The sequence below is a fragment of the Talpa occidentalis genome, unplaced genomic scaffold (assembly GCF_014898055.3).
Source record: "Talpa occidentalis isolate TD23 unplaced genomic scaffold, MPIMG_talOcc4v2.1 talOcc4.16, whole genome shotgun sequence".
In the NCBI taxonomy this organism is placed as follows: Eukaryota; Metazoa; Chordata; class Mammalia; order Eulipotyphla; family Talpidae; genus Talpa; species Talpa occidentalis.
In genome coordinates this window covers 4,406,872-4,477,654 of record NW_023601653.1, presented here as the reverse complement: position 1 = coordinate 4,477,654, position 70,783 = coordinate 4,406,872, and the positions used below count along the sequence as shown (strand labels likewise).

At 49.0% G+C, this 70,783-nt stretch overlaps 1 protein-coding gene and 1 long non-coding RNA gene across 5 annotated transcripts; one reads left to right on the top strand and one right to left on the bottom strand.

The window, feature by feature from the left end:
- Nucleotides 1-26,638: 26,638 nt before the first annotated feature.
- LOC119247239 (uncharacterized) lies at nt 26,639-43,504 on the bottom strand. 3 transcript variants are annotated; one of them, XR_008552118.1, is made up of 5 exons: nt 43,352-43,504; nt 32,147-32,251; nt 31,033-31,124; nt 30,269-30,388; nt 26,639-27,050 (listed from the first exon to the last, which is right to left on the bottom strand). It is a non-coding gene; the product is annotated as an uncharacterized LOC119247239 (long non-coding RNA). The 3 variants fall into 3 exon arrangements; XR_008552119.1 differs by having other exon boundaries at nt 31,033-31,098; XR_005125687.2 differs by lacking the exon at nt 32,147-32,251.
- GRAP2 (GRB2 related adaptor protein 2) lies at nt 38,190-56,755 on the top strand. 2 transcript variants are annotated; one of them, XM_037513520.2, is made up of 7 exons: nt 38,190-38,280; nt 44,649-44,740; nt 47,246-47,365; nt 50,466-50,634; nt 52,392-52,580; nt 53,784-53,906; nt 54,468-56,755. In XM_037513520.2, the coding sequence occupies exons 1-7, from the start codon at nt 38,203-38,205 to the stop codon at nt 54,645-54,647; spliced, it is 951 nt and encodes a 316-aa protein (XP_037369417.1). In that variant the 5' UTR covers nt 38,190-38,202; the 3' UTR covers nt 54,648-56,755. The 2 variants fall into 2 exon arrangements, with proteins under 2 accessions (XP_037369417.1, XP_037369418.1); XM_037513521.2 differs by lacking the exon at nt 38,190-38,280 and adding an exon at nt 43,555-43,696.
- The last annotated feature ends 14,028 nt before the right edge of the window (nt 56,756-70,783 follow it).

The window sequence follows — 70,783 nt, the reverse complement described above, 5'->3', positions numbered from 1 at the left end:
TGTCTCCTCATCCAGGGACCATGGGCCTCCTGCTCTCTCTCCACACATCCTTGACAGGAAACATTGCCTTTATCTTGAGTTTTTTTCACCTTGAGTCTTACGGGACTTTCAAGAGTTTTCACACATCATTTCATCTGATCTGTTATGATCTTTGAGGTAAACAGGCCACATGTTTTGCCTCTCAGGTTGCAGAGTAGGGAAAGCAAAGTTAGTGACTTGCTTAAGCAAGTTTAAGTTTAACAAGCAAGCAAGTTAAGCAAGGTTAAGTGACTTGCTCAAGGTCATCTCGCTAAGGATTGCCAAGACTTGGAGCGCAGGGTTCGTTGCTCAGGCACCCAGGACTGCTGCCCACTCCCAGGGTCTGGAACTGCAGGTGCCCTTGGTGGGGCTTCTGGAAATCTCGATTCTGGCTCAACGGGAAACTACCTGCTTGCTACCTTTGAACCAGACACTATAACCTCTCTGGGCCTCAGTTTCCTTCTTGGTCGAGTGAGAGGTTCGAAAGCGTGTTCTCTGAAGCACTTTTGGTTCTGTTGCAAACCACCTAACCCCCTGGGACCGATAGCAAGGAGAAACGGCCTGTTCCGCAGTAGATGGCAGACCCTCCAACTCCTCCCTGTGGGTGGCAAGAGACAGCCTCGGCTTCCATTGCAATCGCAAGCCCTGTGAGGAGCTGTAAACATCAGCGGAGCCGTTGTGGGCTGTTTGTGTGTCGTTCAGCTGGTTGCTTCATTTTCCTAAAGAGCCGGCTGCCTCCCAGCGATTCTGCTCTGGCTCTCCGCTCTTCATCAGACAGACATCCCCGGTATTTCACTCTCCCTCTCGGGTCATTCAGAGTATAATATGGAAATAAATAAAGCTGATGAGCTTATTTTGGATTGCTAGAACTTAGCCTTCTGAAACAGTTATTCCTCTTGAAGGACCAAACCTTCCACATGGTTTTTCATTATTAAGAATTATTTCCTTTAATGTCCCTGAAATGTGCTTAGAAATGAGAGCCTTGTGAGAGGCCCTGCGGCTCTGAGTCAGAAGCCCAGAGACAAGAAACAGTGTGACCAAGCCCTTCACTTGTGGGGGTCCTTGGAGCATCTTTGGGTCAGTATAATGAGGACTGATATGGTGCCGCGTTTGTTTTAGCTTTATAAAAAGTGCCCATTGTCTCTGCTGCCAAGTGTACACAACCCAGGATCCAACCCCCATTTAAATCTGGGTCTGTCCAGGAAGCTAAAACCAGCAGAAGAGTCTCATGCTCCGTATGTAAACCGGGGTTCTCTAACATCCATTGTCAAACAGTGGAAACTCAGACCCCAAGATCTGCTCCACCTGGCAGGGACCACCCCACTCTTGACCTCAGGATTCCTCTGAGCCACTTTGCACCTGTGTGGACAGGCTGGGGCCTCCATCACCAGGAAGGCGAACACTCTGTTTGTCGTTACCAACTGATAGTAAGAATCGGGGAGCCTGGTGCTCCGTGCTTTAGCTCTTTGCATTTTCTCCGTGCCCCGCAGGCCGGCCAGTGGAGTGACAGCACCACTTCTCAGAAGTGCACCTTTCGCTCCCCTTGTGTCAGGTCACTCAGCTGTGGGAGGTTGTGCTGGCCGGCCAGGCAAGCTACGGAGCGTCAACCAGCTCCGGAGCTCCGCGATCTCAGCCCCGAGGATGACTCACTCTGCCCCTCCACCTGTTGTCTCTGCTGCACAGGAGGCTTAGGAAGAGTCTGGCCTCGTTACCCCGGAAGCATTTTTGTATCTTTGATACAATCTAAATAAGTGACAACTCGATACAGAACGTGTAATTCTGCGCTAGCTTATTTACACTCATTTTGTGCCATTTCTATTGCCTCGATCACTGTTGTACACAGAAAGCTAATTCACTGCATAGCGCAGACACCGTGTGCCTTTGTGATTGACACTAGTGTCCTGTAAATACCTAAGTAAACAAAGACAGAGAAAGTGTGAAGCCAAAGAATCCCCACCCCCACCCCCAAGCAGAGCCAGACTGAGGCCTGGCACCAGGAGGCCCGTGTGCTGAGATGAGAAGCTTTCTTTTCTCCAGCGTGGAGACTTAACTTGTGTTTTAAAATGCAAGATGTGGGGAAAGATCAGCTTTATGACACAGCTGATAGGAGTTGTCAGCTCCTATCATTTCATCATGTGATGGGTCAATTAAGCTTTATTATCATCAAGAGAGCTTGCTGTCATGCTTTGTCACGTAGATACGATACAAAATTACCTATCTGGTTGCTGGAATTCATCTTTTGGCCGGAGTCAGCAGATATTAGATCCCTAACTCGAGGTACTCCAACGTTCTGAGAACATTCAGGATAATAAAGCAAAAATAAAATAAGGGCCTTTTCCTTAAGCAGCTAACAAGCTCTTTGGGAAACTAAGCCAAAAGCATAAAAAGCTGCCGCAAAGATTAAAAAAAAGTGAGTGGCTCAGGGAGCTTCTGGGAGTGGTGGGTCTATAGGTGGAAGGAGGCCGCTGAGAAAGAGGCACAAATGTGTCCCCAAAGTTGCCTACTTTAAGGGTACCCTAGGAGGAACAGGGTTTTCTTCTCCGAATATCTGTTTCTTTGCTGACAACAGAGTGGAAAAAACCCTCGTGAATTTTCTTCTTGGGGTTCCAGAAATTAAACTTCTGCCACTAGATATTTCTCTTTTCCCACGTAGCCTATGCATCTCTCACTTCGTTCTTCTCAAGTCTTCTTTTTCAAGCATAACCATTCTTAGAAGCACTCCTGATGTGGTTTTTGTATTGTCATCCATCATTGTAAGTGTCCTCAAACCACTGTAGCTAAGCTGGGACAGAACTGTCCAGGAGTGGTCTAGCAAATACAGAACACCATGGAGTAGTTGCCTCCCTGGATCTATGCCCTATACTTCTATTAATATGGCCCCAGATTGCATTAGTCTTTTTGGCATTCAGCCATACTGCTGACTCATGCTGAAATAGTAACCGACTAAAGTCCGGGCATTCCCAGGTGTTTTAAGCTTCATTCTATACTTGTACAATTTTTTTTTTTTAAGATTTATTTATTTATTTATTTATTTATACAAGCACTGCATACAGTCAGAAGCACGGGAAGGTGAGAGAATTCACCAGAGCCAGAGCGGGGAGCAGAGCAGGCAGAAGGACCGAAGCACACTGCTGAGGGGAGCAGCGGGCAGCAGGAGAGGTCTGCACACCATGCGGGACCCTCCGCCAGTGGCCGGGGAGCAGCCGGGGATCGAACTGGCGCTGCAGAGGCTGCGGGCAGCTTTGCAACCCAGCGCTCAACCGCTACGCCACCGGGAAGGCCCTATACTTGTACTATTTTTTTTTAAGCCACTGGGCACAGAGGTTTAATTTTAGACAATTTATCCCCATCACAATTGATCATATTAAGCACAACCTATCAAAACATTTTCGAGCCACCATATTGCCCCCCTCCTGGCTGGTGAGTCCTTATTTGCTGGTCAGAGTGCACAGCCAGTCTCAGGCTGGAAGAGGTCTCACAAGTGTCAGGATTTTATTACCTCCTTCCCACCCATCAATTCTCTGCATTCCCAACAGATCTGCATCTTTGACAAACGAGTGCGTCTCCTTCTTCCTATCTGTGAAACATGAACAAAGGTGAGCAGCCTTTTCCTTCTGAAAGGTACATGACAATGAGTCAGTTGTCTGCACACCTGGAAAAGTTACTCACAAACAGTATTTTCTGAGAGGAGGAAATTTTATTTTATTTTTTTTTAAATAATAAATTTTATTTTTATATTCCCCCATACAATTGCAAACGCCCCATTCTGACCCCAATCCTTCCCCTCCTGCCCCCCACCCCCCAGAAAGTGTCTCTGGTTCATAGTTTTTTGTTGATTTTGATTTTCACTTTCTTATATTCATTTTCCTGGTCCCTTATTTAAGTTTTCTAGATTCCTGCTATGAGTGAGACCATCCGGTATTTTTCTTTTTCTTTTTGGCTTATTTCGCTGAGCATGATCCCTTCCAGCGCCATCCATGTTGCTGCAAATTGCATGTGTTTATCTTTTTTGAATGCTGAGTAATATTCCATGGTATATATGTACCACATCTTCTTGATCCAGTCATCTATTTTTGGGCATTTGGGTTGTTTCCAAAGCTTAGCTATTGTAAACAGTGCTGCTATAAACATAGGGGTGCAGGTGCTCTTTGGAATTGATGTTTCTGTGTCCTTTGGGTAAATACCTAGGAGTGGAATTGCTGGATCCTATGGAAGCTCTATGTTTAGTAGGTCCAGAAATCTCCACACAGCTCTCCATAGTGGTTGGACCAGTTTGCACTCCCACCAACAGTGCAGGAGAGTTCCTTTTTCTCCACACCCTCGCCAACATTTGTTGTTGCTAGTTTTTTTAATATGTGCCATTCTCACTGGTGTGAGATGGTATCTCATGGTAGTTTTGATTTGCATTTCCCTGATTACAAGTGATGTTGAACATTTTTTCATATGTCTGTTGGCCATTTGCATTTAGAGGAGGAAATTTTAAGACCTCGACAGTTTTGAGGAATTGATCAGTATTATCACCACATGTTACAGTAAATAACATTCATTTTGGCAAGTGTTTCAAAGCTCTAAGTTCACTGGTTTGGGGTTGGATAGTGTCTTGTGATGTCAGTGTAACTTCCCCACACATTTTTGCAATTTGAGTCAACACCATCCGGTCTATCAGTTTTATCACAAGGTCCCACTTACAGTGACTCTCCTCTCTCCAGTTCTCCCCAGTCCCCTCAACTCCAGCCTCTACTGTTAGTAAAACAAGGACTACAAAGACCTGCCCAACTAGTTTAGCAGTTATAGGTTTTCATTTCCCCCCAAAGCAGAGAACTCACAGGTAACTTGCATAATATTTACAAAATTCCAAGTTAATGGAAATGCCACATTTCAAAATACATCCCTGTGAGCAGTGTCCTATATTGCAGAAGGCACGCTGACATTTTTCAAGTCTGTCATTCTAGTGCAAATGTTAACATTGCTCTGGTGTTGGGGTCATTGTTAAAATTCACGTAGCCCCTCACCCTTCCAACCACCTCCCCCCGCCCAAGGGATGCCTGGGCCTGGCTACTGAGTGTGATGTCTCAGGACCAGTAGTATTGACACCTTCTGGAGCCTGTCAGAAATGAGAATCTTAGATCCTTCCTGAAACCTACTGAATCAGAATAAACCCCCTGCTGATTCTTACGCACAATAAAAGCGGAGAAGAGGGAAGGGAGACCACCCCATTTTACCCATCTTCTGCCTTATGATAAATACCCAACTTCCAAAATTCCACTTGGGGTTTATCAAGAGTTTATAGAACTGTTAGCTAAAACTTGACCAGATTTAACCACCCTATTGGGACCCAAGGGAAATCATCCTCACCCCTCTGGGTCCTTCTTGGCTGGGGAGTAACCACACAGAATCAGCCTGGTTAGTAAAGGGGGAAAATCAATTCAATACCTATGTGTGGAGTGCATACATAGTTGTAAGTTCTGAAGAACAGCTAAGGGCACCAGGAAGATTTACCCTGCATTTAGGGACCCGAAGTGGCCAGGAGTTGGTGGGAGACTTCCCATGACAAAAAAGGAGTGGGGTGATCTCATACTTACTCTGAGCAAAGACGGGATTTGAGAGGACACGCTCACTGCTAGACCTACAGCTGTCTAAGATCCTCCAAACTGGGGGGCCAGTGATTGCTTCTCTCATTAGGAAATTGGCAGAAACGTGGAGAGTGATGATTTCAGATTAGAAATGGGAAGGACTTAGGCAACGACAGAAACTTCTTCTATCCTTAAGATCTTTCATGGCTCTCAACCCAAATAATCGGAATTCTTTAAGAAATGGTACTAGACTCCCCAGGCTGGGGGGCCTTGATTGACCTCCAGTTGCCATACCAACATGACAAGAGACCTCCTCTGGGCCTATTGGGAATTGTCTACCTGGCCCCTTTGGGGAGAGCAACCCCACAATTCTATACACATCCAGTCCAAAGTAGCTATAACTGACCAAAATATTCTTGCCTTTCTGGATTCTTGTAGAGCTGGGTTGTCAACAGGGGGTTATTTTGAGCCCTTGACCCCTCCAGGCACATGTGGTGATGCCTGGACATGTTGCTTGTCACAATTTGGGGAGCAGGGGTGCTACTGGTATCTGATGTAAGCCAGAAACACTGCTATGGGCCCTACAATGCACAGGCCTGGCCCCACAACAAAGACTCAGCCAACTGCTGATAGATAGTAAGAGGTGGAGAAGCATGTTGAGAGGTTTATGGTTTGTCAAGAAAGACTCAGAGGTGCGATCTTACCCGGTAGAAGCTCTAGGGAGACGGAGCTATGAGGCATCACAAGAGGGTGTGCAAACAGAACCCAAAACTTGGAGATCTAATTGGCTTTATCAAAGATTCACGAATCAGCAGCACTCTGTGTATGTACTAGAAGCGCTTACACAAAAAAGGGGTTATTTGTAGACAGAAATAGATGGAACAAGGTATTTTGCAAACATAGATTTTATTTCAGGTAACGCCTCCTTCCCTTGGGGAAGGCAGGGATGTCTGATCATGCAGATGACCCCGCTGGTGCAGAGTAGGAAACTCCAGATTGATTTGGCATAAGATTACACTTTTGGGAGAAGTTGAAATTAGATATTAAGATTAGTTATTAAGTCTGGGTGGGAGCCCAGCATGAAAGTCTCCATTTTGGGCCTGCTTTTTCTATTTTTAACAATGGTTGTCAAAAGCAAGCAGACTGGCAGGGATGGTGGAGGGAGTGTGGCTGGCAGGGAGTGAGGATCCAGCTTCAGGTAAGAGGAGACCACTAGGATCATTCTGGCACAGAGACAGCTGTCTGCAGGGAACAGGCTGACGTTCAGACACTGGACACCAGCTATAAGCCGGGGGATGGGACAGGTGAGGACTGCAGAGACTACGCTCCAGTCCTGGAGTGGATACTGCTATGATCTTGGGGGGAAAAACAGAAGGGATTTGGAGCTTAGCTTGGGAGTCCGTGGGAGGGTTTCTGGCAAACCCACTAAGATGTGGACTTAGGAAGGAGACGGCACCTCACTTGCTAGAACTGGAACAGCTCCGACGGGTCCACAGCGGGGTGATGTGGTGTAGAGCAGAGTGAGGGCTCCACTACAGTGAGCTCCTCCAGTCCTTCCCGGCGAGAAAGGCTTAGTGCTGAGCACACAGGCTGGTCGGTTTGCAAGAAGGTCAAGTGCTTCCAGCGATGGAAGAAAGTGAGCGAGAACAAGCCAGGTCTTGACACTGGCTGCTGAAAACTCACAGGGTAAGAACCAGAATAGATCTTGAGAGGTCCTCTGGGTCATTTCTGTACCGCTGGACGCCAACATTATTTCAGAAAGATTATCTAGTCTCTGCTCTTCAACTGTAAATTTTCCAGAGAAAGATGTCTTAGAGATCTCTGTGGGTGCCTTAAAATCCCTCCAAGTCAAAACTGCTTCCCCATTCTGAATCCCAAATCTCCTTCCTGGGATGTAAAAGGACTTTCTTTCACCCTACCTGCTTGCCACCTGCTCTCCAACCTTCGATAAGGGTAAACAACACAAACTACCTCCACAACCAAGCCAGGCTTTCCCTTTTCTGGGCTAAAGAGGCTCAGTGCCATTAGCATGTCAACCTGAGTGTCTCACCAACCTTTTATTTATTTATTTATTTTTAAAGATTTATTTATTTATGCAAACAAGAACAGAGGCACAGGCCAGAGGTGCGGGCAGTTGGAGGATTCACCAGAGACAGAGTGGGGAACAGAACAGCCAGATTGACTGAAATACACTGCTGAGGGGAGCAGCGGGCGAGTTAGGAAAGGTCTGCTGCACCATGTGGGCAGCTGCCTGGCCGGGGATTGAACTCGTGCTGCACAGGCTGCGGACAGCTTCATAGGTGTCTTAACCCCTTGCACCACCAGGGAGGCCCTCACCAACCTTTTAATCACTTGCTACTGTCTGAACCCTCTCCAAGCCTTGCCTGCTTGTGAAAATCACCACTGAAATGTATTTATTAAATGTACACTGTGTGTAGACTGCCCTTTGACCATGGAAAGCAAAGAAAGGCAAATATAAACGAACACACATGGTTTTGTTGGTTTTTCTAAGTCTCTTCTCTCTCCAAGGGCTTGGCAATCTTTGCCAAGTTCCTAGTGGAGTTGGAGCCGTCTCAGGCTAAGTTCCAGTCTAACATTTTGGTTGCCCTGAATGTACTTTCACTGTGACCTTCGCCGAAGGACAGTGGAGTACGCTATGCTATAAACCAGCTCTGATGTGAAGTTAGCCGTCAATAAAACCAGGATAAACGCGTTTGCTCTGTTCCAGAGAAGGTATTACACTGTCATGTGGATTTTGTTTCCAATGAGCTGCAAAACTAAGTTCTTGTCCATGGAAAGGGATTTATTCAACCGAATTCACTCCCTTTGCTGCAACTGGATTAATTTCATTTCACATCGTCCCTCTAAGTAGAAAAATAAACCAATTTGCCACTGGTTACATGGATAGGTTGGTGTAGTCAACATTAGTGGGATTTATTCCAGCTAGATCACAGCAACCCTGGCGTCCTGGATGTTTTAGCATCTGTGGAGTAGCTGCAGCAGCTCATCACTCCAGCCTCTGCTTCAAACCAGTTTGTTACAGGAGACGGGATGTTGCGGGGAGAGGGGAGGTGCGTGAGATGAGCTTTCCTTCCCTTCCCCCAGCTAGACCTCATTTTCTCCTATACCCATTGCTTGTGCAGGGGATGGGGGTGGGAGGTGGAGTGGAAGCTAAGGGGGCTGGGGGTTGTTCCCCAACCCTCTGAGTGCTTCTCAGGCTGATGAAGCCCACAAATTAACATCAGACAGATGAGCAGGGAAAAAAAGATCAACTAAATTTTTTGTATCCAGAAATTTTACATAACCTAAGTTCTAGAGTAAAGGACAGCTGAGGGTTTTACTCTCGAGCTAATGAAGGGGATGGGGCCTGGGTCACCAAGGACACAAGAGGGAGACTCACAGGACGGGAAGCGGGGACTGTCCTATGACAAAACCAGGTGCTCTCGATGTTTGCTTGCCATTCGATAGTTTATTTGATAAGAAGGTTCTTTCCGGAGATGCTCCTGAACCTGGGTAATCTTTAATCTTCTGGTGGTTAAGGTAACAGGAACAGTTCCTCTTAAAGTCTGCAGGGTCTCGATTCACCTTAGCTCCACTTGCCAAGGGGGTACTTACAGGAAAAAGCCTACTCCGGACAATCGAGGGGAGCTCTGTCTGAACATCGGGGAGGCCTACTCTTCACCATGTTCTAAAATAACATTGCATGTACTTGAGCTGTGGTTCACGTTCACTGCTCAATACAGACCCAACCCCCCTGTGGTTGGCAGGTCCCGACTGCCGGCTTGCTGTGCCTCAGCTCAGCGCTGGTGCCCACCCAGCGGGCCACACCCTCGCTGCTCCCCCCTCTGTCTCTGAGGAGCCCTCTCACCCCCAGAGCCAGGAGCACACCCTCCCCCACCCCCGGGGACTCTCAGCTCCACCTCCACCCGTCTTGGGCCCCTTCCTTTCATTTCTCCTCCATCGCTGACTCCATCCTGACTGGGGCTCCTAACACAAAGAGGCTGCTTGTGAAAATTCTCCTGACTTCTATAGCTAGTAGTTTCTATAACTGGTAGTGGCTTTCAAAAGAAATAGCTCGTGGAGATGAGCCTGCGGTGCCCAGGGCTGTTACACGGATCAAACGTAATAATGCGTAGAAAAAGGCCAATTGTGAGGGCCAGCGTGCTCTCCCAAGGTAATTCTACTGTATTATTGGATCTCGGGGTTTAAAAAGCAGCTGAATGGTATCTAAAACCTGAGTATGGTTGGATAGCACCTTTGGAAAAGAATATTCGAGAACTTGGGGCCTACCCTCCGTCAGTGATCTAGGGGGCCTTCCACACTGTCCGGTCAGAGCACACCCACCTGGCTGGAGCCGGCGCTCTGTTCCAAGGACTGCGTCCATTCACCTTTCTGGAGCGAGGCTTTCGCTCTTTCTGAGCTCCTCCACCCCCGGCAGAGTCACCTTCCAAAATTCTAGCCAAGCTTCTAGGGCTGGCTCCAGCCCCCCACCCCCACCCCCCAGCTTTTTCCCAGACAGTGTGACTCTCTCTCTCTCCCACACTCACTTCAGCCCAGAGTTATCAAGGTGGGTACCACGTTCCCTGAATCCACCAGGCACTGCTGAAGGGCAGGGCAGGACCGGCCTCTGCAGAGGCCTCCGCTCCCCCAGGAAAGGCCACGACATTCCAAAGTGGCGACCACAGGGGACATTCCAAAGTCGTGACCACAGATAGGGCGAGAATTCACAGGCGAGTCTTCGGGGAAGGCTGGTCTGGTGTGGAAGTGCCCTTAGTGGCGGGCGGAAGGTCCCCAGGTCTTGGACCGGGGTTATAAAAGGGACAGAAAAGTCCACAGCTGGTGAGCACATGTGGCGCCTCATTATTCTCCTCTGCTTTTCTGGACGTTGGCAATGTTTTATATTTTGAAATGAACAGAAGAGCCCATCCCCTCTAGAAGGTCATGAGTTGAGTAACTTTCATTGGAATTTGATTTTCAGCCAGGTTTTCCTGTACTTGTATTGGTGACCATCATTCTTGGCCTTCCTGCGTGGCTGGATCTTAACTACTCAACTCCTTGGTCAGACTGTCTCCTTCCAGCCACGCTGCTCTGCGCCCTTGTTGAGAGAAATGCCTTGTGCAGCGAGCGCATGGTCCCTTGGAGAATGAAAAGCACCTCTTTATAGCACATTAAGAAAAAAATCCTTGAGTTGTTTTATTATTTCACTACTTTATTGTTGGCAGAGCAGAAATACCCCCCCCCCTTTTTTAGGAATCATCTCGAAAACCAAGAGCCATATAACCACTGCCAAGGGTGTACTAGGTGCTCAATAATTCTTAAAACACAGTGCGCTCCTAAATGAAAAGCAGCTTCAGTGCTTTAGAGCAGACAGCCGTGGCTCTAGTTCCCAAGGGCTGCTCTTTCGTGTTTATCAGAAATCATAGAGGAAAATGGGAACTGGGGGGCAAGATCCCACACTGTTATGGAAACTGCACTGATGAGAGCAGATTGTCATTGTGTTTAGAGTGAGCTGACACACAATTATTTGAGGGATTTATTGTTATCACAGATTAAAGCTGTGTTGTGACTATAGTAGAAGGTTGGCCCGGCGCCTCCCTGGGGTGCCAGTTTTACGATCCCTCTGCTCTTTCATTGGCAGCCCAGGCCCCCAACTGGGTGCCATGCGAGCCTGGCACAGACCCTCACCTAGAGCTCCAGCCAACTTCCCGAACAGCACACCTCCTCCGCTCACCTGCCGCGTGCTTCTTGTTCTCCAGCGCTGCTCCCTGAGTTCCGGGGCTTTCAGTAAGTTAAAAAGGGAAATATAGAATTACCTCGCTCTATCCGTGTGTTAAGTGTTCTTGTAGACTCAAATGAGAGCACTTGTACAAATCCACTTGAACTCTTTCTTAAGATATGCTAATTTTTTACTCTCTTTGATTGAACTGTTGACCTTCTGGAGAGAGGACTGGTTATTACCTCAAGTGTGTTTGGAACTTTCCTTGCTCTAACCATTCTAAAATGTAATTAGCATTAAGACATTGTTGTAGGAGCACATCACCTAGGGCTAGGATCTCATTAGACAGCACAGACCGAGCACAAGTATGTGCCCGCCAGGCTCAAAGAAATCTCCCAGGAAATCCAGGGCGTTGGAGGAAAACTTAAAGTGGGTGATTTCAGGAGCCCTCGCTTGCTCCTCTGTTTGATTTGTTTAAGGATCCAAACATAAAGACTGTGGTTCTGTTGTCTGTAAAATGAAAGCAACTCTTTTCTCAGAACTCGGCTTATGCAATGTGGCTGCTGCCGCCAAGCTGGGTCAACTAAAACCAAAATACTACATTGTGGAGCTCTAGCTTTTTCCTCCCAGAAATACAGAGCACTTGAAGGCATCATTCCATTCATCCCAGCAACAACAGATGTTCCAGAGAATGAATATTCTCCAGGAGGTAGTTAGCAAATATGGGAAAACTGAGGCCTGAGGAGGTGCCATAACTCAGGTTATTCGGCTCCTCTGTGAACGTTCCCCACCTCTGCTACCATAGAAAGAGCTCTTTATTCTCTAAATTGCAAATCACTTCATGCTGCCTGCTCAGTTATTTCAGTGCATGCATCCAAGTTTGGGACCAATCCCAATGGTTATGAAACCTTATATGAATAATAATGAAGCTCTTCGTGCCTGTGATCCCAAAGGTTACTGTCTCTGGTTCATGGCAGGGCACCCTGGGTGCTCTGATCAGGCCCTACCTGATTGGAACTTTCCAGAGAAGCCTTGCTTGATTCTGCTGTCTACCGCATTTATAAACCTATAATGCATTTTAATGCTCAGAGATGTGTCATAGAGACAATGATTTCTCACTATTAGAATAACATTTTCCCTTAATTGCAAAAATATTTCTGACCTGCAGTTATTCTTGTCGTGGCTGTGTGCACAAGCAGAGTCTTGCCCGCCTCTCCAATATATTAATGATGTATTAATTAGCTTCCCAGTGCTGCCCAAACAAGAAACAGAAAGGATTTCTCTAAATCATGAAACGTGAAATGAAGGTAACAGTCTGCTAATGATTTTTAAGGGCAGTATCAGCATTAGGTTGTGCAGCAAAATTTAGGTCTAATTTTTGACAAAAGATCAGAGAAAACACTACTCAATTAATAAAACATTTGTTTAGCACCTACTGTGCACGAACTCTGGGAAGCAAAAAAGGCTCATAAAATTGCCAAATTTAGTTTTATGGTCTAGTTAGAAAGCAATAAAGGTCAAGGTAGGATAAGTGTTTTGATTTAGTGTCAATTAGCTTAAATAGATTAGATTGAACCATATGAAACTGACCTTGCCTGACAGTTTTTTACCAAAGGAAGTGCAATTTCATATAATTCAACACCGGCTACTCACATGGTATACTATTCATTTTCTTTCTATTTTTTTAAATTAACTGATGCACTTCAAGTTGAAGTTGTCACTATTAGAAAGTCAATAGAAGGTGATATGGGTCAGAGATGTGAGTCCTGTATTTTTCATTTCTTTATTTTTGTAGATTCAAATATAACACGTATTTTGCAGCTTTAAGGTTTCTGATGATCCGGACGCCTTATTTGGTTGAGAGTCACAGACACGGCTGCTTTCTCTCCAGGGTCATGTTCCCTAGTTCAGTTCTTCACGCCATTTCCTTTGCGACCTTCATGCAAAACCATCATCTCTGTCCCCCTTTTCTGCAGGGATGTTTGATTGCAGAGTCCTCCGCCTTTTTTGAAATGTTTCTCTAGAAGAGATTAAATCAACATCGAGCTGTGCCTGCCTGTCTCTGCATTACAGGATCCTGGCACGCAGAACAGATTGCCATGCAATTTAGTGGATGGTATTCGGTGACATCCATTCTTCTAGCTCCTTCAACATCTAACAAATACTCACCAGTCCTCTGCCAAATATGATGCTGGATAAACAAAATATGTACCTTGATATAAATACAAATTTAGCACTGACCGTCTCCCAGACACTGCTCTAAGTACCCACATGCATTCATCTGCTTACCCTGCCCCAGAGGGTAGGGCCCATTGCTCTGCCTGTTTTAAAGATGAGGAAACTGAGGCCAGAGGTATTAGTGGAGCTCCTAAAACCTAAACAACAAGCCGAGGCACCAATGACTTTTCTGGTTCATGGTTGGGGGGTGGGGAGGACATGATACATTGCAAAGCCCATGCTTTTCCCAGACCACGAACTCAGCGTGACAAGTGGCAAAGTCAGCAGTGGCTCCTGATGCCCTAAGACAGTACATCTCAACGAGAGCCCATGTGCATAATATCAGAAAACACTTGCACCTGTCATGCTGCTTTTCCCTCAGGACCCTAAGATGTGCTCCTGGGATCCCTCACGCACACTGGGCCACTGGCTGGCCAGGACATTCTTGCAGAGTCACATTTCACCCCAAATCTTATCACCACCTGCCCAAGAGCCAGCACTATCAAGAAAATGTTCACTCATCTTCCCGTTATGCCCAATGTGTGAATGCTGATAGCACATCTAAATTCGAAGAAAATCAGCAGAAGCCATCTCAGTCAACCTGAAAAGTCCAGTGACTCATTCACACCCTCCTTGGGCTCCTGCTGGGCGCCCCAGTTCTCCTGAACCTGCCTGCAGTCTGGGGAGCAGCTCCGGGCCTGTGCACACTCTCCCCCACGGGTCAGAGGAGCGCCGACTTCCTTCTGCACGGGCTTCTGAGCCGCTGGGCAAGCTGCCCCCGCTCTGCGCTGGCGCTGACCCCGCCACTTATGTCCCCAAGGCAGGCAGAACAGGGTCGCCTTGGAAAAAATAACAGGGAAGAAGATGCTGGCTTTTCAGCCCCACGAGTTAATTCCATCACTCTGGAGGGTAAATCATAAAATCTAAATTTGACTAGATTTATGTCAGGTCTTATAAATACATGCACACATGTGGACGCTCAAACCACAATGCTCCCTGCCAAGAGCAAGACAGGAGCTGGTAGTTGGGCTCACAGAACAAAGAAACGAAAGACGGGTACTGTCACCTCTCTACAGGGGTGCACATGCACACAAGCACACACATACGCACAGGCAAGCACACACAAGCACGCACATCGGTGTCATGAAGCCCACAAGACAGTGGTTGCCCAGGTGAAGAAAGGACAATGAGTGCATTTAAGGATTTTCTTGCTTAAATGTAAACTAGCCTCAGGACCTTTTTCAGCTTTCACGAGCTTGGCTTTAGGCCTTTGTCCTCTGAGGGGTTCTGCCACCTCTTCTAGCTTCTCATAGTGAGCACAGGAGGTAAGAGCGAGGCCTCAGAAGCCAGACAGCTCAAGCTAGAGCTCTAGGCATGCCGTTCCCTGCTTTGTGACCAGAGTTACTCACTTAACCACTCTGTGTCTCTTTCCTCATCTGTAAAATGGGAATAATACAGCTGACTCCAACCCAGGTGGGTAGCTGTGAATGGTCAAAGTGCTGAGAACAATGCCTGATTCGGAGTATGCTCACAACACAAGTGAGTTATTTGTAATGGAAACTTGAAATGGATTCACACACCCCAGGAGAGATCCACTGGATTCTTTTTTGTTTTTGACTTTAATCTTTGAAGCACTTTCATCACATTTTTTTTCTTCTTTTGTGTAACTGCAGAGGAAGTTCAGCTGTCCTTGGAGTCCAATCCAACTCTCCATTGAAAACCCTGATTAAGTCTCTTCAAGTTTCTCCTTTGCAGTAAATGTTGTAGATGATTTAATCATTCTATTTCTCATGCTTTAATCATTTATTTGAGCTTCTTAACGACCTCCAGATTCAGTGCACACAAAAATATTGTTGAGGAAAATTTGGTTTTGCAAGTATAATGATCCTGCATTGAGCATTAGCTCAAATGCATGAAGGCCATTGTTCATGAGAGCAAAATCAAGTTCTTTGCCATATTGGTCAGGTGTTGGTACTCTGTTACGTTGCCACGGTCACCTAGTTCTCAAAGGCATAGTTCAACACAAGCTAAGTCCAAAGCTAAGTCATTCCTTTATTCATCAAAGTCACTTAGGGCTTGCTATATACCAGGTACTGCTCTAGGCTCTCTAAGATGGTCAATCAGATATGCCCCCTTGGAGGCACCTATAGCTTGAGAGGTAAATGAACCATTGCAAAAGTCTTCCATTAGATGCTGGGCTTGAAGTGAGATGGTGCCAGGGTACCCTTGAGCAGAAGGAGGCAGACTTTAGCTCTAGTTGGTCCAGCTGGCTGCACAGAGAAGGTGACTTTTGAGCCATAAGAAAGGGTAGCAAGGATTGAGGGGAACAAGGAGAGGATTCAAGGAGGAACACTGAGGAATGATATGCATGTGGTGTCTCCAGGGAACCTTCCCTGGTGATGGCATCCTGGGCCCAAGACCTAGGATGACCAGGTCACCGGGCTTAGGTTTGGGTCACCAGGCCAAGAAGCTTGACCTCCACCTACAAACATAGGGTTTTCTACAAATCATTCTAGAAACGATGATAAGAAGAGAGTGCAGGCATTTGAGCTTAAGCTGGGGAGATAAGGGCTTCAGGGTTAAGGGGGATGATTAAAAAGTCTGCCCTAAGGAAAAGGTAATAGAAAGAGAGGAGTCCATTTAAGGGCTATGTAAATGAGAGGGATTAAAGACCCTGACAAAGATGGATGGACATGAAATTTTTGGAAGAAGAGGCAAAGAGAGGGATGAGTCCAGAAGCAACTGTAGATTTCTAGTGTGGACCACAGTGAGGGCTGTGCCCTCCCCCATGGAGCAAATGCAAGGGAGCACCAATCCTTGCCCTAGAAATGCAGGACAAAGACTAAGGTCCTGCTGAAAGTCAGTGACCAGCACCAGCCTCACGTGAAAGAGGAATATCTGTATTTCTTCCTAGTTATTCTTTCAAAAATACCCCCAGTATATGAGTTAAGAAAAAAAAATCATGCAGGAATCTTCGTTTTCTTAATTCATGCAGGAATCTTCGTTTTCTTAATTTTCTGGAAATTAATTTTCCAAACACAGTAAGACGTTAGCTTACTTCAGTCTTCTCTGCCTGACATAGCGCAGTACTGCTTATTTGCTTACTTCTTATCTGTCTCTGCCCACTGGAAGATAATCTCCAGGGCGCCAGGAACCCTGTCTCTTGTTCCTACCTGCTTCCCCAGCACCTAAAATGGTGTTTGACTCATGATAGGTGCTCAGTAAATATCTGTGGAGTAAATGGATTTCCATGTGGATAAAAAGAAACCACCTTATCCTTTACCAACAGAGGGGAGGGAAGAGGAAAGAGAAAAAAATCTGAACTTAAAACGTTTTTCATTAACAGATTCAATTTGCCAAAGTGGAGCTGAAGTTTAAAAGCTATTTTTCTTCCTGAAGTTCTACTTCTGGGAAAATCACAGCTGCCAGCTTAGAGGGTGCCCGGTTACGCGTTCTGCACAGTTGTACCTATTGGCAGAGCTCAGCTTCCTTAAATGCTGTTGGATCAGTAAGGAAATGGTGACTTTCCTTATTGATTTAATGCCAGTTCCTCTTTCCTGAAAAATCCCGAGTGTTGCTCAATGGAACATGTACGATAAAAACTGAACATTGGCGGCCCAGGGGCCGGGAGGCGCTCATGCTCTGGGCACATGACGTCCCGCCGCCTGTCCTCTCAGGCTGGAGTGTTCACTCTCCTTCCCCTTGAAACCAGCAGAGTGGTTCCTCCTCCTGCTGATGGCACAGATGCTTCTTTTGATCTGCAAAAAGAGCTCATTCCTGGATGAACTTTAAGCTCCAAAGGAGCATTTGTAAAATCCTGCTTATGTATCGTGGGAGAAATGTTTCCCCTTCTCACTATCCCAAAATATTTGCCCAGACCACTTTCTCCAAGGGAAAGGGAATTTCAGGGCACAGCACACTGGTCGCAGTAACTGTCCCGTCCCCCCCCCCCCCCCCCCCCCGGGGCTTACTCAATAATCCCCTAGAGGCACCGCATAGGAACTCTGGCCTGGGCCAGTGTTTAAACACCTGACCTGTACCCCAGCTCTTGTATGTATAAATAAATCGTCAAAAAAAAAAAAAAAAACCCCAAAACATAAATGTCCGGGACTCTTTGCTAGATCCCGCAAGCAACAAAGAGGGGTTCCTTGCCTATGAGGCTCATAGATTAGCTGGGGCAGCGAGTCATGAATCACAGAGTGAATTAACAGTCACTAGTGAAAGAGGTGCCCAGGGTTTGGATGAGGCCCAGGGTAAGCAGACAGCACCCCCAAGGAGGTGGACTTGAACTGAGTTGGACCTTTAGTGGGGGCTGGAGTGAGAAAAGGCAGTGGTAGGTGAAAGGTACGGCGCGGTAAAGAACAGCCAGGCCAAGCTTCCTTGGGGGAAGGGAAAGTTTATTGCTCCCGGGCGGACCTCACAGACCCAAGGCGGGGGTCAGTGGAGTCGCGCACGTTGTTAGGGGAACGCAGGGTTTTATGGGGTGAGGAGAGGTCAGGCGGGAAAAGTTTGTAGGGCGCGAAAAGGTTCATGGGGCAGGTAGAGGTTCTTTGTCTGAGAAGAGACTCGTAGGGGGAGGGGGGAGGCTCACTGCCTGAATCCTCCAGGCAGTATCCGCATTCCTGCCCCCCAGGTGGGCTTCCTGGTTGGCTTCTGCATTCCCGCCTCCTGCATGCACCTTTCAGTAGGAACACTGGGGGAGCCCATTGCTGGGGTCCCACTGGCCGAGGTGGGAGTTCAGGCAGGTAGGGTTGGGACCACCTTGAATGCCACACTTTGGGCCTGAGTCTCTAAGTAAAGTGGAGCCGTTGAGTTTTTGAGCAGAAATGATGTGAGTTAAGCGACGCTTTAGAGAAACTAAATCAAGCTGGGTCTGTGCTGTGAATTTAAATGGGGGTGTTCAGACTCAAGATAATGGGACCTCTCTCAGGCTCGCACAGCAGGACACTCCCTCACACGACATGTTCCTGTGACTGTGTCTGAAGAGTCCTGTGGCCGTGCTTGATGCGCCGTCTGTGCTGGGAGTGGTTGTGCTGCCCGGAAGAAGCCACAGCCTCCACTTGGGCCCCGGGGGTCCACAAGCCAACCTCAGAGAATCCAGGCAACACAGAGCAGGGGAGTTGGGAGGAATCAGGGCATGACCAGATCTCCTTGACAGCCCCCTAGCAAGGCTCCCAAAAGCGGTTCAAACTCTGCTTTTGAAGTGTGTGTGCTCAAATTCTAGCAGAATCCAGAAGGATTTTGGCCCTAAGAGAGCCAGATCTCCTTTCCCTCCTCCAACCCCCCAACTGCCCACAGAGCCAGTCCTTGCCTGAACCCTCACTTCATCTCTGCCTGCCTGACACCCTCTGGCTTCTAGTTCTCAGCTCACGGCCAATTTCCTGTGACCTGCCATCAGACATGCTGTCCTCTTTGTCTGAAACCCTCTACTGCCCCTCCCCTGGGGAGACTAAACTCTCCTTGGGTCTCCCTGCAGCTCTATCTTTGTAGCCTGCCTCACTTGGAGCTCTCTGCAGGCAGGGAGGCAGGAATGCATCCTGACTACGCACCTCGCAGCCCGGAGCGTGGCACATACTAGGTGTTCAAACGTCCTGTGAATGAATGAATAAATGAATGGCATTGCCTTCTCGGTGCCTGCATTCATTTAATCAATATTTATTGAGCAATGACTGACGATCAGCACTGTGGTGGTCACATTTAAATGTCAGAATATACCAGTGCACTCACACTCCAAATTATGCATGCATAAATTATGCATGTGGAGTGTTAACATGCACACGCAGCAGAGGCCCCGTACCTAGCTACAAATACCAGAGCCGGCAAATGCAGTCAAGTGTGTGCCAGATGTCCCTGAAATTTACAAAGAACCCAGAACCAAAAATGACAGTTAGCGCCATAAGCCCTGTAAAGGAAAAAAGAAAAAATGCAAAAGAACAAAAGAGCCTCCAGCAGAAGGAAGTGGCTATGGGTTTTTCTCTGCACTCTAGCCGGGGGTGGGGAAGATTTATAAAAGCATTCTATGCTGAGCAGGTTCATGTAAGCCTGAGTTCCTCAAGGGTTGGCTTTAGGAACTGTTAGGAAAATTCACTGCCATGCAGGAGTCGGGGATTGTTTTTTATTCCACTGGAAATTGTTAATGGGGACTGCATTAGCGGCCCCTTATCGCTCTGACTGATAGAGACAGCAGGTTCACCCAAGCAATTCTGGAACTCTGATCACTGCCAATTAGGGGAACATTGTCTGGCTGACATAATCAAGTGAGTATAAATATATTTATCGTGATTGGAATGGGGAAGGGAGACAGCAGAAAGATTGAGGCAGAAGCTGCCCCACCCCCACCCCGGCCTGGTAGGAGGCGGCTCCAACTCAGGCGTCTGTCACCCAGGGGTCAGCAGAGGTGGCCGCTGGCTTCCTGGGGTGGAATGCACGGCGGAGAATTCAGAATTAGAGCTGTTTTTCCCAGAAGGGACCCTGTCTCTCCTTATTTTCCCTTCTCATTTCTTCCCCTTTTTCACGTTCACTTGTGCGGAAGCTCGACAGAGGAGAGAAGCCAGATGCCACGGTGATCACATTTTAATCCTGCCTTGTCGGCCACGCTGCCCCCGCTTAGCTTATCTGCAGTTCAAAGTGACGCTGGGGACAGCTGCAGGGCCAGCCCGCCCTGCCTCCGGGCAGCGGGTTTCCTTCACCGCCAACTTGGGGAACCTTGGTGAGGTCTGCCTTGTGTCCCAGAACTGGGGTTGAAAGACCCCGATAAGAGTTCCCTGCCGCGGCCTGGATGGGGGAGGGGTTTCTCGCCTTGAAACGAATGACAAAGGAGGCATGTTTAGTTCGCATCTGGTGGTGTTCTTGTCTGGCTGGACACGCGCTCACATGCAGGCCGCTGAGATCCAGCCCCAGACAAGGGCTGGGGTCGGGCTCCAGCGGTCCAGGCTGCCGCAGTGGGTAAGGCCCACGCCAAAGGCTGCACCCTGCGAGTGTCCAGGGGTCCACGCGGGCCAGCCTGCCCAAGCAGGGCTGGTGAGTGGATTGCTCAGCCCTTGTGATGTGCTGTCCTGTCTGGGCCCTTTCCGGGAGCTGCACCAGAGGAAGGAAACCCCTTCCTTGCCGCCTCTCCCCTCCCGCCAGGTGGTCTTCAGAACTGCAAAGGCTCCCAACCCCTCTTCTTGAATTTGACAAAAACTGTTTCATTGGGGGTGGCACAGATATGATCTGCAATGATATTAGAAGGAAGGTGTCCCTGCACGAAATAATTAAGGAGCAGGTGTAGAGGAACGTCCGTTACCTAGATCACCGAGCAGACAGGCCTCTGACCGCCTTATTCTGTCTTTTCATGCTAAATTTTTCCTTCTTCACTTTGTACTGGCTGCTCAGAAAATTTCAAGGCCAGGCTCTTTGCATCCAGTTACCAGAAATTTCTATCTCCTTTGCTTCTCCAATGTTAATGAAGGAAATGCGTCTTTTTCTGGTCTTCTACCTCTTGCCAAATATATCATTGGGTTTTCTGTTTGCACGTGTTTTGGGATCAAGAGCTCATTTAGCCCCAAGGGAGAAAGAAAGTTGTTCCATAGTTTCCGTTAATAAATTCCCACTTACAGTGGAAATACACTCTGTGCTAATAAACAGGTTATTTACCATCGTGCATCGATTTTTATTTCCTTGAAGCAAAGATTTCTTGGTTCTTTCTTTTTGTTTGATTCTGCTTATGAAGAATGCACCAGTCTCCTTGGGGTCTTTTTGCTTTGTGAGCTGGTTCTATGAAACCCCTAGATTTATTGAGGAGCCTATTGTGTTGGGTCCTGTGGTTCCTTGGAAACCCTCCCTGCTTGAAAGTTGAATAGAATCACTCATCTGAATGTTAACCCCATCCCAATCCACTGGTTTTCTGCTGTCTAGATGGGTCAGAAACTTCTATCATGAGGGCAGCACAAGCCGGGCTTGCCCTCTGCAGGTGGTGAGACCTGGGCTGTGTGGCAGGGCAGGCTTGGGTGCATTGCTTCTCTCTGCTGAAGCTCGTGTTCCTCCTTCTAGATGCTGATGGCCCCCACAGAGCAGTCTGCTCTTGTTCTCCATAACGAGATTAAGCAAAGACGACAGGGAAGAGCCTGGTCTAACACCAGAATATTGGTGCAAATTCCATATGGCTGTGAGAAGCTGTTTTTGGCCTGACCATCCTGATGACTTTTAGTGTTGCATTCAATTCATGTCATTTAAGCATAGGGATAAAAACCTCTCGAGCACACAAAGTTCTTGACCTGGTTGGACATTACATCTTAAAAAATTTAAAAAAAATTTTTGATTTTTTTTTTATTCTGGGTACGTCTTGCTAGAAAGTAATCAAAAAGAAGACAGAATCCAATTAATAGGATTGCACAATGTCAGTTTCCTGGGTTTGACATGTACTAAGATGATATAAGTTACCACCTCTGGGGGAAGCATGCTGAAGAGCACAAGGAACCTCTGTGTACTACTTTTTGTGATTTCCTATGCGTCTATAATGATTTCAAAATAAAAAGTTTAATAAAAGACAGAGAAAGACCGGAGTAACGATTAGGAAAAATGAGTGGTCCCTGGCTAGATAGATATTTACATTCTGTCTCTTTCTCCCCTTGCCACATAAGATTTTATGAACAGTCAGCTATAGTAGCCAGGGCTCATTTTTCTATGAGGAGAAGAAAGAGGTAGAATGAGTGAAGAGAACCTGCCAACATGGGGCTAGAAGGCCTACGGCCTCTCCCCACCCCCCTTTCTACATAAATTTTCCTGCTGCATCCACACGCACCCTGTCCTCCTTCCTTCCCACCCAAGGGAGATGACTTGCCTGCTGTTACACGTGAACTCCTCCACTTATGCAAGGCCTCCATCCCTTCCTGCTCTTTCCAAAGACTCAGTATTTCTACGTAATCTCCCATGTGAGCTCCTTCCTACTGAAGGCTTTAACAATGATCTGTATGGGAATGTTATCTGTATGGGAATGGCTCCTCAATGTACCTATCTACCCAGTCCTTATTTAAAAAAAAAAAAAAAAAAAAAAGATTTATTTATTTATTTATTTATTTATTTATTTGTACATACAAGCACTGGGTACAGTCAGAAGCGTGGGAGGGTGAGAGAATTCACCAGAGCCAGAGTGGGAAACAGAACAGGCAGACTGAAGAAATGCACTGCTGAGGGGAGCAGCCGGCGCGGCAAGAGAGGTCTGCGTGCCATGTGGGACCCTTGCCGGTGGCCGGGGATCTAACCGGCACTGCAGAGGCTGCGGGCAGCTTCACCGCCAGGGGAGGCCCTCTTCCCAGCCCTTTTTACTGAGATCCACCTCTATGACTGTAGCCCCTGACTGGGAATCTCTACCCAGATGATTCACAAGCATTTATAACTCCTTCCAAATTATCTTTTCCTCCTCTAATCCCTTGTCCATGATAACATCAGTACTATTACCCTACTGCCCACAGCAGAAATCTGAGTTCCATCTAGACCCGTGGTGTTCAATATGGCAGCCACTGATGAATGGGGCTATTAAATACCCACCATGTAGCTGGTCCAAATGGAGATGTGCTGGAAGCATAACGTACATATCAGGCTTAGCTCAGGAAAAAAGAATGCAAAATCAATATTTTAGACTGATTTTATGTTGAAATGATAATAGTTTGGATAGATTGGGTTAAATAAAATTTACTGTTACTTTTTAACAGTAGAATATTGAAAATTATAAGTTTGCCTCACATTCATGGCTTGCCTTGTATTACTATTGGTCACACTGCTTTGACTCTTTGTCTTTCTACCACTCCCAATTGATAAAAAATTCACAGTGATTCCCTTGAGTTGAGATAAGGGACAATATTAGTTCAGCACATAGGCTGGATTTGAATCCTGGTTCCACCACTTTTTATACATGAGAACTTAGGCAATTGTTTAAGGTCTTTGAGCCCTGGTTTCCTCATCTGTCAAATGGACATATTAATAGCTCTTGCTCCCCAATTCTTAAGTGTCCCCAATTCTTAAGTGTCATCATTTCCAGCCAAGACTACTGTAATAGTTTCTCCACCTCCGGTTTGCCCTGCCGTCCAGTCGTTCATACTGCCACTCAAGTAAACATTTCCTAATGCAAATGTTACAAAAATTTTTGGTTTCCCATCACTCTTGGGCTAAAGTCCCAAAACCTTTGGCATGCTAAGCAAGACCCTCCATGATCTGCTCCATCTCCTCGGATCACCCTCCCATCTCATGCCACAAGGGCGGAGGAACCACCTGGGCTCCCCAACTCCTATTTGCATGAACAAGTCTCTCTCTCTGTCCCCTATTTTCAGCAAGACTTATTTCAATTATCACCTCATTTGGGAAGCTTTCCCTGGTTCCTTCCACACCTGTCTCCATCCAAGGCTATATCAGAGGCTTCTTCTTTGGGCTATTTTTCCAGTTGGGGTTGGCTCCCTTGGGTTGACTTCTTTGTCTTTCTTATAAGATGGAGCCTATCTGAGGTCTGGGATGGGCTCTCTAGAGCATTCTGTAGCTCCATGCCAAGTGCAATGTCCGAACTAAGTGGGACCCAGTAACTGTTGAGCAAAAGCCCAAGGCCTTGGAGACAGTCTTTAGAGCTACAAGGAGAACAAGAGCTCAGTGAGGTCAAGCAGCAGGAAACTTGAAGGCTAGTGCGAGCAGAAATCGCCATTTCTTAGCCATGGAGACAGAGTTAGGAAAGAAAGAAAAGAATCACAGAGGATTTGAAAGGAAAAACTATAAGAAAGAGAAGATCACAAGAAGAACAGAAGCACATTTGGTACTGTTGGTGGTTTAGTAACTTCCTTTATGATGTTCAAGAAGAGACAAGTCTCCAGGAAGACAGGACGAGGTGTCGGCAACCAATTCAAGGATTATTTGTCATCAGGACCAGATACATGGGCGATATGAATAAATGTCAACCTGGTGACTACGTGATGGGACTACTAATAATTTAACTGGGGCTGATGCCCAGGAATTTTTTTTTTTTTTTACTGTGGTGCAAATGCCAAGCATGGAAAAATTTGACAAGTTATAGAAATGAGAAAGCAGATAGTGAATTTGAGAATAACGAAGTGAAATGCCAGAAGAATCAGGAGGGAAATATCTGAATACGTAAGAGGGCTCAGAGGGTTCCTGCTTTACCACAATAGGGATTACAAGAAAATTCACTTATAAAAACAGAAATTCCAATATATGAGACCTCCTTGTCAAAACACACAGTATTCCAGAATGCACAGTGGTAAAAGCGTGCCTTTTGACCCGCACAATATTAAAAGTTGCAAATAACACAAGAGAGGTAGAGAAGTATTGATGGGAGAGATGACATTTTGTGGCTCACAGGATGTTCAAAGGAAAAAATTGGCATTTCTACATGTACCCATAACTTGCCCAAGAACACCTACTGGCTTCATTCCAAGACCCCAGGTCTCACCCCACCAGTTAACCTACTCCTCAATCTTCAAGTCAGAGGTCATATGAAACAGGCATTGTGTGAGGTGAAGGGGCAACAGGGAGAATCCAGATGAGAGGGAGAAAGCTCAAATGACTCCTTGCCATCCTTCTTAGCAATGCACCCGACTACCACTTGGAGATTTCCGTGGAGAAGGGAAACATTTGGGACCTACTTAGGCTAGAAAATGACTTGTTTATCTGAAATTCAAGCTGAACTGGGCACTCCGCATTTTATCTAGCAACCCTTCCTGATGAGATCTACATTCTGCATCCATCTATCCACCCATGAGTCTCAGGAGTTGGTGAGGAATATGCATAAAGTTAGCTGTAATTAACAATTAATAACTAGCTAGTTGGCAAAGAGTGCCTTACAGTGTGCTGGGCACTGTAATAGGTGGTTTAGATGGATATTGGAAGCATTCTTCACAAGAACACGAGACCAGCACTATTATTATTCCTGTTGTAAAGATGAAGAAACTGAAGCTCAGGGAAATTAAAGAGCTTGCTCAGCTTGGGTCACCCCATGGTTATGGCAGAGCCAGGATTTGAATTCTGGCAGCCTGACTCCAGAGCCCAGGTGCCTGACCACCTCACTGGATATGGCAGCAGCACTAAGCAAGAGATAGACACGTCGAGTGCCCCCAGAAGAGTAAGAGAGCAGGCCTGAGTAAGACCTGAAAGGAACAGCTGTATTTAGGACACCTGCTTTAAGTTAGAAAAGTATGCCCTTAATTTTAAGCAGATGTAGACTATAATGGGCTCACCCTTGATTAGAAGAGCACCAGATGAATTTCAGCCCCCACTGCAGCCTGAACCAGGAGCCCTTGTGCAGTGAATAACCTGTACAACTGTACATAGCAGCCTGTGCTAGATGGCAGAAGGAGAACCAGTGCAGAGGCAAGAACACAGATGGGGAACTCGGAGAAATAATGAGAAACCATTCACTACACACATTTGCATGGGGTAGGTGGTATTCTAAAGTCAATTTAGAGAGCTGGGGTAGGGAAGAAATTGCTGTAGTCCTGGAATGACAAGAGAAGACTTGTGTGGATTTGGGAGGTAATGAGACAATATGACATTGAGGAATTCCGAATGAGAAAGCTTCAACAGGGGGGCCTTTGCTCCATCAAGCAGGTGGGAGAAGGTGAGGGAACAGCAGCCCATTTAAAAGGCAAAACAAAAGGAAGCTCAACAGGCTAGAAAAGAGCACAAGGAACAAGGGACAGAAAACACAGAGGGAAAGTGTGTAAGGATATGAACTTCTACTTTGCCTGTCCCTGAGTATGGTTTTGAAGGAAGCGCTGCCCCTGCCTGGTTTGCTTTCTCTCCTAGGGGGATATCAGACTGGCCAATAAGGAGAGGGCCATGGGCTCAGCTCAGCACAGCTGGGTTCCAGCAAAGCATTTGGTTGCATTTTCCCTGACACACCAGAGAATAAAATGAGAAAAATAAACTGAATAATAACCACTCATCCCGGTGGATTTGCATTGAGTCTCAAAAAAGATGGATTAACGCCAACATGGAGGGAGTTTTTGGGTAAAGAATTTGAGGCCAGAGATAACCGGTGTGCACAAGAGCACACAGCTGGTGAGCAAAACTCAGCTCTGCCGGATTCCCAAGGCCACATTCCATTCGCTGTGGAATAAAACCAAGACACCATTAAGTTTGCTCATGAGAAGAGTTGGAAGGGATAAGCAGAAAGAAGGGGTACAACTCCACCCCCAAGGTGATCGTGATGGACTTAACCATTAGCCCATGGGAGGAGGCAAACACAAGACGAAAGTAAAAAAGATTAACTTGAGCCTCATTTGGAAAGCCCCCGTGATGTGGAGAGGCTGGTTGGACCCTTTCACATTAGGAAGTAATGCCAAGCATGCACAAGATTCTCAAAACCCACCCTACGGACAGAAGAGTCCAGTGGCTCTTACTGCTCGGCCCAGGTCAGCCCAGATCTGGAATGCTGGGTAATTCTAGTGACGCGTCTGAAGAAGAGTGACAATCTGAGGTGTAATCAGAGGAAGGGCCCAGGAGAGCAAGGTGTCTGAATCCCGTCTCTCGGAGGTTGAGGGGGGAACCTGGAAAATTCAAGGTTAGAAACAAGCATTTGGACTTGTATCATTTTCATATCCTCTTGTTTCCCTTCTCAGGGCAGAATGCAGATGGCAGATTAGAGTGAGACCTGTTTCTTGTTAAGGTATACACAGTCGCCGGGCTGCAAGCCTCCCCTCCCATCACTCCCTCACCTCCCCACACCCTGTTCCTCTCAGCCCCGGCCTGCGGGAACAACTGGACCGACTCTCTGGGTCACTTCCAACTTTGAGACTCTAAGATCTAGGGCCCTTAAACTGGTGACTAAAAGGAAAAAGAACTACTTTGAATGAGGCAAATGCAGGTACTCCTCTGTTTGAGAAAACTCACAGGAAGACCTAACTTTCTGAAAAATAACAATATTAATTTTTAAAGATTTGTTTATTTATGCATACAAGAACTGGGGTGCAAGCCAGAGGTGCGGGAGGTGAGAGAGGCAGTCATTTGTTGGTTCACTGGTCTCAAACGCCTGCAAAGTGGGCTTTAGCCTATACAACAGTTTTCCTTGCTTCCTTCTTTAAAACTACCCCTGAAAAGTTGGAGGTAATTTCATTTTTATATATCAAGTCACCCCAAAAACAATCCTACTGTGAACAATCTTGAGTAACAAATAATTAAAATTGCTGGGGCCTCCCTGGTGGCGCGGGGGTTAGCTTGATAGCACTGTCTTTAACCCGAGTTCAATCAGCCGGCCAGGGAGGAGCCCACATGGCGCAGCAGACCTCTCCTGTCTCCCCGCTGCTCCCTTCACCAGTGGATTTTGGTAGATTCGCCTGTTCTGCTCCCCACTTTTTCTTTGGTGAATCCTCTCACCCCTCGCACCTCTGGCCTACACCCCAGTTCTTCTAAGTACACACACAAAAAAATACAAACCTAAGGTAGCAGAGAGCATGACACCAAGTGCGCTGAGTAACGTTACAGCGCTGGTGAGAGAGCAAGAAGGTGGAGGCTTTCAAATATATGATAACTGTATAAAAGCTTGCAGAGCCCGAATCAATGGAAACCAACATGAAGGGCCCAGGAGAACAGACCAGGAAGACCTCATAACATCCTGGTGATCCATTTGAGGGGAAATCATGATGTTGATAGAAAATAGGAAGTGAAGAAAACAAAGCCTGGAGATTTGGAAAATGTCTGTCTGTCTGTCCACCTCTTTCTACCCTTGTACTCACCTCTGGCTCTGCCCCGCCTGCCTTTCTCATGAAATAACTTCTGGTTCTGGGTGGGGAGTTTGAATGCTTCATTCAGGTTTGGGTTTTGCCACCAGGGTTCACAGTATTGCTTTTAGGGAACAATCAGGATAAAATGGCAAGGACTCCCTGCTTCTCCCTCCAGAGTAGGACCGGATGGCACCTCCCCAGCCGGGTTGTGGGCACCTGCTGTTCCTCTCTGCTTTGTTTCAGATGGATGTTTGCTTGGGGTCACTTAAATCAGTGAAGTGTAAGAGATTTGGAGAGAAAAGCATTTGGGGCACACTTTTACTAACTAGATTTATGGAAAGTTACAAATGTTTTAAGGAGAAAGAAAGAGAACTTGAATACAGCAGATTCTTACGGGGAAAGTTGACGGTGGAAAGGTTAGAAAATGGGGGAGGGAAGGAGAGCAGAAAAGAAAAGAAAGAGTGAAGGAGCAGCTTGTAAGTTTATTAACTGAGATTGTTTCCATTTCAGCAATTGCCTTAGAGCGTGTGATTGCTTGCTCTGAGGTCAGCGGGTTTATTGCAGTCTTTGCCTCTTAGACCAAAAGGTAATGGGCTTGAATTTTGTGGGTATGTGAGAATTGCTCCCCTTGAATCCTTGGCTGAAGGACAGCCCCCTGGGAAGGCTCGTGGCCCTAAGCTAGTTAGTAATTATCCTGAGGCGTGCAGGACTTTATTTGACTGGTGCCCAGAGGCGGTGTGGTGAAGAGGTCAGGCTTAGGAGCCAGCAAACAGGGACTGCGATGGCTTGTTGCCTCAGTTTCCTGGCTATGAAATGTGGTGGTGGTAGCAGCGATAGTAACAGCGATCACAATGCATATTGCAAAGGGCAACCATAGTGGGTTGATAAATGGGGCGTTTAGTCTTAAGTGTTCCTGGTCCTCGACATCATGGTGCTGGGCTCTGGCGTCTCCCTACTTGGCTGCCCTGGGGCTTCTGCTTAAAGAGAGCAATGCAGTTCTGAGCTCTGAGCAGATGACAGAGTGCAGGTGCCAAATCAACACCCCACCTGCCCCGCCCTTTGGCTGGTGCTGCCTTTTCTCACTGCTACTGGGGAGCTTTGGCTGCCAGGCTGAAGACGCTGGGGCCCAGCAAGGAGGGAGATGCTACTTGCCTAAGTGGGGACAAATCATAAAAACTCAGAAGGCGAATATGCTGGGGATTGACACTCTCTCAAACCAGTTTTGAAACGTCTTCCTCTCCAAGGAAGGACAGTAGATAAAGGAGATGTAAAAATGCTTTGGGGAAAGAAACAAGAGCGCTGGGCTGAGCCCTCCAACCCCATCCCTGCAGCACTGTGGGGTGAGGACTGTCATGTGAGTTCTCAGTGAAGGAAACGAGGTACAGAGAAGTTAGGGTTCCCCAGCTACCAAGCAAGCAACAGCCCTGAGAGCTGAAGCCCTGAGCCTCCACCTGCAAGACCTGTGAGGCTCCACCTTAGCCGGCAGCCCCGCCTTGCAGAGAACAGCAAGCGAGGTAAAAGGGACGGAATTTACTCGCGCTTGATAGATCGTGGAGATTATGCTTGAAGAGAAATTTTCTTTTTTATTTTTGTAAAGATTTATTTATTTATGCATACACTAACTGGGGTACAGGCCAGAGGTGCAGCGGGTGAGAGGATTCACCAGAGACAGAGTGGGGAACAGAACAGGCGGATCTACTGAAATACACTGATGAGGGGAGCAGTGGGGAGTCAGGAGAGGTCTGCTGCGCCATGTGGGTAGCTCCCTGGCCGGCCTGGATCGAACTCGTGCTGCAGAGGCTGCGGATAGCTTCACAGTGCTGTGCTTAACCCCTTGCGCTACCAGGGAGGCCCAGAAATTTTGTTTTTTAAAAAACTTTGAGGGCAAATGAGATTGTATGTGATGTGCTTTGAACTTAAAAAAATAAAGTAAGAAAAGAAAAGGAAAAAATTTTGTTTTATAAGCCACAGAGGTACTGATTAGAGTAAGGTCAATCTACTACTAAAAAAAGTTTTAAGTAGATGAAGAGCGAGGAATAGATTACCAGAAGGCGGCAGAGCAGAGACAGGTGGTCGTGGACATCACTGGGCTCCTGGGTGAAGCGGGGTGGGGGGCGCCTGGCCAGGGACAGCCCCAGATTTGTCTCCTCTCTCTCTACTTCCCACTGGAAAACAAAAGTAAAAACCAAAAACCTTAAGCAGGAAATGAGGAACCAATTAAAAACGAGAAAAACATCCTTGAGACCAATGAAATCTCCCTAATCCACAGGGAGAGGCCAGCCCCCGCCAAACAGCAATTTGATTAAACAAGGATAGAAGGGATTTAGAGGCACTCTCCGGTTTTGTAAAGTTTGTAAGTCTGAAATAAATTTATTGGGCTTCCAAAGCTAGTGCATTCTAACTGGGGAGAGGTTTCACCTTGGACGATGGGAAGAAATCACAAGACCAAGGGGTGCCTTTGGGCTGGGGATCCCCCATTGGGCAGAAGCACTGAGAAATTGATCTGCAGGGAGGCGGTAGGAGAGAGAGAGGCAGCAGGTGGTCAGGTGGACAAGTCAGCCTTCCCAGGGGTGATTCCAGACTGAGCCCAAGGCCCAGATGGGAGGAGAAAACAGCCTTGTCCCCTGCCCACGTGCTCCTGTCTCACCCAGGTCACCTGCCAGGAGAGGCTGCTCTGCTGCTGCTGTCCACAGAGATGAATTGTCACCTGGGGGACACGCCTGCACCCCAAGATGGGGGGCAACCTGACGGCTTCTATTCATAAGCCATTTTCTTGTGGGCACCTGCAGATCAGCCACCAGGCAATTACCATTCTTGAACAAATTGTGAAGGGTCGCTTGCTCCAGTCGCTGTGTTCACCCCGGCCAATCCTGGACTAAGGAGGAAGAAGTAATGAGTCACCTAGGGACAAGAGGAAAGTGAGAGGCCGATACTCAGAACCATTTAAAACGGAGGTTTTTAAAGGGTACTGAAATCTCAGCCAAGGAGCCAGAAATGGTTTGGCAGGGTGTTTTTCTTGTCTTCTTTACTTTGGTTGCACTAAAATCAGGAATATTTATAGCCATGGAAAGTTCACCTGTGGAAATAGACCAGGGCCTCCTGAGAAGGCTATTTATGGCCCTGAGGCCCTGAACCTAAAAAGAAATGACCCCACACCCTAATTTGGGAGGTCCAGGTAAGCTGGGTGCTGTCGTGGTCAATCTTTGGAAGCGGAGGTGGGGGTGGTGAGGTGGGGGGGGGCGGGCAGTCCCAGTGCCTGGTTCCGCACCCCTGGCTGTCGCTGCAGGGCACCCCACCCCCACCCACCTCTGCCCCTGCCACAGACTGGAATCTCCAGAGAAACCAGAGGTAGGGTCTTATTAGAACAGTATTTGAGGGTCTCTGTTTTGAAGGCTCCTGAGGGTGAGTTAGAAATAAATCAAGAGCAGGGACATTAAAGAAATGTGTAAGGCGTAGCAGACGTCACGAGAAGGTCAACAATTCCATAATGAGCAGCTGATGAAGAGGTGTCCTGTAAGTAGGGGTTCTGAGTGTTTCAGAATAGAGAAAAATGCCATTTGAGAGCCCAAAATGAGGAGAGGCCAGTCCGTGATCTGCTGGCCATGCCCAGCTTCCCCCAGCCCCTGACTTTCTTTTCCAGAATATTTAAACAGTAGTTGATGGGGGCGGGTGTGTGTGTGAGTGTGTGTGTGTGCGCGTGTGCGCTGGGGGTAGCTGTCATCTCACACTAAGGAATCGTCAAGAAAGGCCTTCTATGCCCTTTCTCGGCAGCCTGTCTACCTGTGCCCATGTCCAGTGATAAACTAAGGGAACCCCAGCTGGAAAGTCCAGGTAGAAGAGAGCGCACAGCAGGGTCTTCGACACAAGTCATGGATGCAGAGTCAAGCGCAGGAGGGAGGGACAGTCACTGCAGGAGGAGCCACCTTTCCAGGGTCCTCTGAGGAAGGGAAGCCTCAGACAATGTGCAGGAGCAGATGACTTTGGCTGGTTTCCGTTGAAGCCATTCTACATTCCTTGCACTTTGGACTCTGAAATGTTAAAGATCGGCTGTGATTAGATGCACAAGAGCCCAAGAGCCAGTGAGGACAATCCCCAAACCTGTCTAGATAAAACTTGTGGGGACTCAAGATTCAAAGAAAAGTTACTTGATGGACTGGATGGTTTGGGGCGCACCATTGCCCTCTATTGGATCTGATAAGTCAGGCCATCTGTGTGGGCGTGTGTTTCAGTAGCTCTGGCTGAGTTTGCTGAGAAGTCAGGACCCCATTCGATGGCGATGAGAATTGGTCTGTGTCAGTGGGTCCCTCCATGTGCGGCCGGTCTCTGAGGAATGAGTTACAGCTGCCACGGACCACAGGTCATTTATCACATCTTTATTCATTCAACACGCATTTCCTGAGCGCCTATTAAGCACTGGGTACCCTAGGGCATCGAAGTGTAAGTCACAACTACTACCACCACCATTTATTGAGGGCCCAGCGTGTGCCAGGATCTTTAAACACATTAACACACAACAGCCTATGAAGCAAGTGTGGTGATTCCCATTGGTAAGTGAAGGAAGAAACAGCACCCAGGAGGCAAATGGCCCTGGTCCTGCCACTCATAAACCCATGACCGGTCCGCTAAGCACCAACCCTTCTCCTCAAGACATTTACAAAGTTTTGGGACAAATGAGAAATAGATCTCAAGGTCTAGATAGAGGAGTAAGGACACAAACTAGAATCAGGAGGTCAAATTCAACCCATCATCATATTTTTTTGACCATGGGCTAAGGTGGTTTTTTAGATTTTTAAATGGTTGGGGGAGGGGGAGAGGCATAAGGAATCAGAATAATATTATTTTACGGCATGTAAAAAAATTATAGAAATTCAAGTTTGAGTGTCACCAAGTTTTCTAGAAACCTATTCGTTTCCTAGTGGCTCAGGTTCCCCACTCCAGCAGCACAGTGTGGGGGTCCAGGCATGGCTGGAGAGACTCTCTGGCCCTCAGACAGCTGGTGTAGGCTCCAAACTGGAAGGTTCCACATCAAGAGGACAGGTTTTTAAAAGCATGTTGGGGGTTAAAAAGAGGGGAAACTAATATTTATTTAATGCAGGGTGCAAGTTGATATAAGGGGTGTACAGGTGCGCTCGGTTTTAAGACTTAATGCACGAAGACTCCAACTTTAAAACAAATAAATTAAAGGCAGCTATTTGCATAAGAAATTTTCTTTTTCACTTTGTAAAGGATTCACCACAGGGTTCCTTTCTAGAATGAGCCTCCATAATGCATACTAATATGATTCCATTTACAAATACTCTATTCATAATAACTTTTCAAGAACATATCTATTGTGTGCCAGGAGGTTTCGCTATAATCATTTTTTCCTGGCCGTGTAAGGATTCCTACTTCTGAAAAGTAATTGAGCTGACCTTGTCAAACCAAGGGGGAGGAAGCAGCTCTACTTTCCTGTGGTCTCTGGGAGGGGTTTGCTTGACAAAAAGAAAAGTAATGGATTCCAAGTCTCCTCATTACGTGAAGCTAGATGGCTGGTCTAATTTTACATTTTCTAGCTAAGCTTCTCTTGGAAACTGCAGCCAAAGCCCTAAAATGTGAACATCTCTCTAGTCTGTCTCTTCGCTTCCTACCCAAGATAAATTAATAAAAATTATATTTGTTGCTAATGTCCCATTAAATATGCTATAAGCAATACTTAATGAAGAGCACTGTTGTTCTTCCACCGCCCCCCCATTGTCTTAATTGAATTACAGCATAAACTGGGGTAAGTCATTTGATATTCAAATTAGAGCTCTCGCCTGCAAGATGGGAAGTCCTGTGGCTGAGTCAAGGCCCGGCTCCCTCTTTCGATGTGTCCTGAGCCTGGATCTTCAAACAGCTTTGTGGTGTTATGCAATTGCTCTTTTAAAGAGATGCGTAAAACAGAAACCTTGGCTATTCATAGCTAACTTAGGAGGGGCTGAAACGGTTCAAGAAGTTTCTTGCCTGGTACCATTTTGCCAGTAACTACGCACTTCTGGACACAAACACTGCATCTGGATTTTAAAGAGAAGCTGTTCTAAAGAGCTGTCTCTTTTGTTTTCATCCTCCATGGTGACCATATTTTAGGAGTAGATAAGCATTCCTGCTAGATGATCTGCATATTTTTGCAGGCTTTTTGGTGGTAAGAGAAGCTTAGATGGAAATGCCAGGAGGCAGAAAAGTGTGCCTGCGGGTGCTGCCCGGTGCAAAGCAGAGCTAGTCGCAGGGCTGCTGATGGGTTGCTGCAACTCTTACAGCAGGGAAGTGAGAGATGCAAAGCCAGCACGGAGGCTGGAGCCTGGCATGGTTCCGCTGCAGGACGCCAGGGCCAAGGGCACGTCCATGGGATTGGGGGAGGGGGGAGGCTGCTGGAGGGGACTTGCCGCCCTGGTGCTGTCAGTTCTCATTCACTTTACGGCAGGCGGCTTTTCAGTCATTTCTAGAGCTGATTACGATCACTGGCAAGAAAAGCAGATTGAATCCACCCCTGAGGTTCTCTGCAGAAGTGTCTCTAGCTTCATCTCCCCCTAAGGTCAGAAGCCCTGAAACTGCAAATAGCAGCAAGAAGGCTCCATTGCACTGACACCGCTCCGCCCTCTGCCTCCCTCCACCGCTCCCCCCCTTCCTCCTGCCCCGCTTCCCTCTCTCCCATTGTCCTTCCCTCTCCCCCTCCCTCTCCCTGCCCCCTTTCACTCTTGGAATTGTTGCTGCCATATTTTTATCTCCATCATAATTTTCGTTTCCCAGATGCAGTATGTAGTGGGGGTAGGTACAGATTATAAAACAAATTGAAAATAGTGAATAAACTCAATTAGCTCCATTTCCTTTCTCCCTGTGGTAATTTAAAACTTTTCAAAATTTAAGACTAATGACTATCAAGGAATAGGATCTAAATTTCCATGCATTTTTATGATGAGACAGAAGATGACCCTAGGGGTGTGGCACATTTACCCATCTCTGTGGTTAGAGGCTGTTCTAGGAGGAATTTACAAAGCCCTGTGATTTGAGCAAAAGAGCCCATACCCCACCCTGAATCTCCCTCCTACTAAACAGCGTCTGAACAGATTTCATCTCACAAATGGAAATGGGATGCAGACACATTTTTTTCAAAGTGATTTCATGAAGAGTGAGCCTGTTTAATTGTGGTGGGTTTTTTTTTTTTTTTTTTTTCAGCCAGGATTAATATTATAAGCTAGGGAGCTGGTGGTGTGCCTGCGTTGCTGGCTTTGCCAGGCTATCTGCGTCCTGGGGAGAGGCAGAGTAAAGTGCTATTACTGAGAAGCAATTTTACCTCTGTCTCAGCCTCCTCACACAAGTGACTTACTGCCGTCAGGACCAAGCACCCAAGACTGATCTGAGTTACATGTGCTCTAGGCAAGCTCCCCCCCAGCTCAAGGTTATAGCGAGAACGTGCCTTGGATATTTTTTCTTGTCTAACTTCTGTGACTTTGTGATATGTTGAGCAATTGCCCTCCCCTTGTCTCCATCCTGCTTATTAAGGTAAATTTGCATAGAAATGGGATCTTGGATTTCAGGACCATTCACCTGACACTTGATCTGCTGAGGTCACCGGTGTCTGCGGTTGATACCCTGAGGGCGACCCACCGAAGCCAGGTCTCCCTGCAAACTAGAGGCCAGGCCGTAATTAGGAGAAGCTTTTCACGTTAAAGTAATGGGGTGAACCAAATCAGCAGAGGCATTTAGCACTCACCAAGGAGGGCAGACTACTCCTTCCTGTTGAGTGGGTCATCCTAGGTCACAAAGATGTTAATTTGCCTTAGATGGACAGATCTGAAGAAGTGTACCAAAAAATTACATATAACTTGCAAATGAGTTTTGGCTGGTGATAAGGCTCAGAGGATTAACTATGACTGTTTACTTTGGCTCCCAAAGTATTTTTTGCTTAATATCTTGGGATTGGTAATATTCATCTCCGCAAATTACCTTTGGAAGATCCAGTAAATGTGGAAAATCAGAGCAACGAGCCCCTTGCTATCACCACTGCTGCAGTCAGCTTTAACCCCTCCTCTCCACGGCCTGCGCCCCCCACCCAGTCACCCATCTTGTTTACCCAAATCTTGTCACTTCCGCAAAAATTCCCACGAAGGGCACACTTGTGGCTCCAGACTACTGGTCACTGAAAGTGTACTAGATCTGAGGGCTCCGTCTTAACTAACCTCAAGGATTTCAGACCTACTCAAATTTGGCAAAAAAACCATCAACACCAAACAACAGCTTTCAAGGCTGTGTCTTAACAGTCATAGCCAGAAGCCGTGTGGAAAATAAGCATCAAATTTCAATGAGAAAAGAAATGTATTGTGCCTCCCCAGTGGTGCAGCGGATTGAGCTCTGTTGAGCTCCCTGCTGTGAAGCTGTCCGGATTGAGCTCTGCTGAGCTCCGTGCTGTGAAGCTGTCCGCAGCCTCTGCAGCACTGGTTCTATTTCGGGCCGGCCAGGGAGAAACCCACATGGTGCGGCAGACCTCTCCTGCCTCGCCTGCTGCTCCCCTCAGCAGTGTCTTTGGTCCGTCTGCCTGTTCTGCTCCCCACTCTGTCTGGTGAATCCTCTCACCCTCCTATGCCTCTGACCTCCACCCCAGTTCTTGCATAAATAAATAAATCTTAAAAAAAAATAAATAAACGTATTGGGGTCAGCTCCCCCAGTTCTTATATGAATAAATAAAAATTTTTAAAAAAGAAAATATACTAGGTATGGAAGAAAACATGTTGTTTTTTGTCAACTGCCTTTGCTAAGGGCAAATTCCTTCCCTAAAATTACTTTCAGACAGAAATACTTAGTCTGCTCTGTGTTACCTTTGGCTTCTGACATTTCATTTAATCTCACCACCTTGCGAGTTGAATACTGAGTTCCATTTTACAGATGCAATAACTGAGACTTCAAGAGGTGTAGTTACTTAGGATTCTGCTCTTTCTAGTCTATCCCACTGCTTCCTAAAAAAAGCTCACACTACTTCATGCTAAGTGTCGCACAGAGACCCTCGGCGATCGCTATACAGGTCTCATGCTTTACTAGGAGACCTTAATGCGATTAAGTAGTATTAAAAGAAAAATTTCAAGGCCTCTGACCGCTGGGTTGCAAAGCTGCCCGCAGCCTCTGCAGCGCCGGTTCCATCCCCGGCTGCTCCCCAGCCACCGGAGGAGGGTCCCACATGGCGCGCAGACCTCTCCTGCCGCCCGCTGCTCCCCTCAGCAGTGTACTTCGGTCCTTCTGCCTGCTCTGCTCCCCGCTCTGGCTCTGGTGAATTCTCTCACCCTCCCGCGCTTCTGACTGTGCCCAGTGCTTGTATAAATAATAAATCTTAAAAAAAAAAAAGAAGAAAAATTTCAAAATATACTTGGCTAACACGATAATACTACCAGCAAGGATCCTGATCGATGGAGCCCACCGACTCTAAAACCCAGCACTAGGATGCCACGGGCCCAGCTGACCAGTGCTGTCTGATTCTCTTAAATGATTCAGATGTAAAAGAGAAAATGGCATCTGCCGAATTAACACTGCCTGGTTAAATATAGCTGCCAGGGGACAGACTCAGGACAGTATTTACAGAACAGTCTTTCCAGACCCTTGGGCCTCAGGTTCGAGATGATAGCAGGTCTTCAGTCCTTATCAACCGGAAGCAGAGGTGCCCCAGTAGGGGTGACTGGCCAGGGCCAGCAGAGGGAGACAAGGGGAGAGAGGAACACCTGTCTGGCTTTCATTTCTTGTTCCTGGTATCTGGGGTTCAGAGGATGATACCAGAACCAGATCTCGTAGGCCCCACAGCTCTCCCCCGCAAACAGAGCCTTCACTGTGAGCCTGAGCTTCCCGACCAGGCTCAGGGGCACTTGGCCATGCTTCTCCTGGGTGGGAAGACAGCTGGACCACACCCCGGCTCTGCTGGCCTGCTCCTGGCACAAAGGCACAATGACCACATGCTTTCTCTTCCAGCTTCCGTTACAACATGGAAGCCATCGCCAAGTTCGATTTCACTGCCTCGGGTGAGGATGAACTGAGCTTTCACACTGGAGATGTTCTCAAGGTAGGTGATGTGGGCCCAGGAGCTGTGGGGATTCGGTCACGCTTGTCCAAGTTAATCTCACAATCCATGCCATTGTTTCTTAAGAACGACACACGATTCCTTTCGCAAAGAGTTCACCTCAATCCAGAGGGTTCCTTCTGAGCATCTGTGTGCCAGCTGCAAGGCCGGGTGATAGAAATGCAGTTGGCATCAGCTACCATACTTGTCCTGAGATGCTCACAGTGTGCGTGGGGGGGACACATCCATCCAAAGGGTGATGCTAGGGAAAGAAAGATGGCGGCCGTGGGAGCGTGTGACCCATCCATGTCAGGGGAGGCAAGTGGTGAGTTGGGCTACAGTTCAGAAATGAGCAAACCCATGCAGAATCAGGTGAGCTTTGTCAACCTGCACGAGCTGGCACTTACTTGGGAGGGTGGGGAGTAGACAGCTGGAGGAGTGTGACTCAACAAAGAGCTCTCACACCTGGCTTCTCACGGCTTCTCAAAACTTGTCTTCCGCCCACATTTGAGTTGTAATGGCCACTTGCTGAACTGAAGACACCTTGGACTTTTCCCACATCTCATGACCACACTTACATGCCTCTGGGGGAGCCCGTGATGCCAATGGCCCCTGCCTGGCCTCAGAGCACCCTCAGTTACCCTGATCCCTGGTCCTCAGCAGCCTACATGGGCCTTCTCACAGCTGAGGGCTGCACTTGCCATAAAAAGAACCTTGTGGGTACGGGTGAGAGAGGCCTCTCTAAATGCCTGTGGAATCAACACCACTAGCTGACCCTGCAGGCTCCCTCCCCAGCTGTCCAGGGGCTCTTGGTCCTCCTCCCGTCCCCCCTCCCTGCCCCCCGCCTTTCCTGGACACTCTTTTAGGTGCTCCTCTTCCTCTCTCTACCCTGAACTGTGAGCTCCTCTGAAGGTTCTGCCTTGACTTACTGATTTTCCTTCTCGCTCTGAGCCTCCCAACCACTCCTCTGGCACCAGCTCTCACCCTTGGGCCAAAGGCACTCCTACCCACCGCTCCTACTCTGGCTCTGACTGCTCCTTCCTGACTTCACACTGTCTGCTGGGTGTTGTCTTGTGGACACCAGCTCATCAGCAGCATGTCTAAAATCAAATTAAACTCACCTCCTATGAGGTAGGTACTCACTTTTCCTCCATTTTACAAACATAGAATCTGAAGTGAAGGTGTTAAATCTCGTGTTCAAGGTCAGTCAGCTCGAGTGGGACCATGGCAGGCTCTGATTGGCTCTCTGGCTCCTGAACCCTGCTTTGTGGTGAATATTCTTTTCTCATGAGCCCCTCCAGCAAGACCCTCTTCACTGGGAAGGGGTGTGAGGTTACGAAAAGGGACATGGGCTTTGACCAGCTAGATGGCATGTGAAGCCCCACTGATTAGTGTCCTCGGTTCAGTCCCCTGTCCCTCGTGAGCCTTAGTGTTTTCATCTAAAAGGGGAGGTGTCTATCTTGCAGGCCGTGGAAAGGGTTCGAGGTAATGTTCCCAGCCCAAAATGGATACTGAGAAAATGCTCACTCTATTATCAGGGCACCCACCCCTGCTGTTCCTGAATGGCCACTGCCACAACCCCTTAGCTGACCACACCACCACCTGTCTCTTCCTCCTTCCATCATTCTATACAAGTCCCAGAGGGATCTTCCTAGAAGACAAATCAGATCATCACCTCTTACTCAAAGGCATTCAGGGCTCTCCATTACTGACTGATTGAAATCTAAGCCATCAGGCTCCAGCCCACAGCTCAATCTCATCATGATACACAAGCATGCATGCACACGTGTGCACACATGAACACATGCATGTGCACAAACACACATGTACATGATGCGTGCATATGTGCACACAGACCCTTTTGTGTGTATGATGCCTCACAGGGCACACTGCAGTGACACAGGCCTTTCTCTGCCTCCCCCGGCTCTGAATGCCCTTCTCACACACACACCTATTTGAACACCTCTGCAGAGGGACTCGCGCTAATCTTCCCCACTTCTTAGCACCCTCGCAGAATGGATCACTCTATCATCAGCTCTTTCACTGCCTTTCACACACGCTTCATTGGAGGCACTTATGATCTCGCCTCCTGTGACAGTTGTGAGCAGGCGGAGCCTCCACGCGCCCGTGTAGCCTGCATGTCCTACTCTCACCCTGAAGGGTCTGAGTCCCGGTTTATGTGTTGGCTGCTCCACTTGCCAAAACTCTGTAAGGAGGGTGGCAGGAGTGCCTCGGGGTCTAGAACAGCAGGAAGATGGCCCTCCCGAATATGAGTGAATGAATGAATGAAAGAGTGAATGGTTGATTCCTCCACTGGCCTGTCAGCAGAGCCAGGTTCATCTTTGTGTCTTCTCAGCATCTAACACAAGTCACGGCCCCAAGAACCTCTCAGGATGTATTTCTTAATCGTTAAGTTGCATCTTTGCACGCTCATTTAAAATTCTATCAGAAGGCCACCCCTCCCCCTTTTCGGATCCTGCCATCACAGCTGTAGCGGTAAAGAGAAGAGTGGAGAGGGGCTTGTCGGCTGAGTCTCACAGGATGTGTCTGTCACAGTGGTTAGTGGCACTGCCTGTGGGTCCCTCCACAAGACTGCAACATCTCCAGAAAAGGGTAACACCCCAGGATCTTTAAAATCTTTTCAAAGCCAGCTCTTGACTGCCCCAGCAATTCATTCCCAGGATGGTTTTTTCATGCTTGGCCTTTAGTGCTAAAAAAATAAATAGACTTTTTCATTAGATCCTACCAAAAATGCATGACAAGGTCACCATCAGCCGCCACCCAACTTGAGTTCCTCAAGGTGAGGTGGGGTTTATTCATCTCCATAATCTTGCACCTACGTGCAAACAGCAGGTGCTCATTAGATTTTGATCAGCATGGAATGGTAAACAAGATGGCGGCCAATCACTGACTCCTGCTTCTCTTAGGAGAGAAACACTTGAAAAGTCAGGAGTAGGATGTCTGGTGTTCTTGTCACAAACTCCCATGCCTATAGCTATGCACAGCTTACATTTCCCACTTGAATTTGTCAGTCTAAAAATGTCTCTTGACCCAGTCCATTAGTATCTGCTCCTGTAATATACCCAACTCAACCCCATTTCTTCCTGCTGAAACAACGGCCTAAAAGCACTAAGAGTTAATCCTCATCATTAACTTTTTCAAGACTTCAGGCTTCCGCTATGCCTCTAAGAGCTGTAATTCCATCCAATTTTAAATTTCCTCCACCCGTACATTTTGTCCTCTTCCCACGTCTAACTTATTCTCAGGCCATGTAACCCAGAAAATTATTCTCATTATAGGCAACATTACAAGAATTAAGACACAGTATCCTGAAGTGTGAAACTACATGTGTTTAGGCTGAACTCCTGGCTCAGGTCTACACGATGGGTACACGAGATAGGGGGAACCGAACAGATGGAGAGATGAGAAGAACAGGAAGTGCGGGGCCCCGGGCCCACAACGGCAGGAGGAAACCACCTCCCCCCAAATAGTCTTCTTTACCGAAAATTAGATTTTTTTTTTAAACCTTGCCTTCTATATACCATAAAAAGCCTGCAAATTTACCTTCCTGGGAACATGATCGCAGGCGGACTGAGCTCCAGGTGGTAGAGAGAAATGGCTGCACTGAGGAATAATCTTTGTTTCTAGAGGAGGTAGATGGGTGTGAGCCACAATTACTAAAATTACAGCTGGTTTCAGGTCAGAGAGCTGAGTACAAAGTGGGGTTCTTACCATGATGAGCCAATTTCCAAAAGGCCTCTTTTACCTCATCCCTGCTCACCTTTGGATTTTACATTTGCTACCCGGGCCAAACAGAACATTCCCAGGTGACAGGAAAAAGGAATTCCAAAGCCATAAATGTGGGGAGCTGGCATGGAGTGAGCTGTCCTTGTGTTCTTTCTACACAGGCACTGCTACTGGGTTTCCTAGTTCTGCTTTTGACCTAGATTTTCTGCTTCCCACCCTCCACCCCCTCAGCACACACATACCCACACGTCCTCGGTGATACCAACAGTCCCATTTGATGTTAGAAACTCTAAAGTTTTCTGTTCTCAGCAATTCTAGAACTCAAATGTGGGACGCTTTTATTTCTTCAGAACAAATGATTAAATTCAAAACATACACATTTAACACTTTGAAGAACTCACAAGCCCTTCTATGTCCTTCAGAGATGGAGCCCTCCCTCATAAGCCTATCACAGTATTTTACAAAATTATATTTTAAAAACCAGCAAATACTCTCTGAAGGACTTTCAGCCACCAGGGCTCGTGTGATTCCCACACCAGCTCTGTGAGGCGCTAGCTGCTTATTATTATGCCCATTTTCCAGATGGTTAATTACTTGCCACAGGTCACACAGCTAGTCCAGGGCCGAGCTAGAAACCAGGGTTTCTCATTCCAAACTCAAAATACAGTCTCCTTTCTTCCACCCCCAGAGTGCTATGCGAAACAGGACATCACCTTCTCGGTGACTGGGCTCTCTCCAATTCTCTTCCCATCACTGGGGCACGTGATGTCAACTCCACCCACTCTGGGGTGATTCCCAAATCCCAAACTTCAGCCCCCACTCCCTCCTATGTCCAGACACATACCTCCCCCTGCTCGCTGTGTTTTGCTTCCCAGCTGGTCCCAGGGGCAACGTGATGCACTCACACAGACTCTGAAGTCCACCTGTTCTCCTTCAGACCTGCTCCTCCTCCTGTAGTTTCTATTTTAGTGACGGCTACACCACCCACTCAGCCTCCCAAGGCAGAATTCCAAGTCATCCCAGAATCCCTCTCCTCCCTGAGCTCCCCAGAACAGTCACAAAACCCTGCCCATCTTCCTGGATTCCTCTAGAATGTGTCCCGCCTCTTAGGCCAGCCCCCTGTCATCGCCTGCCTGGGTGGCGACACTGTCTTCCAACAGCTGTTCCTCCAACTTACCACGCCAATCTACCGTCACGCTCTGGCACTCTAACTTCTCCCAACTCTAATCCTCACCGTGCTGTCTCCTGCTTAAAGCTCTCTAATGACGTCCCATAAATTTCAAGATAAAAATCCAAACTTGTCAACTTGCGCTACAGGGTCCTGTACCTTTACTTCCGCTCGCTATACTCTTGGGGTCACAATCGAAACTGCAGCCAGAAGTGTTTCATTCCCAAAATGCACCTCCATCCTTCCCAGAATGCACCTCCCATCCTTCCCAGAATGCACCTCCCATCCTTCCCAGAATGCACTGTGCCCCTTCCCAGAATGCACTGTGCCCCTTCCCAGAATGCACTGTACCCTTCCCAGAATGCACTGCCTCCTTCCCAGAATGCACTGTTTCCTCATCTCCCAAGGTCCCATCTACCTAATTTCTTTCTGTGCCTGGGTCACCTGAATGGCATCTCCTCTAAGAATTCTTTTGTATCCATCGTCTGCTTCTCCTTTATCACAGTATGTCAACCAGTTAAGACGTTTGCAGTTACAAGAAAAAGAAACTAAGCGTGGCTTAAGCAATAAGATTGTTTCTTATCCAAAGTCCAGAAGTAGGAGGGCCCTGGATGACTAATTCGGTGTCTTGGTAACATCATCAAGGTTCTTTTCAAATGATTTCCATCTTCCCTCCATCATTCCCAATTATTGGTTGAGCCTATGCAGTGTATTGTATGATAGAAGCCATCTCAGTGGGGGAGGGAAAGAGGCAAATATTTGTGTTTTTTTAACACTGAAACTCACTTTCTGAAATAAGCTGAAGTCACATAGAGCCACATGGGGCAAATCATGAGTAAGCAAGGCAGGTGATAACATTTGGGCCATGGGCATGGTCCAGGCAGGACCATCTAGTAGAGACCAAACTCCTGGTTTGGCCGGTGACCCGGCTCTAAAAGGAAGTTTAGGAAAGGCGGGCCATACAGCACGTGTGCAAACTGTGAAACACATGGAGTGTGAACACAAAGAGTCATTGTCAGAGCCGGCCACCTTGAATGTTTAAGTTTTAATCTGCTTTAAAAAAAAAAATAAGAATAAACTTTAAGGAGTTTCCTGGTTACCTGGCAGAGAAGGAAAAATGCTGCTCTGGCCTCTCCTCCATCTTCCCATGAGGAGCTTCAAAGCCCGGGACCTAGGACGCATGAATATGTAAACTGGAAGGAGACAGGGGATCAGGGAAGCCCCACAGGGCCTGAGTCTGGGAGGCCAAGTCATGGTGGGATCACCCGAATGGGCAGAAATAACTTGGGGTTCACAGAATTCAAGCTGCAAAGATAAACCTGCTGCCCCCAACACCCCAGACTAGACTAGGGATGTGGTTGCTTGGGCTGACTTTCCCCTAAGTCCAGAAGCCACTGCCCTGCACCTTTCTCCGGTTGCTCCCTGACCTGTCTGTCCTTCCTTCTCTTCCTTGTAGATCTTAAGTAACCAAGAAGAATGGTTCAAGGCAGAGCTTGGGAGCCAAGAAGGATATGTGCCCAAGAATTTTATAGACATCCAGTTTCCTGAGTAAGTATTTCCAGCCTGCGAGATGGGTCTACCCACACACACTCCCCCTTCCTTTTTCAGTAGTCGCTAAAATTATCCAAGCATACCCAAGATACTGTCAAAAATGGTTGCCGCTGGAGAGGGAACCACACAGCTGAAGGCCAGGGGTGGGAGGGAGATTTGCATTTCACTGCATTGCCTTTTGAATTTTATGCCATGTGCATGTATCGCCTATTTTAAGTTTATAAACTGAAATCATCTATAATTGTCGCAGCAGGGTTTCCAAGAATTCCAGGGGGGGCGCTGTTGGCCACCCCACTGCAAGAGCTGCTGCTTCAAGGCACTTCATTAACTCCCAACCTGCCTTCTACCCTAACCCAAGGCTCTCAGCCTTTAATGAGGCCTGTGGCTGCTCCCTGCCTCCCTGCCGCCGCGCTCGCACCAAATTTGGTGGAGGAAAAGGGGAAATTCCCTTCACGGAGGGGAAATGAGAAGTTGAGATTGGGGCTCCGCTGTCTCAAGACTTGACCACAAGGGCTAGATAGGAATCTAATCTCATTCGAGAGGCAGGCTAGCCCAGAGCAAAGGTTTGCTGGCAAACCGAGCCGGCGAGGCCTGGGAAGCAGCGTGAGAGCGAGCCGGGCGAGTGACCGCTGACCTCAGCTCGGCCCCGGTGCCGCTCGTAACCCAGTTGACCACATCATACCTGCCTCCACCCTCAAACCTCCACGCTCGCCTGCACGCTCTGCTGCCGGCCTGGCTTCCAGGGCCGCTGGGGCGCTGGAGACCACCAGAAAAGCCCCTCTCCCCACCCCCAACTCACCCCGACTCACGCCCCCACCCGCCTCCTGCAGCTCCGCAGACACAGACGCTGCCTTTCCTGCAGCTGTGTGGAAGGAACTGTCTGTGCTTCTAGCAGAGATTCTCCCCTCTCCCACATCCCCGTCCTCGCCCTCTCTGCTGGATCTTGCCCATCAGCAAGCAAGGATGCTGTCATCTCGCCCGTCTTAGCAAGAAACAAAAACAAAAGGAAAAACTTTTGATCCCAAATCCCCTTCCAGCTCACTTTCTGCAAAAGAAGGGTCATGTCTCTCTCCGAATGCCTCTCCTGTTCTCTCCGGAACCCTCTTGGCCCCTTTGAAGCCTGTCTTATCGAGGTGACCATGGACCATCAGTCCCCCCGGTCACTGCAGGTGACCATCTCAGCGGGCGGGGTCGGGGGGCCTGGCCCCCCCTGCGGGCGACGTGCCTCACTGGGCTGCCAGGCCACGCTTCCTCCTGCTTCTGCTTCCTGCTCCCCGGCTGCTGCTCCTCAGCTTCCTTTGCTGGGCCCCCTCACCTCCCCAATCTCCTTTAGGGTTAGCATATCCCCCCTCCCGGGGCGAGCGAAGCGTGTGCACCTGTTGAGGGGTGAATTTGTACGATAAAATTTGATGAAAAAAGAAGAGCTGCCCTCAGAAGACGCGCCCCACTCCACCCTCCTTTCTGTTCTCACGGCTCCGCAGCACGTGCCGCCCCCCGACATACTCTCCCTCGCCGTATCCGTGTCCATACCCATATCCCACCCCTGCCCGCGGTTCGGGTTCCTGAACCGTAGAGAGCACGGGGAACTGCTCACCGTGCCAGCCGCGGCCCGTCCCCACTCGCGGGCCCTCCCGAGACAACCACCAGCGCGGCCTCCCGGAAGCAGCGGGGCGCAGCTGACCGCTGAGTGACTGCACTTACTCACTTCGCTTTCCTGTGGTTGGGAGAGGCTTCTGGGCCCCTGCCTGTTGCCTCGGCCAGGTGGCAGGGCCTAGCCTTGTCCTTGCCCACGTGGCAACCCTCCCAGTGGCTGCCGCCCTGCCCGGCTTCCCTGCAAGAGCAGTTTCTCCTCAGTCTCTTCTTTTCTACAGTCAAGATTCTTGTCCAGCCTGGGTTTGTAAGGGAGACCCCAGGACCTAAGCGTGTAGACACTGCTCTCTGGCTGCTGTGCTGCCTCCCTGGTACCTCCCAGCCTTTGCTGGGCACCCAGAGCACAGCCCCCTTGCCCTCTGTGCCACAGAGGGAGCCAGGCCTTGCACTGGGCCTCTTCCCAGGGCCACCAAGGTCTCAGCCTGGCAGCGAGCACCCAAGGCCCTGCCCTCCAGGGTGGACTGCCCCCGGTGCCTGAAGTCGTCTCCCCTCCGGTCCATGGGGGTTTCTCCTGGCTGCAGCCTCGCAGCTGTTGGCAAGCAGCCATTCCGCTGTGAGTCACGCCCACACTGCCCCATTTTGGTGCGGTGGCACATTTGCGTGGTCCAGGCTTTCCAGGCTGGAGAGACTTCTCCTGAAGGGAGAACTAAGAGGGTGTGTGGAAGGGATGTTCACGGCCGTGCTGCACCCTGTGTAGAGCTGTTTGGTTTCCAAAGTTCCTGGCTCCTCCTGAGTCTCCCTCTGCTCCCTCCTGAGCAGAGTCTCAGTCCCTCTCCCTTGGGGGTCTCCTCTCCTCCATGTCTTCGTTGTCTGGCGTCTCACCAAGATCCTCTCGTTTATCTCACCTGATAGATGGTTCCATGAAGGTCTCTCACGACACCAGGCAGAAAACCTCCTCATGGCCAAAGAGCCTGGTTTCTTCATCATCCGGGCCAGCCAGAGCTCCCTGGGGGACTTCTCCATCTCTGTCAGGTACTGACCATTCCCGACACCCCCCTGACCCAGATGACTGAAGCTACGTGATGACCTCTTGAATGTGACCTAATGATCAGGAGCTTGGCCTTTAGTCAATGGTGATGTCATCCAATTCCTCCCCTTAACACCTGTCCGATGGTTTCTGGCCAAAATTATGTGCACCTTCATCTGTTGTCCCTTCTAGCCCTAAGTCTTCTAGAAGGACAGGATTTCATCTACTTCATCTGTGTACAGTCGACAGTGCCTTGTACCCAGCAGGTGTTTAAATAGTATTTGTGGAGGGGAGAGGGAGAGAGATGGAAGGGGAACGCCCAGTTGTCCAGATTGGGGTTGACATCTTAACCTCTTTGTTTACTATGGTGGTCGGTCTGAAGAGGGGCCAGGGGACAGTTGGAATCGTCAGCCACCGCTGTAGGATGCACACATAGTTGTAGGTGGCTGCACAGAAAGAAAGGTTACCTCGATGCATTGCAATGCAGCAAAACTGAGAGCCACAGACCCGGCAGAGGAGGCCTGGGATGGGGGCGGGGAGGCTGTAACAGCAACATCTCACAAATGTGCAGCGCCCGGGAGGAAGTGACTCAGTCCTGGCAGAAACATGACACAGCCCCACACTCAGAAACCCCACGTCTGAGCAAACTGCCTGTGGTCAGTGTGTCGGGGAATGCAAGTCATGTGTCAGACACGTGACCTCATGTGAAAGTATAAGAACGCACACCGAGAAGCGAGCCTGGCCGGCCTCCTGCAAAGGCACTGCAGGAAATGCTGGGCTAGGTTATTCAACGTATTTTGAAAGGCATGCAGCTTTAGTGCTTTAAATACGTAAATCCAATCTTGGGTAATAAATTGAGGTGACTTTACTATTTAGAAAGAATGGATATTTTTAGGAATTGGTAGGAAGTTCTTACAAATAATGGATCAACCATTGCTATGCACGTGTGCGTCTAAAGTGCTCAAAATAGCTTGGTCCCTTTAGCCCTGCCCAGCCATCTCATATCACTCTTAATTTTCCTTGACTAAAACTTTTTTCACAGCTTGGGCGAGGGTAAATTTCAGCCCAGGCCAATATTGATGTATCACAAATTCTAAACTTGTGAGATCTTAACTAATGAAATTCGGCTCTATTAATAAATCTCACAAGTCAGATCTATTTCTCCAAGGCCCCAGTGACAGACTGGCCAAGTAAATTGTGAGATTGAAGGGCACCTCAGGGTCACTCTGCTTTCCATAAACTTGACTGTGACTTCTTAACTATGGATTATAGTTTCTATTTCCTTAAAGAACATGAGTTCTGCAAAGCAGTCAGCCTTGACTCCTGCCAAAAGTCCTCCTCTGCTATTGAGGCAATGGAGCTTCTCATTGTGGTGATTATTACCATAATCATTATTGCATTTTCTGGAGAATTATAGTGTAATACATTCCAAAGCAAAATCATTTTTATTTATTACATCTGCTTTCTGTCATGGGCACAGATAATTAAGAGCTAATTGTAGTTCTATCACTTAGCATTTGTTAGGAGTCTGAGACACTAGACTTCAGGGTCTGGGGCCCTGAGTCACTTTCTCTTCTCTGCCCATCTGGACCTGAGACAATGGTCAGACTGCTCTCTCCAGGTCCCAGATGACCAACTGCAACCTGGACATCCATCCTCACAGCTTATGAAAGTACAAGGGTTAATGTTTTACACCTGTGTTCTTTCACTAAGAGGTGGTGGATGAATAATTATAATATTCCAAGAATAGTTCTTTCTCCTTACCCAGATGTGAGGAGTAGTGGCTGAGTTGAGCAATGTGGTTTAGTGTGAAGGAAGTGACAGTTAGTGGCCAAAACCAAGGGGAAGACCAGGCAGTGATTCAAAGTGTCAGTTTCTATCCATGGACCTAGTTCACCTGGTTAGCAGAGCCCTGTTCAGAAGACAAGGCTGAAGATCAGAATTCCTGTTCGCTTCTGAACACACACCACTAAATCCATCCCTGCAAAATCTCCACTAACCTTCAGGAGTATCTTTACCCTCCAAAATTTTAAATTCTTGACCCTTCTGCTGAATCAGACAATTGGTATCATTAACACCAGTTTATTTTTAGATATAAATGTATGTCTGTTGACAAATAAAGTTGACATCCAAAAGAAAATGTCTTAGCAATAGAGAAAGGCTGGAGCTAATAGTAAAGGGTCAGTTCCAGCCCCTCACCTCCCCTTTCCAAATCAACCTGGTACAAATGTGCCCCATCTCCTGTGATCAACATCCTGGCATCAACAGGTACTGGTCTAAAAGATGTTAGCAGGTACCTGGTGTGCTCAGACCCACCAGACTGATCAGAGACGCAGGGTTCTTGCCTTAGCTCTGCCTCTCATTCACAGTGACCTTGAGCAAGCCCTCCACCTCCCTGAGCCTCTGCTTCCTGATCTGTTACATGAAGATTTAAGACTAAACAATGCCTGGGGTCCTTTCCAATCAGAATTCTGCAATCCTGTAAAATACTTTTCCCCCCAAAAGCTCAAAATACTTTGTAAGCTTATTCATGCAAAACTAAAACCAAGCCCAAGACCTCTCCATTATGGAGAGAATAAAACCTGACAAATTTTTCAGGGTAGTTTCTTGCCATCCAGAGCGAGTTGACAGGCTTAAACAGAGCTGGCTCAAAGCATAGCTGATAACAAAACAATAACTGCACAATGGAAGCCACCAGAAAACCCCTCATCCCTCAGCATCTTTGCCTCTGAAAAGTACTTTCTGAGTCTTGGCAGAGTCCTTAGCCTGGCAAGGACTGAGAGGTTGCCATGTTTCAAGTAAACATTGTAAAAAGGTCCTTGACCCCTTAGTCTTTACAGCACTTGGAACATGTTTTTCTTGTCAAAGTTCTACTGCAGTGTCAGAAGACAGAGTGCCTTCTGCTAATAAAAAGCCCCTCTGGCAGCCTGCATCCTGAGCTATCCCTCCCACGACTCTCCTATGAGAGCTGATTGGGCTAGGCCACCTGGCCGTGCTGGGCAGGCCCACCACATTGCCACTGCCTGCCCGAACAGCGCTCCGCCACGCTGGAGGCGGGTTCCCTGTTGGCCTGTAACATACAATTTGGATTTGCTTGATCTCCAGGCATGAGGATGATGTTCAGCACTTCAAAGTGATGAGAGACAACAAGGGTAATTACTTCCTGTGGACAGAGAAGTTTCCATCCCTCAATAAGCTGGTGGACTACTACAGGACGACATCCATTTCCAAACAGAAGCAGATCTTTCTGCGGGACAAAACCCAAGAAGATCAGGTACGTGCCAAGTCCCAATTGGCCCCAGGCTAGAGATTTGGGGCAGCCGGAATCCCACGTGAACCGCCAAGACAGTGCTTTGGTGGGCAGGCCACCCGGGGGTTGGGAAAGGCACAATAACTGAAGCCAGAACTCAGTTTTAATGCCAGTAACACATCCTAGCCACGTGATTTTGGAAAGTTCACCCGTCTCAGTTTCCTTATCCATAAAATCAGACGGTGGAGTCCTCTCCCTCATGGATGGTCCGAGAAGACACTGTGTCCCCTTTCCGTCCTCCCTCATCACACCCCAGACACTCAATACACATGAGCTACCTCACAGTATTTTGTGCCCAGCTCAGGAGTTGCCTGGGAGGAAGGGGCACTGGACTGCCCAGAGGGACAGAAGCTGCCGGCCTCATGACAGGACAGGATGCAGCAAGAAGTGGTTGGGGGAGGAAGCTGGACCTGGAATTCCTGCTCTGGGAATGGTTTGGATCGTAGAGTATGGCTTTAATGAAAATGCATCAGACAGACCTGCATTTAAGCTCTGATTTTCCATCCCTAACTATGCTCATTACCTAGCCCGGGTAAGAAACCTTTCTGGGCCTCAGTTTTCTCACCTGCAGCATGGAGGCAACATGATGTGTCCTTCACCAGGCTGTGGTGAGGATTCAGTGAGACGATATAATTATAGCACTTGCCACAGCCTGGTCCAGATCAGGTGCTGAGAAAATGCTAACTTGCCTCCCATATGTAAATTCTCATGAGCTCATGCAACACATACACAATTTATAAAATATTTTTCAAAAGAAAAAACTTGGTTATAAGAGACAGGTATTGTAGAAAGAAGCATTGATTGGAAGAGTTGACCCAAGGATTGGTTATTTGAAAGTCACTGAGACTTTCAAAGCAACATGTGTTTTGGGGGGCAATAAAGAAGAACCTCCCTCTCAAGGAATTGGTTAGTTTTAAGCCTGAGAGTTACAATCAGAGAAAAGGGTGTTCCCACCAGTGTACACAGAAATTCAGGAAGGAAAACAAAGGTCAACCAAGACCTTGATGATTATTTTAACCAGGAAACGGACAGAGGTATTAATTTACTAGGATGTGCTTGCTGAGATAAGAGAAGGAACACAAAATGCATTGAACTGGATTAAATGGTTTATATTTGAGAAGGGATTAGAATGATGCCTGAATATACCAAGCCTAGGGCCCTGTGTAATTGTTCATTAAATAAAAATTACAAGAAAGTATCTCCGATTAAGGAGTGGCTGTAGCATTAAGGGGAAAAGGCCTTGCTCCTTCCCAGCATGCACAGCGGCTGGCCTGGTTTCCATGGTGCTGCCAGAGCATTGCTGTTTGGGTCACTATCACCAGGCTGTAAATGGCAGTTAAGAATCACGCAAAGTCAATAGCAGGGCTTATCTGGAGGGTAGAGTGTCCAGCAGTGTGGCAACATGTGATAAGGGGGTGGCATTGTGTCAGTATAATGGAATATTTAAGCTTGATTACACAGAGGAAAACAAGCGCACTAGGAATGCTCTAAATGGGTCCCATGGGGAAAATGTCAGTGGTGAGCCAGAGGCATGCCCCCCAAATAGGGAGAATCTGAAAATACAGAGGCCACTTTGAAAACGGGAGGGTCTGAACCATTGATTCTCCTGAAGTGCACCCCCCCACACCCCAGCTGTGGTGAGCAAAGTCTGGGCAGAGCGGGCAGGGGCGGAAGGGCCAAGGGGGCAGGGGAGGGTTTGCATCATCTTTCTTCCCTCCTAGGGTCGCCGGGGCAACAGCCTGGACCGGAGGCCCCAGGGAGGCCCACACCTCATCGGGGCCATGGGAGAAGAAATCCGGCCTTCGATGAACAGGAAGCTGTCAGACCAGCCCCCTCCCGCTCCCTCTCAATATGCCCCGGGACCCCCATCAGGGCAGCAGCGGTATCTCCAGCACCCCCATTTTCACCAGGTATCTGGACAGAATGGAGTGGGGCACGATGAGGGGAGGATCTGCTCTCCCTGGGGCTCAGGCCACCTTGTCCCCACAGCCTGGGAGAGTGTGAAAACCCCCTGCTGTGCAGGAACTACCACCGCAAATAAACTCTGGGGACTGGGGGCCTGGAGACAGACACCCCGGCAGTCCAGCCTCATCAGGCCTCATAAGTCCACCTAAAGGACCCTGTGCCACAAATGGTAGAAACTTGGCACTGCTCTTGGCACAGAAGCCTGTGACTTGAATGGTTCCACGCGCACATGACACGCTCACATCCTTCCCTGAGACCTCATGAACAATTGCTTTATTTTCCTATCAGTACAATTCCCAATCCATTCAACCCCTTAAACGATCCAGCTGTCCAGACACACACATGCACACGCACACACACACACACACACACGGATTAACACAGGCAGCAGAGCCTGGCTTATTTTTTTATTTATCCCCTGTGTTGTTCCAGACGGGGTTTTAGGCGGCTTACTGAGATGGACAATACAGCCAGATAACATCATTCCTAAATTCCTTAACAGGGCAGACAAAGTTCTTTGTGAGATGCCCATATGTGTTTCCCAGCCTCATCTCCTGCTACCTCTCCCCTCCTCCCCATGCAGGGACACAGTCCAGCAATGCTGAGCTGCCTCAAGTTACTAGGTGGTCCATTGCATTTTTCCCCATGCCTTTATGGCTTGTATATACTATTCCCTCTGCTTCCAATGCCTCTTCCTAACCAATCCCATTCCATCTCTAAGCTGGTGTTCAAGCATCACCTCCTCTATGACGCCCTTCCTGATTACTCAGGCCAATTTAGACTCTTCTCCTCTGCTCACTGATCACTCAGATCTGTATGACTCCCCCTCTAAAACTGATGCTCCATGAAGACTGGGACTTTCTTTTCAAGCTACATCTCCCCAGGGGCAGTACTAGTGCCATACACATGGCAGGTGCCTGGTAAATATTTCTTGATTGAATAAATGAAACCTGTCATCATCTTGGCCTTCAGAATCTGTGATCCCTTTGTCGTCCTTCCCCTCTCTCCATCATCTGGGATTGATTGTCACCTTATCGAGTATTCTTGGAACACCGGCTATGCCCCAGCACCTACCCAGGCCCTGGGGAAGCCTGTGAGGGGTGTTTGTGGCCGTGTGGTGAAGGCTCCTTTGTCACATCTGTTTCCAGGACCGCCGTGGAGGCAGCCTTGACATAAATGATGGGCACTGTGGCATGGGCATGGCCAGCGAAATGAATGCCGCCCTCATGCACCGGAGACACACGGACCCAGTGCAGCTGCAAGTGGCCGGGGTAGGTGAATTTCCCTGTCTGGGCCCAATGAGGGAGATGTGTTGGGCCAATCAGAGAAATAAGTAGTTTTCCAGGAGAGATGTCCAAATGCATGGAGCTCAGAACAGAGGTGGGGGATCCCAAGGGTGAGGGAAAGGGGCAGTTCCAGGGCCGAGCAGATACCAGCCTGTCACCATCCAGTCTTGTTCTCAATTCGGCCGATGGGCCCCACCCAGTCCTCTTATTCTTAGGCTCTAGTCCCAGCAGAGGGACATCCCGTGGCCTTAGGACGAGAGCCGTCTTGACTCGGCTGCGTTAGCCCAAGGGTGGTTATTTGGGGCCCCCTGCCAATGTGTCTGTCACTGGCAGGGAATGAAAGACCCTGTGTGATGTAGGGAGAGCCGCGCCCTAAGACGCCCGTGGGGCTGGAGGAGAACCCAAGTGTCTGCAGCAGCTGCCGCGTGTGACACCCATGCTCAGGGCGCAGCGCCAGGGGCCGCCTGGCGGGGCGTAGGGCTTCTCCGGCTGGCGGTGCCCCAGGCCAGGCCCCCGCTCAGCAGGAGCTCTGTGTTGCCCCCACAGCGAGTGCGGTGGGCCCGGGCGCTGTATGACTTTGAGGCCCTGGAGGATGACGAGCTGGGGTTCCGCTGTGGAGAGGTGGTCGAGGTCCTGGACAGTTCCAACCCATCCTGGTGGACTGGACGCCTGCACGACAAGCTGGGCCTCTTCCCTGCCAACTACGTGGCACCCCTGAGCCGATGAAGCCCTTCTGGGGGAGTCAGAAGCCGTTGCCTGAAGCTGCCTGCAAGAGAAGGGACCAGGAAGAAAAGCTGGAACTACACAGACACACGTTCATAGGTGCAGACACGGAGACCTGCGTGAGCACATATTATGATAGTAATTTATTGGCAGTTGGGGTAACTGGCTGGAATGAAAGGAACTCGGGTGAGAACTATATTTATACTTCTTTTTCTGCTCCCCTCAGCGGCAGGCAATGGGGAAGTTGGGGGGTGGGCAGGGAAATGAAACTGAAATTCCCCCTGTCCTTGAGGTGACATCACTTCCTCCTCGTCTGGGGGATTTTCACTCAGAATACCTAAGCCGTCCACACCCGGCATTGGACACAGAACAACAGGGCAGAGTTGGACTTGGTGGGGCATGTTCCTGCTCACCTGCACACCCTGCACAGCTCGAGGGCTTTTGGGGCCACTTCCCTGTGTTCTCCAAGGGCTGCTGGACTGAGAAGGAAGGCTCAGCCACGCGATCTGCTCTGCGGCGGGCAGCATGCAAAGGACCTGAGCAGCGGGCGTCCAGGGTCTCCTGGTCTCTGCTAGGCCCAGGCCCTCAACTCCCTACAGTAAATGCACGTTCCTCAGCTAATCCTCTTCCTCTGGCTGATGTGGAGAAGCAGAGACACCATAAGGCACCCAGTGCTGAGGGGGAGGGATTTTCACCACACCCCGTGGCTTACTTGGGTGACACCTCCGTCTCCCTGGCTACCGAGAAAGCAGCATCCACGACTCAGTGAGGTGCTTGAGGAAGCCCAGCCAAGATGGCTGGATTTCAGGCCCTTGTTTTGTGGTGACACGGTGTCTCTTTGGGGCTCAATTTGTTTGTCCTCTTGGTTCTCTGTGTTTGTGAAGATGCCTTGCCCGGCGGCACAGAGAGAAGCCCCTCAAAAGAGCACTGGCTCTCGGGCTTGCTTTCTTGCCAGCGTGACCGGCTGAACATGGCCCTGGGTGGGAGCTGGCTTTGAACAGAGCTCTCTGCTCCATCTAACCATTGGACCGTTGCCAACACCTCTCCCAGAGCCGCACCTGGGGAAAGGAGCCCACAGTCACTGTCTCTTGTCATCACCCCAAAATAGAATTGCACTTCCTAGTGCTCACCCTGGGGGTGTGCAGCGAAGCCAGCCTGGCTGGGGTGAAGGGGCCCTGCAGAAGGAAGCTGGGTGTTTGGGGAAGCCTGTGAGCAAACATGTCTGCCCTGGGGGTCTTAGAGGAGAGTGTGTGTGTGTGTGTGTGTGTGTGTGCATGCTGAGACATGAAAGAAAGTGCTAGTGTGTGTGGAGGGGGCTGTTCCTTTCTCTCCTTCCACAGCCCTCCCTTCTCCGAGGGGGAGGGATAGGGCAGCCATTATGGAAGGTAATAGAAGAAGGAAAGAATTTCTGAGTCAGAAGTAACTGTCAGTGAACGTAGCCTGTGCCCCTTTAACTCTGAATCCCACGTTTCTCTGATCCCCACGTTGCCTCTGGAAGAAAGGGAGAAAGAAGGTGATGGATCCTGGGAGGGAAGAGAAAATAGCCTGGAGAGGAAGGAGGGTGTGAGCATGAGGGAGGAGCGGCTCCAGCCTCCAGGAACGAAAGCGCAGAAGGAAAAGGCCAAAGCATTTCAGGAGGCGAAGGAGCAGCATGAGAGACACAAGGGAGGGGAAGAGGCAAGAGGTTACGTGGGATGACAAGGAAGACATTGGGGTAACGAGCCAGCGCAGACAAGCCAGGAAGGAGGGCCCAGGCAGGTGAAGGAAGAATTAGAGCGGAGAAATGAACGGGGTGGAGGGCGGGGGGCAAAGACACCACAAGGATGAAGACTCACGAAGGAGGGGACCTAATAAGCTATTTTGGTGCTAGGTAACGTGAACGTGCTACAGTAAATACAAGCCAAAAGTGATGTTTGATTTTACAGTATTTACAAACCATATGCTTCCAACAGCCCACGAGCTCCATCCATTTGTCTGACTATGTGGGAGGACCAGCCCCAGTTAAGACAGAAACAATTTGGTTCAGCCCAGTTTTTGTACCTTGAAACACTTCTCAGGAAAGCAGTAATAAAAGCAGTGCCCTTGTTTCGCAGAGCGGTGTCTAGTGTCTGTGTCACGCTCTCTGGGGGGATGGGGTGCCGGTCTGGACGGGCCGGCAATGCAGGCAGAGCTTTGGAAACCCCAGGCCGGTGTTCTGTTCCACCAGAGGTCAGAGTGGGAGTGTTTTTAAAACGACCTTGGCCCTGTGTGCGGGCGTGCTCGCTTCAGAAGGTAGAGCGTCACCCAAACCATCCACAGAGCAGGCCCCTGGGAACAGCTCTGAGGAAGGGCCCGAACCATCCATGCTGGAAGGCTAACTTGCCTGGCCTCTGGTGCGGTCTAGGGGACCCCAGGGCCAGATGCCTCCCCGCTGCTGGCCCAGTTTCCACCTGACAGCATGTCAGCGCTGGAGCTGAGTCCAGCCTCCTCCTCCCACTAGCCAAACAGCCAGGAACACACTGTCTAAATTCAGCTGAAAAGGGTAGGTGACCTGGGAGCAGGGCACTTCCAGAGAAAAGCCAGTTCCTGTTGGACCAGTCGGTTTCTCCTAACCTCTTGCTGAGACTCGCTGCGTTTCAAACATCTGGCACCTGCCACTGCCCACCCACTTTTCAGTGGCCTCAGGTGCTCTCAGGCGGCTATGCTGCTCAGAATGAACGCCTGCCAATTGCCTGGGAGTGTGTTAAAAATGCAGATTCTGATTCACGCCCCCGTGTCTACCAAGCTCAGAGGCGACGCTGCTGGGACCACAGGCCACATTCTGAGAGCAAGGGCCAAAGCTCTGGCAGTCAGCTAAACAGCTGCAAAAATCGGATTGGATTTTCAAATCCAATTTTCTGGGGACATCGAGGCATTTTCCTTCGTTGCGAATGACTTGGCCACTTTGGCGGTGGGACAAACAGGCATGATCCGGTACCGCTATTGTGACATCTGTCCCATTTGGCAGCCCAGGCGATTTATGATGTTAGCCTCTCCATCCCCACCAAGCGTCAGAAACATTACAGAGAGAGGCATTCAGATAAATACAAACAGAATTTCCTAATTGTAATTGCTTCAAACAATAGTAGAGATTACAGAAAAAGTTGTGAAGGCCTCGGGAAACCTTTAAACATAAAAGTGACTCTCTTCCCTGCTGGGAGGTGGGTCTGGGCCACAGCCACTGCCACTGGCCCGTGTGGCATCACTGGATCTCAGCTAACCCAAAGCAAAACAGACCACGTGGGGACAAAGGGACCAGGCCAAAATATGTGTTTACCTTGTTGATAGTTGGGCTTTCAGCCTGTCTGTCCCAAGGCAAAGCATGAGAAAAACGTGTTGTCTCGGTTTATTTATTTATTTAGCATACAAGAACTGGGGTGTAACAACAGTGCCAGGCAAGAGGTAGGAGGATTCACCAGAGACAGAGTGGGGAGCAGAACAGGCAGATCTACTGAAATCCACTGCTAAGGGGAGCAGCAGGGGGACAGGAGAGGTCTGCTGCACCATGTGGGTAGCTCCCTGCCCAGAGATCCGGGTCAGGCCCCAATGGTGACAGCCCTGAGACTTAACCCCTAGGTCCCCAGGTCTTCTTTTTAAAAGATTCGTCAGCGTCCTTTGTTTCTCTCCATTGGCACGGACATGACCACCATTTCCCCCTGAGGCCCCTGAACCTTGCACTCAGCTCCTTGCATTCCCTGAGCTCCAGTCCCTTCTCCACACACACTCCAGCCATCTCTCTAAAGCATGAATCCCATCACGTCGCCCCGTTCCCATGCCTGAGGTTTCAAATCCAAGGCCCTTGAGTGCTCCTGGGGGTGTGGGCCCTGCCTCCCTCTCCAGCCTGTGCCTCTCCCCACCAGCCTTCTCAGCCTCCAGCTGGCCAAGGATTTGTCCCCAAATCCTTCATGAAGCCTGTTGTTCTCTCTCCACCTGGAAAGCACAGCCCCTCCCCTGCCCTTCTCCAGGCTAACGCCTACACAGCTCTGGTCTCTTTGTAAATGTCAATTTCTGGAATAGTTCTTCCTGGCCCCTAACCTAAAAGACTGCTTCCCACCGGGTCATGTCATGGTCCCCAGTGCCTTACCTTGTTTAGCTGTCAGGCGGCTCCCTGGGGCAGGAGAGATCTTGGTTTTTAACGTGTGCCCAGCATCCAGTGTTGCACAGGGCAGTGACAGCCCTGAGGTTCAGTGGACATTTGCTTAAAAATGAACAAGGGAAGGGCCTCCCTGGTGGCGCAAGGTGTTAAGACGCAACCTATGAATCTATTCGTAGCTACTGCAGCACGAGTTCAATCCCCGGCCAGGGAGCTTCCCACATGGCACAGCAGACCTCTCCTGACTAGCCCGCTGCTCCCCTCAGCAGTGTACTTCAGTCGATCTGTCTGTTCTATTCCCCACTCTGTGTCTGGTGAATCCTCTCACTCCTCAAACTTCTGGCCTCTACCCTAGCTCTTGTATACATAATTTATGTATAATTTATTTATTTAATTATGTATAATTTATTTATGTATAAATAATTTATGTATACAAGAGCTGGGGTACAGGCCAGAGGTTTGAGGAGTGAGAGGATTCACCAGAGACAGAGTGGGGAACAGAACAGGCGGATTGACTGAAATACACTGAAAGGAGAGTTCTGCTTCGCCATGTGGGTTTCTCTCTGGCTGGCCAGGTATCGAACTCGTGCTGCAGAGGCTGCAGATTGCTTCATAGTGCGGTACTTAACGCCTTGTACCACCAGGGAGGCCCATAAATAAATAAATATTTTTTAAAAAATGAACAAGGGAAGCCCACCTCATCTCACTAGTCTTTCACTGGGTCCAAGAGTTTACAGACCTGGAGATACCAACAAGGTGGTAATGACACTGATGCTCATCACAGCAGCTCTTGGCCACCTGTCCTCAACATCTCCTCCAGTCACTTCTGAGGGTTCGAGAGAGAGAGGCAGTGTCTCCTGTGGCGATGTGCTCCGCTGCGGCCGTGTGCGTTGCCCTGAGACATTCCCCGCAGGCGTCCTCCCTGTGTGCACACCTAAGTGGTCCGAGGCTTCAGGAAACAAAATCTGCCCTGCCGGTCTGTGGGGTGAGGGGATGGAGGATGACTGCGCCCATCCTGAGCAGCCCCTGACCCACAGAGGCACTTCTTGGGCCTGGGGTCCACCCAGTTTTCCACATGGCTTGTTCCCTTCTCGCTAGAAACTTCCATCCATCAGACTGGACAGGATGCTACCTTCCCCTCCATCTCTCTTCTCTCTCCTCCTCACTCCCTATTGCCCTTTCTCCTTCCACTGAAAAGAAACCCCCCCATATCTCTGCATTTGTGCAATGGATGGCACCTGGGATGCCAGGGGTGCCTGGAGAGGTACAGCTGGACTTAGCAATAATCCATTCATTAAATCAACAGATATTTACAAAGCGCCTCCCAGGGGCCAGACACAACCAGGCAGCAGGCTGTTGCACCTCTCAGCGTCTGGGCCACAGCCACTGCCACTGCCTTATTTCATCTCCTCTCACGCCTCTCCAGGCAACCGCAAGTCTCAGAACCGATCTCCTCCCACCTGCTGGCGGGCGCCCTCCAATCCAGCCACCACTGGCAGCCAGAGAAATCGTATTAACATGCAAAGCTGATGACATCAGATGCCTGTGCAAAATCCTTCAGGGGCTCCCCACAGCTTGCAGTTCAGAGTCTAAACCCCTCAGCTTTGCACTAAGGATGTTTGGCCATCCCGCGACCGTTTTCTGTTTATTCAGCCAAATTGCCCCTCTCTCCCCTCCACACACCCCTCTCTCTAGTCCCCTGTAGTCCCCAGAATGAATCACCTTGTCTCACACCTCTGAATCTGCCCATTCTGGTTCTTAGCCTCAACGCCTTTCTCACGCTTTTTCACCTGGCCCAGCACTTTTCACCTGGCCCAGAAAGTGTTCAAGGGCACTTTCTGCCATGATGACTGGCAAGTCGGTGTCTGCTCTGTCTGATGCAGTAGCTCTAGACACACATGACTATGGAGGGTTTGAAACGTGGCCAGAGCTAGGGAGTAACAGTCATGGGGCCACCTGTCTCGGCAGTATGGGTCAGCTGCTAGTCACCTTGAGATGAATATTTGCTCAGGGCTCAGCTCTCCACCAGGAAGCCACCCAACCTCCTGGTCCAGGAGATTCCCTCCTTTGTGTTCTGGTAGCATCCTGGTGCCGCTTCTATCCCTGTACTCAGATCACTGCAGATAGCTGTGACTCACTGACCTGTCCCCCATGAGATGGGACATTTTTAGACAAACAGTTTACCCAATACATTGTGCACGAATACATTGGTGTGCTGTGCAGTTTGATTACTGGCTCTCTGCCGTGTTTATCAATTGTAATTTATGTGATATAAATATCCCTACCATGTGTTAAGAGGATGAGAGGACAAGCCACATAACAGGAGAAAATATTTGCAAAAGACAAATCCGATAAAGGACTGTTATCCACAATATACAAAGAATTCTTAAAACTCGACAATTAGAACATAAACAACCATGTGGAAAATGAAAAAAGACCTGAACAGATGCCTCATTGAAGAAGATGGGAAGTCAGCATATGAAAAGATGTTCAACATTATATGTCATTAGGGAAATGCAAATTGAAATAGTGAGCTACCACTACACACCCACTGGAAAAATCCAAGATCCAAAATACTGATAACAGTAAATGCTGATGAGAGGGATGGAGCAACAGGAACTCCCCCTTGCTGCTGGTGGGCATGCAAAATGGTTGAGTCACTCCATAAGACAGCTTGGCAATTTCTTAGAAAACTAAACATAGTTTTAATATACAATTCAGCAATTGTGCTCCTTGACATTCACCCACAGGATTGGAAAATTATGTCCACATGAAAACCTACACATAAGTATTTACAGCAGCTTTATTCATAATTGCCCCAAATGTAGAAGCCACCAAGGTGTCTTTACAGGCAAATAGATAACTGTGGCCCATCCACACATGGGGTATTATTTAGCACTTAAAAGAAATGAGCTCTCAAGTCAAGAAAAGACATGGAAGAACATTAAGTACATATTACAAGTGAAAGAAGTCAATATAAAAACATCACATGACATTTTAGAAAAGGCAAAACTAGGGGGGAAGCAAATATTGTTTAAAAATGAACAATGATGTAAAAAATAAAAAAATAATATTTAAAAAAAAGAAAAGGCAAAACTATAGAGGCAGTGAAGATATTAAAGGTTGTCAAGAGTAAGAAGGAAGGGGGAGATGGATCGCAGGAACAGAGGATTTTTAGGGCAGCAAAACCTCCTCTGTAACACCATAATGGTGGCTACATGTCCTTAGACATTGGTCAAAACCCACAGAAGGTCAAGAGCAAGAGGAAGCCGTCGTGGAAGCCATGGTCCTGGAGTGATATTGGTGCATCCATGTAGGTTCATCATCTGTAACAAATGTTCCACTCGGGTGGGGGATATTAATAATGGAAGAGGCTGGGCATGTGTGGGGGCAGGAGGTATATGGGACATTTTAACCATCTGTTCATTTTTGCTGTGAACTAAAATTTGCTTTTAAAAATTGTCTACTGGGCAATTTTAACCCTTTAACCCCTGGTGGCGCAGAGATTAAGTCTCAGCCTTATCAGCTATCGCCAGCCACTGCAGCCTGAGTTCAATCCCTGGCCAGGGAGCTGACCCACATGGCGGAGCAGACCTCTCCTGTCTCCCCGCTGCTCCCTTCAGCAGTGCATTTCATCAGTCTGCCTGTTCTGCTCCCCACTCTGTCTCTGGTGAATCCTCTCACACACCCCCACCCCACACCTCTGGCCTCTACCCAGCTCTTGTCTGCATAAATAAATAAAGTATTAAAAAAATTAAAAATTGTCTCCTAAAAAATGACTCCCTCCAAGGCTGCTATCAGCTACCGACGTGACCCTGCTTAACTCAGGGTGGAGGGGAGAGGTGCCCAGCTGGTATGTGTGAGCAGGTCAGGCAGCTCCAGCACATGGATGAACATGTGAATGAATGACTGCTGGACACCAGAAATATAAACCTCCAGGTTCTTCAGGAAGAAATATATTCAAACCTGCAAAATGCAAGAAGCTGAGCGAGCACCTGCAGGTCCAATTTCGGTTCTGACCCAAGAGACAAAGGAACAACGGGTCCTCGCTTTGAAATATTCAAGGGAAATTTGTCTCCTCTGTGGCCTTTGCCTTTAATGCCAAGCCCATGCAGGCATCTATGGAGTGGTCGACTTAGACCAACGAACCTGAGGCGGTGGAGACAAGAGAATTAGGAGATGTTTGCCTGCAAGAAAGTGGATCCCTGACCGGAAGTATCCTTGTTACACCCCAGGATACAAGGGGCTTGTTACACCCCATACAGGAAGGCAGAGGAGGGCGGTTCCCGGTTGCTAAATTCGCTGGCTCGCCAACGCCATCCGCTGAGCGTCCAGCTCAGTGGCTGCTGCAGTTCCCGACATCACACACGTCACACGCAGACTCACAGTCTCCGATGACAAGGAGGTGCATTTCTTCCCAAGTGCAATAAGTGAGAAAAGCCTCTCCCAGAGGTCCTTCAGCTGTCCCTCCCTCAGATTCCACGGGCAATGGCAGTATCGTGTGTTCTTCCCGAACCCGCCATGCCTGAGACGCCATGATTGGCTTAGATCAATTGGCGGGAAGCAGAACCCGGGGAGAAGCCAGTCAGGGTGGGGGGCCAGTGGGCAGTGGCTGTCAAGACCCAGTCTACAGGGAACAGTGGAAGATGATTCACATCTTTTATGACTAGGTCATTCCGCAAACGTTTCTTGAGATAACGAAGGAAAAAGCTCGCACGAGAGAGCACAGCTCCCCAACTTTCCTCCTCTAAGCAGAAAGATGGATCCCCACATACAGATTAAGCCACCTCGTCCATGGGCACAGGCTCTACATTATTCAGAGCCTGGACCTGTCGGTGTGAGACCCTGTGTCTCCTGGGGGGACAGAGACCCCAGCTGCCTGGGTCGGTGCCATGGTCCCAGTGACCCACTGACCCCCTCCACAGATGCTTCCACATGGCTCTGCCCAGGGTCATTTGTGGCCATATTCTGATGTGGGCAATCCCATCTCCAGGCTGAACCCCAGGGTGGGCAGTGCGCGGTGCCTCCCCCACCGCCAGCTCTGACCTGGTTATGGGGAGTTGCTAGGTAACTGCCACGCAGCCTGCTTCCCACGCTGGAGGAGGCTTGGTTACCATGACAAGTCCAGCTAAGTTGGGGGTGCAGGGGAAGAGGGCTCTGGCTGGGGGTCCACAACCTGGACTGTGTCCTCACTCTCTCCTAGACTATAGCACCGTAGGGACGTCTCTTCACCTTGCTGGGCCTCAGTAAAATGAAGGAGGGGGTTCAGTCTCTTTTTGCTCTAAACCGCTGGTGTGTGCGGATGGCATAAACTAAATGAACACAGATCCTCAGGCCCCTCTTAGGTGAAAAGGACTCAAGATGGATGCAGAAGAAGGAAGGCCTTGAGTGGTCTTTAAAATAAAATAAACAAACTAACAAGGCTCTGTCTCCATTAAGTCAAATCAAGGTTGTGGAGTCTCCCTTCTGTTGGCAGAAACTGAGCTTCTATAATCCAGATTCACACAATCCTTGGGGTTCCCGAGACCCCGTTCTGAACCTAGGCCGCTTACAGAAGTTGCCTTAGAGGTGTGGGTCTCAAAACACCCCCAGTTCAGGGTCTGCCCCAGCTGGAACCGGGTCATAGGCCCAGTGCTCCGCAGGTGGTTGAAGTGAACACTGACTCTGCAGGGTGGGGCTCTGCATGAGTCCTGGGGTCTGCTCCTTGATCCTGCCATGTTCTAAGACCTGGCCCCACCCTTACCCTCCTTCCTGCAACCTGGATCCTGTCCAGGCCCAGATGCAGGGAACTGTGCAGCACTCAGCCCCTCCCCTGCCTGTCTTGGTCCTGCCCATTCCCTTCCCAGAACCCAGATTGCTGCTGCCCAAGTTTTCTAACAAAGGCTGCCGTCCTGTCCCCGACTCCTAATGCGTAGGCTGCTGGCAGGCCGGTGCCCTGAGGCTGCCACCTGTACAGAATAAATGCCTGCTGGTTCAGATGTCCTAAGTGACTCCAGCAGATAAGCTGGACCCCATCTCAAAGACAGCTGGTTGGTCCTCCCCTTGTTCCTTGGATTCTGCCTCCAGAGCACAGTTCTAGGTCTTGGCTGCTTCTGATTCTTCCCTACCACCATACACAAGGCAGCAGGGGATGCAGCTCCACCCCCTCTGACAGCCCAGTGTCCCCCCAGAAGGCAGAAGGAATTCAAGCCTGTGCATAGGAGTGAGAAGCCCTGGAGTGGGGGCTGGTGTCTTTCAGGCACCTGCTATGCTCTGGGGCACTCTAGAACCTTCCAGCCCTGTAGAGAAAGCCCGTCTATGCACCCCAGCTCCCCCAGCCTCCTAACTATCCCCTCCTTTCCCCTGCAGGCTGAGTAGAAACATGAAGAAAGCCTGAGCTTTGAGTCAGACAGACATGGGCCCCAATCCAGGCTCCGCCGCTAAGTGAGCCCGGGCAAGTCAGGACTCTGAGTCAACCTCGGAACCGAGAGACCCTGAATTGTCCTGAGAAGTAAACAAAAAAATACGGATTTGGGGGGCTCCCCTGGTGGCGCAGCGGTTGAGCGCTGGGCTGCAAAGCTGCCCGCAGCCTCTGCAGCACCGATTCGATCCCCGGCTGCTCCCCGGCCACCAGAGGAGGGTCCCACATGGCGCGCAGACCTCTCCTGCCGCCCGCTGCTCCCCTCAGCAGTGTACTTCGGTCCTTCTGCCTGCTCTGCTCCCCGCTCTGGCTCTGGTGAATTCTCTCACCCTTCCGCACTTCTGACTGTGCCCAGTGCTTGTATAAATAAACAAATAAATAAATAAATAAAAATAAATAAATAAATAAATAAATAAATAAATAAATCTTAAAAAAAAAATACGTATTTGGTAGGAGATCAGCAAGTGGTGGGCAACCCCTGTACCTTCCACCTTGGCCAACAGCCCTCTCTAATCCCCTGCCCATCCCGCCCCACCCCAGTGGCATGCTGCTACGAAGTCTCCTCTCCTTTGGAACTTGCCTGTCCTGTATTCAGCCCCCCTAAGGGTAAGTGTCTCCATGGTTATCAACTGGATGGATACCTTGCTGACAGGTAAATCGACTCCTTTTGCAGGGCTCCCCTCCACCGGCCTCACCCATCGCCTCCATCGGTGGCCACCTCCTAGAAATGGGGGTACGTGGGTCAGGACATCTGCGCTACTGTCTGCCCTGGCCCCTGCCCTTTGTTTTCCTTTTCTGGTGACCGTGCAGGCCTCCACCTACCTGCTGACTGCGCCAGGGAAAACGCCACCTCCTCCACAAAGCCATCCTCGATTCCCTAGAGCAACCCTCCCTCTGCAGAAGCAAGGGCTCCTGATGTACACTCTGGCCTTGCCCTCGGTGGGTGTGTGCACTCGGGGCCTGACCCGGGTCTTACAGGTTCCAGTCCCCGAAGACAGGGATGAGTGGACACCGAGTATATAAATCATTCCAACCCAGGTCCCTTGGTTGGGGTCTAAGTGGTTTTCCAATGTTTTCAAAGGGTCCAGACACACCTCAGTTCCCCAGGGGCAGCAGCTGGGAGGGGACGCCACGTCAGCACTCTGCCCTCAGGTAGGTGAAGATTGCTCAGGCTGCCTTCATGGCCCAGGGTGCACCGCTCAGCTCTCCTGCTGCTTCCAGGAGGAATGGAGAGAATACTCAGTCCCTTCCAGAGGCTTCCCCTAGAGCCTCCCCGGCCTCAGAAGAGGAACAGCCTCCTCACTCTAACATGAGACTCTGTTGCGGCCCAGCACGGGGGGTCACTAGTCTGCCCGAGCTCTCTGCCAGGCACACTGGTCTCAAGGACCGTCCATCTGCACCACCCTGCCATCTCCCAGCTCACTCCCAGCTGCCAATGATGGTAGAAATGATTAACAAGTCGTTAAACCAGCTATGGAAGATCTGCAGGCAAAGACGGAGGAGGGGTTATGGGGAATTGTGGGTCATCCAGTCCTTACAGATTAACCCAACCAGACCTTAGAAGCACTAGATTCCCCAACAGATAAAATTCCACCAGGGAATGAACCCACCCCTAAAGAACACAGTAGAAGAACATCCTTTGCTCTGGCAAACTCAGACCTTGTCCCAAGACTAGCTGCTGTGTCTATGCAGGCGCCTCTGTTCCTTTCAACTGCAGCCTTTACCTGCTGTGTCTATGCAAACGTATTTCCTTAGTAAGTACCCCTTGTGCCATTGAGTGGGAAACTCTGCTGGAACTTTTCTCAGAGGGAGCCCAGGGGCCCCACTCACTGAACCTCACCATCTGAACCCTATCACCAGCAGAGTTTAATTCAAACTCACCCTGGAATTCAAGGATTCAAAGATTTTCCTGGCACAACCTCTGTTTCTGGCCCATTCAGTTTGCATCTAAATGTTAGCTTACTGGACAGTGCAGTACTTGGGTCCCATAGCTTAGTGGCAAGCCACTGGACCTGGGCTTGAACCCTTAGCTGTGTGGCCTGAGTGGGCGGCTAAACTAGTCTGAGCCCCAGTGCGGTCAGTTCTGTCCTGAGCAGGTTGTGACTCATGATATAAGAGTGAAATGAGCAGGGCCTCCCCGGTGGCGCAGTGGTTGAGCGCTGGGTTGTGAAGCTGCCCGCAGCCTCTGCAGCGCCGGTTCCATCCCCGGCTGCTCCCAGGCCACCGGAGGAGGGTCCCGCATGGCGCGCAGACCTCTCCTGCCGCCCGCTGCTCCCCTCAGCAGTGTGCTTCGGTCCTTCTGCCTGCTCTGCTCCCCGCTCTGGCTCTGGTGAATTCTCTCACCCTCCCGCGCTTCTGACTGTACCCAGTGCTTGTATAAATAAATTAAAAAAAATACATCAAAAAAAAAAAGTGAAATGAGCAAATGCATGCCTGCTGCCTAGGGAGCACTCAGAAAATCAGCAGAATCTGAATATTTGTGTCTAGAAATCAAATATTTATTTGTGGATGATGATCCCTGACATGGTTAGCCTCGAGCTAATATTTTTTATAGGCTTTGGGATCTATTTCCTTGGCCTGAAATAATGTGGACTTTCTGCTTCCATGGCAGCTGAGAGAGCAGAGAGCAGGGCAGACATGAGGGCTTGCGGAACCCCTTTGTTTTCTGACTCCCTTTGAGCTGGGAGTGGGTGCGTGTTTTCCCTTCAACCCCTCAAACATAGTGTTCCGTGTTTGTTTGCTAGTAGAATTGTATTCGCTGATAACAATACTCAGAACTCAGTCGCTTCAATGTTCAATGAGTGCATCTGGCTGGATATGATGGGAGGTGGCTGGAAACACAAAGCAAACCAACCGTTCTTAACCCTGGAAATTTCATCTAACTCTGGAGGCACTACATGAGCTAGTGGTTGTGCTGCCCTGAGGCTGTGGGCACAGTGTGATGGGTGGTGAAGCCCTTGGGATGGGACGCTTCAGCCCAAGCCAAGTGCTTCTGCCAGGCCTGAAAGCCTGGTTTGGGCCCTAAGGCCATCTTGGTCCCTCTACTTGGTGGTGAGGAATCCTTCTGATGCTAACACAGGAGATACAGCAGGAGGCACTGAAGATCAGAAGGCAGGACTCAAGCTAATTATCACAACCACCTCTCCAGCTAGCAGCTCTCTCCAGGTCACTCCACCCCAGGTAAACTCTACCCTCCATCCTTTTCCTGATCCAGGCCCCACACCCCCACTGCCCTTTGGTCTGTCTATCAGGAGGGTGTGAGATGATCAAAAATGCTCACAGTGCAGTGTGCCTACCATATGTGTTCTCTCTCTCTCTCTCTCTCTCATTCTCTCTGTCTCTGTCTCGCTGTCTCTCTTTGTCTCTCTGTCTCTTTGTCTCTCTCTGTCTCTGTCTCTCTGTCTCTCTGTCTCTCTGTCTCTCTCTCTCTCTCTCTCTCTCACACACACACACACACAGATTCACACTGTGTGATCGAATGGCTGAAAGAACTCATGTTCAATTATATTGCCTTTTGCATTCCATGTGCTTATGCCCTACATTTCCCTATCCTGGGGAAGAGAGAAAATCCCACCCAGTTTTAAAAAGGAATTCCTGGTCACTTTTAAGTAGAATGGCTGGGGGTGAGGGTGGAGGGGCGGGAGCTGGGGTGGAAGTCCCGTCTCCAGGTCTAATGCCTGGAAACACCATGACAAATAAGACCGTCCTCCTCAAGGGTCCTACCATCCGCTGGGGGGGACAGACCATTGCCATGCAATGCATGAGAGCTAAACTAGGGACTCGTAAAGGGAGAGCCCCTATTTCCGACCTGGAAGGCCGGGAAAATCCCCGAGGAAGTGACCGAACTGAGAAGCAGCCCCGCAGCAGGAGCTCCCGAAGCAAAGACAGGTGGGGAAGGAGGAGCAGGAGACAGAAGGAACCTAACAGGTTTGCATCATAAATGGCCTCGGGGTGCTTGGGCTTTAGCTTGGGGCTCATGGGAGCCTCGGAAGAGTTTCATACAGGGGTGATGGAAGATCCTTGCGTTTTAGGTGAGATTTGCAGGGAGAAGATTGAGCTGAGAAGGAGAGGCTTAAAACGATGTGGGAAGTGGGAGATGGGCGTGGGGAAGGGCTGGTGGAGAGAGCACAGAAGCCTCTTCTAGCCGGTGTCCACAGATTGGAACAGGCCAAATGCATCCTAATTTCACCCCCAGGCACCAGGCAGTCGTGTGTCATTCTGGGGGCAACAGACCCAGAGAGAACAGTGGTAGGGAGCAGGGAGAGGAGAAGGGGTGGCAAGTTCCTTTAGAGACACGCTGCCGCACAGTTCCTGTGGACATCCACGGATCGATGACCAGCAGGCAGGCTGAACTGGGATGGAGTTGAGAAGAAAGTTCTGGAACTGAGATAGAAGTGTGAGAGTCATTTGAGCCAAGGCAAGTGAGACTGCCCAGGGGCCAGGTGAGGTCTGTGAACACTGTAAGATGTTTTGGGAACACAACCCTTCCCCCAGCAGACAAGACAGCGAAGCTCTCTGGATAGATCTGAAGTCTGAGACAGCCATGCCAAATCTTCTCCCCGCCAATAAACCAGTCTTTTTGCCTTTGCGCCTCAACGGTCTGTTCTTTAGAAAGGAAGAGGTTAAATCCCAGCATGGCCTTCCTCTGCACATAAATAGTGTCAGTACTGACATATCTTTAGGTCAAAACAACTGAGAACAGAAGCACTGCTGTCCAGAGTAATTACATTTTCAAGGTCAATAACTCACTGTTCCTACATATGTAAATAAAATTCAAACTTGTATTTATTGGAACAGTTCTTACAGCATAAAATCTGTTCAACTGCTTCCCAGACTCAAATCCTCACTTTGATTAGCTAATAAACTCTTTGTCTAAGTGTTATCGAGATTTTTATTTCCAGTTAGCAGGTTTAAAAGACAAGAAGGCCAAGGAGGAGCCTGGAAGAGCACCCACGTTTTGTGAAAGGGATGGCAGACAGGGGCAGAAAAACCCGGGGAGCGGAGGAGCACAGCAGTCGCAAAGCATGTGGGAAGAGAAACCTAGATGCTTCCCAGGCTGTCAGGCCACAAAGTCCTGAGTCTGGAGGTCTGGGTGGGCGGGCATTTGCCTGGAACATAATCAGTGCTGAGACAATCACTCCAGAGCAAGCAGATGACAGCCCTAGGGGAGTCATGGGTGGCAGGGAGAGGCCCGGCTGGATCCATTCCTCCAGGCCAGCAGAGCCCCGCAGAGGAGAAAGTGGCTCAACCCGTTCATCCCGGCCTCCACACACCTCCTCTCGCAGGTCAGCTCTCCAGGCACAGGCAAGCATGAATCTTACAGAGGTGTGAGAGAGCTCCCAACATTTTATCACCAGAGCTCATGACACAAATTGCCACAGAGGAAAAAAAAAAGTCAACTCTGGGAAAGTTATCTAAGAATATATCATGAGGTGGGCTATTTTGGGATTCCAATTGCACAGGAGGGCCTGGGAGAGGAGCCGTGTGCAAGGATGAACACAGCTACAATGAATGTTCAATGAATGTTAACTACAAGGTGTCATATCTTCACTGCTTGCAGCCGGCAGCGAGGAAGGGAAGGAGCCAAGAACCCAGGCAGGAGGAAGAGGCATCTGCCAGGGAGGGGCA

Coding starts and splice junctions, on each gene's coding strand:
- GRAP2 (XM_037513520.2), top strand. CDS start 38,203: ATGGAAGCCATCGCCAAGTTCGATTTCACTGCCTCGGGTGAGGATGAA. Junction 38,281..44,648: donor ACACTGGAGATGTTCTCAAG/GTAGGTGATGTG, acceptor TCTTCCTTGTAG/ATCTTAAGTAACCAAGAAGA. Junction 50,635..52,391: donor ACAAAACCCAAGAAGATCAG/GTACGTGCCAAG, acceptor CTTCCCTCCTAG/GGTCGCCGGGGCAACAGCCT.